The sequence below is a fragment of the Bos indicus genome, chromosome 6 (genome assembly GCF_029378745.1).
Source record: "Bos indicus isolate NIAB-ARS_2022 breed Sahiwal x Tharparkar chromosome 6, NIAB-ARS_B.indTharparkar_mat_pri_1.0, whole genome shotgun sequence".
Taxonomy (NCBI): Eukaryota; Metazoa; Chordata; class Mammalia; order Artiodactyla; family Bovidae; genus Bos; species Bos indicus.
In genome coordinates, this window is record NC_091765.1 from 85,959,318 (window position 1) to 86,031,406 (window position 72,089).

At 38.6% G+C, this 72,089-nt stretch overlaps 1 protein-coding gene across 1 annotated transcript; it reads right to left on the reverse strand.

Moving 5' to 3' along the window:
* Positions 1-10,255: 10,255 nt before the first annotated feature.
* LOC109560543 (sulfotransferase 1E1) lies at positions 10,256-33,884 on the reverse strand. Its single transcript, XM_019962868.2, has 8 exons — positions 33,730-33,884; positions 29,896-30,057; positions 25,927-26,052; positions 25,024-25,121; positions 21,136-21,262; positions 18,984-19,078; positions 14,267-14,447; positions 10,256-10,813 (listed from the first exon to the last, which is right to left on the reverse strand). Exons 2-8 carry the CDS (start codon positions 30,041-30,043, stop codon positions 10,701-10,703), a joined length of 888 nt encoding a protein of 295 aa, XP_019818427.1. The 5' UTR covers positions 30,044-30,057; positions 33,730-33,884; the 3' UTR covers positions 10,256-10,700.
* Between the last annotated feature and the right edge of the window lie 38,205 nt (positions 33,885-72,089).

Below are 72,089 nucleotides of genomic sequence, written 5' to 3' on the forward strand. Positions count from 1 at the left end.
TAAACCTAGACACCTATGGTCACCTAATCTATGACTAAGGAGGCAAGAATATACAATGGAGAAAAGACAGATACTTCAATAAGTGGTGCTGAAAAAACTGGAAGGCTCTATGTAAACAAATGAATTAGAACATGCTCTAACACCAAACACAAAAATAAACTCAAAATGGATAAATACTGGACCCTATAAAACTCAATAAGAGAATATAGGAAGAACATTCTTCAACATAAATTGCTGCAGGATTTTTTTTTGACCCATCTCTTAAAATAAAGAAAATAAAAATAAACAAATAGGACCTAATTAAACTTAAAAGTTTTTGCACAGACAAGGGAACCATAAGGAGAGAAAAGAGACAACCATCAATATTAGGGAAAACCTTTGCAAATGAAGCAGCTGACATGGGATTAATCTCTAAAGTATAGAAATAGCTTAATCAGTGTAATATCAGAAAAACAAACAACCCGATAAAAAAATGGGTATTCTCCAAAGAAGACACTCAGAAGGCCAAGAATCACATGGAAATATGCTGAGCATCATTAACTGTTAGAAAAATGCAAATCAAAACTACAGTGAGGTATCACCTCAAGCCAGTCAGAACAGCCATCACCAAAAAAATTTGCAAACAATAAATGCTGGAGAGGATGTAGAGAAAAAAAGGAACCCTCTGACACTGTTGCTGGGAATGTACATTGATACAGACATTATGGAGAACTTAATGGAGGTTTTTGAAAAAAACTAAAGTTAAAACTATGACATAGTGATCCTACTACTGTGTGTATACTCTGAGAAAATTATCATTCAAAAAGACACATCCACCCCAATGTTCACTGCAGCACTATTTATGAAAGACAGGACTTGGGAGCAACCTAAAACTTCATCAATAGATGACTGAATAAAGAATATGTTGCACATATATACAAGGTAATATTTGTTGTTGTTGTTGTTGTTCAGTCACCCAGTAGCGTCTGACAGTTGGCAACCCCATGGACTGCAGCATGCCAGGCCTCTCTGTTCTTCATTATCTTCTGGAGTTTGCCCAAGTTCATGTTCATTGCATCAGTGATTCCATACAGCCATCTCATCCTCTGATGTCCTCTTCTTCTTCTGCCCTCAATCTTTCCCAACATCAGGGACTTTAGCCTATGAGTCATGTGTTATTATCAGATGACCAACATACTGGAGCTTCAGCTTCAGTGAATATTCAGGGTTGATCTCCCTTAAGATTGACTGATTTGATCTCCTTGCAGTTCAGGGGACTTTTAGGAGTCTTCTCCAGCAGCACAGTATGAAGGCATCAATTCTTTAGCATTCTGCCTTCTTTAAGGTCCAACTTTCACAACTGTACATGACCACTGGAAACACCATAGTCTTGACTATACAGACCTTTGTCAGCAGAGTAATGTCTCTGCTTTTCAACATGCTGTCTAGGTTTGTCATCATTTTCTTGCCAAGAAGCAATCGTCTTCAGATTTCATGGCTGCAGTCACCATATGCAGTGACTTTGGAAATCAAGAAGAGGAAATCTTACTGCTTCCACCTTTCCCCTTCTATTTGCCATGCAGTAATAGGACCAGATGCCTAAATCCTAGTTTTTAAAATAGTCTTAGTCAGCTCTTTCATTCTCCTCCTTCACCTTCATCAAGATTCTCTTTAGTTCCTCTTTGCTTTCTGCCTTTAGAATGGTATCATCTGCATATGTGCGGTTGTTGATGTTTCTCCTGCCTATCTTGATTCCAGCTTGTAATTTCCAGCCTGGCATTTCTCATGATGTGCTCAGCATATAGGTTAAACAAACAGGGTGACAGCAGACAGCTCTGTCATATTCCTTTCTTGAGCTTGAACCAATCAGCTGTTCCCTACATGGCTCTTACTGTTGCTTCTTGACCTGCATACAGGTTTCTCAGGAGACAGGTAAGATACTCTGGTATTCCCATCTGTCTAAGAGCTTTCCACAGTTTGTTATGATCCACACATTTAAAGGCTTTAGTATAATCAATGAAACATAGATAGATGTTTTTTTTCTGAAATTCCTTTGCTTTCTCTATAATCCAGTGAATGTTGGCAATTTGACCTCTAGTTCCTCTTTCTTTTCTAAACCCAGCTTGGACATCTGGAAGTTCTTGGTTTGCATAATGTTGAAGCTTAGCATAAAAGATTTTAAGCATGACCTTACTAGCATGGGAGATGAGTGCAACTGTCAGTGGTTAAAATATTCTTTAGTACTACCCTTCTTGGGGATTGGGAGGACAATTTCCAGTCCTGTGGCCACTGCTGGGTCTTTCAGACTTACTGACATAATGAATGTAAAACGTTGATGGCATCCTCCTTTAGAAATGTGAATAGTGCTGCTGGAATTTCATTGCATCCATTGGCTATTAACAGCAGTGTTTCTTAAGGCCCACTTGACTTAGCACTCCAGAATGGCTGGCTCTGGGTGACTACCACACCATTATAGTAATCTGGTTCTTTAAGATCTTTTTTACACAGTTCTTCTATGTATTTTTTCCATCTCTTCTTGGTCTCTTCAGTGTCTACTAGGTCTCTACCATTCGTATCCTTTACTGTGCCCATCTTAGGTCCATTTAGTCAAAGCAATGGTTTTTCCTATAGTCGTGTATGGATGTGAGAGTTAAACTATAAAGAAAGCTGAGCACTGAAAAATTGATGCCTTATTTTCACAGCATAATTTCTTTTCTTATTGTCACATGAGACATCTGCTTAACCAATCCAAGAATTGTTTTTTTAATTGAAGTGTATTTGATTCACAATATTGTGTTAGTTACAGGTGTACAGGAAAGTAATTTAATTAAATACACATATTTTTTCAGATTTTTCCATTTTAGATTATTACAAGATATTGAATATAGTTCCCTGTGCTGTAGAGTAAATCCTTGTCACTTATCTAATTTATGTTTTGTAGCTTTTATCTATTAGCCTTATCTTGAAATTGCACTCTTTCTCAGGTGGGACTTGAAACCAGCCAAAATTTATATTGGCACTTGAACTCATGATCCCTGAATTAGAAGAGGACTCATACTCATTGTCTTTTAATTGAAACTACTCACATAGTGTCAGAACTTGCTGAAACTCAGGTTCTTTTGTTTCACCACAGTGGTGGTGGGGTGGGGGGGAGCAAACAGCAAGAAGCAAAGTGGCAGGCAAAGAGTGAATTTATTAGCATCCAGAACACTTGTGAGACAAACTAGCCAGCAGATGAGAAAGCTCTGCCCCTAGGTCTGAGAGTATGCTATTTTTATAAACAAATGAGGAGAGGAGACCATCTCCTTTCTTACTTTTATACAGACACCCAGGCTTACATCATTAACTTCTCATTTGACCCTATATTAAATGAGACTGTCATGGCACTATTTATAATGTATATTAGCAGAAGGGTGGTAATATATACTGAAATATGACAATTCATCTCAGGTTTCAGTGTAATGTCCCCTTTCACCTATATTCCTATCTTGTCTACAATCAGAAATGCTATTCTTCAAGGACTATTAATTCCCTGACTTCATGTAACAAGATTCAGACTCTTGTCTATTTTTTTGTGTTTTAACTAGCAGGATTTGTGGTTTGAGTGTTTCTGGTGCTTGATTGCACCTGGTCTTCCTTCAAGGTACACTATATTGCTGCTAGGTTGAAAGTGAAAGTGTTAGTCACTCAGTCATGTCTGACTCTGAGATTCCATGGATGATAGCCTTCCAGTCTCCTCTGTCCATGGGATTCTCCACACTAGAATACTGGAGTGGGTTGCCATTTCCTTCTCCAGAGGATCTTCTTGACCCAGGAAGATCAAACCCACCTCTCCTGCTTTGGCAGGCAAATTTTTTTACCATCTGAGCCATTAGGAAGGCTGTTGCCAGGTTATGGATTCTTTTCTTGAGTGATCATTAGCTACACAACAGTCTTGCCAATGCCCTTAAAATGCCCTTTGTCTTTAATCCACCGGTGGGATTTCTAAACTGACTAATTATCCTACTCTATTCCTATTAATTGGAGAAGGCAATGGCACCCCACTCCAGTACTCTTGCCTGGAATATCCCATGGATGGAGGAGCCTGGTAGGCTGCAGTCCATGGGGTCGCTAAGAGTCGGATACGACTGAGCGACTTCACTTTCACTTTTCACTTTCATGCATTGGAGAAGGAAATGGCAACCCACTCCAGTATTCTTGCCTGGAGAATCCCAGGGACAGGGGAGCCTGGTGGGCTGCCTTCTATGGGGTCGCACAGAGTCAGACATGACTGAAGTGACTTAGCAGCATTCCTATTAATAGGCTTCTCTTGTGGGTCAGATGGTAAAGAATTTCTATTAATACTCTTAATTTATCCTTCCTCCCTTTCCCTGTCTCCTTTGGTATAGATTACACTCCATTTAAAGTTATTACAAAACAATGGCTATATTTTCCAGAACTGTGCAATGTGTAATGAGAACAAACTAGTGGTTAAGTCAGGATAGGGAGAAGGGGAAGGGCAAGAGAGAATTGTGGGTTTGAGATACAAACTTCTAGTATGAAATAGACAAGCAAGAAGAATGATTTATAACATGCTTCCCTTGTGACTCAGCTGGTAAAGAATCAGCCTGCAGTGCAGGAGACCTGGATTCGATCCCTGGATTGGGAAGATCCCCTGGAAAAGGGAAAGGCTACCCACTCCAGTATTCTGGCCTGGAGAATTCCATGGACTGTATAGTCCATGTTGTCACAAAGAGTCGGACACGACTGAATCACTTTCACTTTCACTTTTTTTTTTTTTCCAGATAAATATATTTTCACCATGGCCCAAGAGTCACAAATGATTCTGACATTTTGGGCTAAACAGTGAGAGACTCAGAGGCCTTAATGCAAGTGCTGTGTGATAAATGCAGCATTTTCTTATTAAGAAAATGAATGAGCACGTTTCAGGGATGGCAAGGGGTTATGAATAAAACTAGACAGTTCTTGAACTCTTGATAATTCAGTTATTCCTGTCAAATATCAAATGGATGCCAATAGTTCTGATTACAAATGACTATAAAGAGGTGAAAGTGAAGTCACTCAGTCATGTCTGACTCTTTGCAACCCCATGGATTAAAGCTTACCAGGCTCCTCCATCCATGAGATTCTCAGGCAAGAATACTGGAGTGGGTTGCCATTTCCTTCTCCAGGGGATCTTCTCAACCCAGGGATTGAACCTGGGTCTCTCGAATTGCAGGCAGATGCTTTACCATCTGAGCCAGAAGGGAAGTTCCCACCAGGGAAGTTCAGCTACAAAAAGGTAGCTGATATTAATCTTGGTAAATATTAATTGACCTTCACTTTGTCAACAAAGGCCCATCTAGTCAAAGCTATGGTTTTTCCAGTAGTCATATATGGATGTGAGAGTTGGACTATAAAGAAAGCTGAGCGCCTAGGAATTGATGCTTTTGAACTGTGGTGTTGGAGAAGACTCTTGAGAGTCCCTTGGACTGCAGGAGATCCAACCGGTCCATCCTACAGGAATATCAGTCCTGAATATTCATTGGAAGAACTGATGCTGAAGTTGAAACTCCAATATTTTGGCCACCTAATGCGAAGAGCTGACTCATTTGAAAAAACCCTGATGGTGGGAAAGATTGAAGGCAGGAGGAGAAGGGGACGACAGATAATGAGATGGTTGGATGGCATCACTGACTCAATGGACACGAGTTTGAGTAACTCTGGGAGTTGGTGATGGACAGGGAGGCCTGGCGTGCTGCAGTCCATGGGGTCACAAAGAATCAGACACAATGTAATGACTAAACTGAACTTGTCTATGAAAGGAATATATGCTTTCCTGCCCAGTAAGTTTGGATTTGTATATGATATCTTTGGCCAATTAACTGTGAGTAGAAGTGATAACTTTATATTTTTGGGCTCCAAAATCATGGCAGATGGTGATTGCAGCCATGACATTAAAAGACGCTTACTCCTTGGAAAGAAAGTTATGACCAAACTAGACAGCATATTAAAAAGCAGAGACATTACTTTGTCAACAAAGGTCCATCTAGTCAAGGCTATGGTTTTTCCAGTGGTCATGTATGAATGCGAGAGTTGGACTGTGAAGAAAGCTGAGCGCCAAAGAATTGATGCTTTTGAACTGTGGTGTTGAAGAAGACTCTTGAGAGTCCCTTGGACTGCAAGGAGATACAACCAGTCCATTCTAAAGGAGATCACTCTTGGGTATTCTTTGGAAGGACTGATGCTAAAGCTGAAACTCCAGTACTTTGGCCACCTCATGCGAAGAGTTGACTCACTGGAAAAGACCCTGCTGCTGGGAGGGATTGGGGGCAGAAGGAGAAGGGGACGACAGAGGATGAGATGGCTGGATGGCATCACCGACTCGATGAACGTGAATTAGAGTGAACACTGGGAGTTGGTGATGGACAGGGAGGCCTGGCGTGCTGCGATTCATGGGGGTCACAAAGAGTCGGACACGACTGAGCGACTGAACTGAACTGAACTGAGAAGTTGTAACACACCAATGACACTGTAAGAGCCACTGTATTTTACAGTGGTGCTCTTATTCTTTATTGTGTCTAACTTGAGAATGAACATGTACCCCAAAGGGACAGATTTGTCAGCTTGGGTCTCAGAATAAAAAAAACAAATGTCAGAGTCTCAGCCTGTTTAAAACCTGGAGAAGTGTGGCAGTCCAAAAGTAGCATGAACAAGGACTGCTGCTGCTGCTAAGTCGCTTCAGTCGTGTCCGACTCTGTGCGACCCCATAGAGGGCAGCCCACCAGGCTCCTCCATCCCTGGGATTCTCCAGGCAAGAACACTGGAGTGGATTGCCATTTCCTTCTCCAATGCATGAAAGTGAAAAGTGAAAGTGAAGTCAAAAGCTCAGTCGTATCCGACTCCTAGCAACCCCATGGACTGCAGCCCACCAGGCCCCTCCGTCCATGGGATTTTCCAGGCAAGAGTACTGAAGTGGGGTGCCATAGCCCTCCATTATTGTTAAGTAATGAAAGATTTCAAATTGCTTGGTTTGTTTAGTAAAGCTTGCTAATGTAATTGCTTCTTATAGACCTTTTCCTAAAATCGTTGCTAAGTTAAAGACCAGCTTGAAATTTTTCCTATGCATAGTTGTTCTAAAATATGTACAATAAATATTTCCCTTTATGGATAACTTTGGTCTTAATATTTAGAGATTTGGACAAAAGTACTTGATAATTCCCTGGTGGTTCAGTCAGTAAAGAATCTGCCTGCAATGCAGGATATCTGGCTTCAGTCCCTGGATCAGGAAGATCCCCTGGAGAAGGAAATGGTAACCCACTCCAGTATTCTTGCCTGGGAAATCCCATGGACAGAGGAGCCTGGTAGGCTACAGTCCATGGGGTCACAAGAATTGGACATGACTGAGCGAGTAAACCACCACTTGATAATTCAGTTGAAATTAACATTCAATGGTTTCATGAGTTGAAAGAAATGAAAAAAAATAACATTTTCATTAGTAAGAATAAGGGATTTATTTTTTAAACTCTTGCTAATAATAGAGATATACATATGTACTTAGGTAGATATTTATTCATTCATTTATCTAATATTCATGATTATATACTGTACACAAGTGTAAGTTCTATGGACTTTGTATTATTCTATGAATAAAACAAAGTCCCTGCCTTCATGGAGTTTGATTGTATTTGGATTGCAATTGTATTTGTATTGTCCAACTCCTTGCACCCCTTTGGACAAAGCCCACCAGGCTCCTCTTTCCATAGGATTTTTCAGGAAAGAATTCTGGAGAAGATTCTCATTCCCTTCTCCAGAGGATCTTTTCCTGACCCAGAGATCAAACCCCATCTCCTGTGGTTTCCTAATGGAAGGCAGATTCTTTATTTGCTGATCCTTTGGGGAAGCCCAGTGTTGAATTAAATAAGCAGTCATGAGTTCATATTGACATGAATGAATAAATGAGGGGGAAATTACTTTCTTATAATGTAGTGCCATTCAACAAGCTAAGAATGATAGAAATAGAAACTATTGACAGAATTTGCAATTAATTTAGTGGTGAAGGATTAAGGCTAAATGATCAGTGGATGCTAAATGCAAAAGAATGAATTATTAATACCACAAAGTGCTAATCAGTTGCAAAGGCAGAAAAGGTGATGTTATGTTAGAGAAACAGGGCAGACACCAATTTTAAAAAATGATCAAGTTTGATAGCAACAGTGTGGAAGAGGCTGGGTATTACATGCCTTCTGGCGTGATATGCTGAGAGATTCACAATTTTTCTGTATGTCCTGAGTGTTGAGATGGGCAAGATTGGGAGATATTAAAAGTCTATACTCTAAAACGGCAAAGGTCATGAAACACAGAAATATGCATAGCAACTGTTGAGACTGAAGGAAATCTCCAAGTCTGACAATAAAATGGAGCATTTTAACCCAGATTGGATCTAGGACAAGAAGATAAGAACTAAAAACCCTGTGATGAAAAATTTTGGATGTATGTGAATGTACCATATAAATTGAATAAGAGCACTGTGTCATATTGATTTCCTATTTGGATAGTTGTGGTTATACAAGAAAGTGCCCTTATTTTTAAGAAATAGACACAGGCATATTGAAGGATGATTATGTCTACAACTTGATCTCAGATGGTTCAGAAAAAAAATAATGATAATTAATGAGTATGCAGTACTTTGGCCACCTCATGCAAAGAGTTGACTCATTAGAAAAGACTCTGATGCTGGGAGGGATTGGGGGCAAGAGGAGAAGGGGACGACAGAGGATGAGATGGCTGGATGGCATCACTTACTCGATGGACGTGAGTCTGAGTGAACTCCGGGAGTTGGTGCTGGACAGGGAGGCCTGGCGTGCTGCGATTCATGGGGTCGCAAAGAGTCGGACACGACTGAGTGACTGATCTGATCTGATCTGAATGAGTATGCATGTGTGTGTATGTATTAATGATTAATGTGTGTTTTTGTTCAGTTGCTAAGTCATGTCCAACTCTTTGCAACCCATGGACTGCAGTATTCCAGGCTTCCCTGTCCTTTGACTACCTCCTGGAGTTGGCTCAAACTCATGTCCATTGAGTTAGTGATGCCAATCCAACCATTTCAACTCTGTCCTCCCCTTCTCCTCCTGCCCTCAAGCTTTCCCAGCATCAGGGGCATTTCCAGTGAGTCAGCTCTTCACATCAGGTATCCAAAGTATTGGAGCTTCAGCTTCAGCATCAGTCCTTCCAATGAATATTCAGGGCTTATTCCTATAGTATTTGATCTCCTTACAGTCCAAGGGACTCTCAAGAGTCTTCTCCAACACCACAGTTCAAAACCATCAATTCTTTGGCGCTCAGCCTTCTTTATGGTTTAACTCTAACATCTGTACATGACTACTGGAAAAAGCATAGCTTTGACTATCTGGACTTTTGTTGGCAAAGTGATGTCTCTCCTTTTTAATATGCTGTCTAGGTTTATCATAGCTTTCCTTCCTAGGAGTAAGTTTCTTTTAATTTCATGGCTGAAGTCACCATCTGCAGTGATTTTGGAGCCCAAGAAAAGAAAATGTCACTGTTTCCACTTTTTCCCCTTTTATTTGCCATGATACACACATACCTGTGTGTAAGTATGCATTAACGATTGTTCCCTCCAGAAACTGAGATTCTAATTGCCACCCCAACCCAACAAATTCTTAAAAAGTTTCAAGATTCTTCAATTTTTGTATAATTTATATAAATGTTACACTAAATATGGCTTTGATTCTGAAAAATCAAAATTATTAAACAAGGGGTAGGAAACTCCTAGTCTTTTCTGCAAATAAGAAAACATATATCAATTGACTATGATGTTGTATTCTACTGGAGACCCATAGTGATTTTTTCATAATTTTGTGTGTCTTCTGATTCAGAGAAAGGACGCATTGACTGTTAAAATAAAAACACTATAGGAAAAAGATGATCAATACAATATAGAAAAATAGGAGATGTAAGTTAAAACAACATTGTTTAAATAAAAAACAATTTTTTTTGCTTTTGCTTTTGTTTTATTTTACTGGTATATGTCACATTCATTAAAACTTTACAGATCTTACTTTCATTACATTGTGTATAGGATAGAAGGAACCCTAAAGCATAACGATTTTAAATTAGCTAAAGATATTCAAATGTAAATTGTACTCATTGGAATTATTTATAGACATCTGGAAATCAGTTCTGAAAATGCTGAAAATTTACACTAAACTAAGGTAAATTCCAAGTTAAGTCATTTTGCATTAATGAAAGATAATATCAGCCAAGAAATAATACATCTAGTTATACACTCATGTTTATTCTTTTCAGTTCTATTTGTCAAGGTTTTCAAATTCCACGTACAGTTATTAATATGTATTTAAAGGTATATGTATATACCAAATATACTAATAAATGGGAAAAAAGTAGACACAAAGTTAAATAATTTGGAATGTCTGGTTATTTTTACTGAGGCTCTAACAACTTGAACAACTTGTGTGTACCTACATCATTCTCATAGGTTATAGCTCTGTGTAATATTTATAATTAAAGAAGAAAGGAAAGAAAATATTAAAGAGATAATCACAGGAAAAAAATCTCTCTTACTCTTTCATACTAAGATCTCAATAATCATGTGAACCTGATCATGATCTTTTGTATAATTCATTATCTACTAGCTTAAAATGAAGAAGGTGAGGAAGGGTGAAAGAACAATTTAATCTCCGATGTTAAGAAAACCCTTCCTAGATCTTAGTTCGGAACTTCAGGGTAGACCCCTTCATTTGCTGCTCATAGTGCATGTCAAATTTCTCATTCAGGGCTACTGTAAAGTGATTCTTCCAGTCTCCTACATCTCCTATAACAGAAAAGAAAAGAAAGCAGTGAACACTATGTCTTCCAGTCAGAATAGAGAAATTTTCTAATATCTCTCACTTTCATTAACACCTAATCAAATTTTACTTTGCAACCCTTAATTATAAGTATATACCATAAATACTATATATTTAAGAATGCAAACAAGGATTTGTCCTGTTTAAAAATAATAAAACAAATAAACATACAAAAAAAAAACCAGCACATTTATTTCTCTGACCTTCCTTTCTTATGCTACTTAATTTTCTTCTCCAATTTCCTTTGAAATATTTGTGATCCATGTTTTACCTCTCCTGTGGTATTAAATATCATCTTCATGTTGAGAACATTAAAATCCAGAATAATGTCTTCATACCCAAGTGCCTACCTGATGTGGTCACCTGTATTTCATAGAAACATCTCAAATTCACCCAGCTAAAAAATAAATTCATTTTCTTCCCCACCAGACTGTATTTTCTTTGAGTCATTTTCCATAACCTGGTTAATTGAATGCAGATATCCATTGCATAAGCTTGGCTGTTGTCTTTAGGCCAGAATATCTAATTCTTTATTTATATCCAGACTTTCTTCATAGCCATTGCCTCCTCCCCATTTTTACTGCCACCAACAGTTAGAGAAACTCCTCAATATTTACCACCTGTGCTGTTACAAAAGTCTAGAAGGTTCTTCTTTGCTTTTCATCACATCCAACTCTCCTCTGAAAGGAAGAAGTCTCTAGTACTTTAATCAGTAGTTCACTTGTCTTCTTAATCCAAGAAGCTCTAAACGTTCCCAGTGAAATAATCCAAAAAGCATAAGATAGAAAATGTGTCTTGAAAATCAGATTCTGTCGGAGGACTCAATAGTATGAAACATTTTACAAGCATGAAAATTATTTTTAGTTTATTGTTTTATGTTTAAAATATATGAAGACATTCTGGGGAAAGAAACTGAGATAATATAAGTAACCTAAATTTAGTCTGCATGTTATTCTTTTTTCAGGGGTGCCCTGTTTTAACCCAGTTGCAAGTTTGTTAATACAATTGTTTAAAAAATCCTTAACCCTATCATTGACAATTTGGTTCCAAGAGGAAGATCATTCTTTTATTTTATTTTATTATTTTTTTCTTCCAGGAGGAAGATATTCCAAGTAACACTGGATGTCCCAATACTTTGCATATCCTATCAGTTCAGTTCAGTTCAGTCACTCAGTCATGTCTGACTCTTTGAGATCCCATGAATTGCAGCACTCCAGGCCTCCCTGTCCACCTCCATCTCCCGGAGTTCACTCAAACTCATGTCCATCGAGTCGGTGATGCAATCCAGCCATCTCATCCTCTGTCATCCCCTTCTCCTCCTGCCCCCAATCCCTCTCAGAATCAGAGTCTTTTCCAATGAGTCAACTCTTCACATGAGGTGGCCAAAGTACTGGAGTTTCAGCCAAAGTACTGGAGTTTCAGCTTTTAGCATCGTTCCATCCAAAGAACACTCAGGACTGATCTCCTTTAGAATGGACTGGTTGGATTTCCTTGCAGTCCAAGGGACTCTCAAGAGTTTTCTCCAACACCACAGTTCAAAAGCATCAATTCTTCGGCGCTCAGCCTTCTTCACAGTCCAACTCTCACATCCATACATGACCACAGGAAAAACCATAGCCTTGACTAGATGGACCTTTGTTGGCAAAGTAATGTCTCTGCTTTTTAATATGCTGTCTAGGTTGGTCATAACTCCTTCCAAGGAGTAAGCGTCTTTTAATTTCATGGCTGGAATCACCATCTGCAGTGATTTTGGAGCCCAAAGAAATAAAGTCTGACACTGTTTCCCCATCTATTTGCCATGAAGTGATGGGACTGGATGTCATGATATTCGTTTTCTGAATATTGAGCTTTAAAGCCAACTTTTTCACTCTCCTCTTTCACTTTCATCAAGAGGCTTTTTAGTTCCTCTTCACTTTCTTCCATAAGGGTGGTGTCATCTGCATATCTGAGGTTATTGATATTTCTCCCGGCAATCTTCATTCCAGCTTGTGGTAGTTTGAGAATTCTTTGGCATTGCCCTTCTTTGGGATTGGAATGAAAACTGACCTTGTCCAGTCCTGTGGCCACTGCTGTTTTCCAAATTCGCTGGCATATTGAATGCAGCACTTTCACAGCATCATATTTCAGGATTTGAAAGAGCTCCACTGGAATTCCATCACCTCCACTAGCTTTGTTCATAGTGATGCTTTCTAAGGCCCACTTGACTTCACATTCCAGGATGTCTGGCTCTAGGTCAGTGATCACACCATTGTGATTATCTTGGTCATGAAGCTCTTTTTTGTACAGTTCTTCTGTGTATTCTTGCCACCTCTTCTTAATATCTTCTGCTTCTGTTAGGTCCATATCCTATATGCCTATGTATTTATGAACTGACTGTGTCTCATCAAGAACATGCCTCCTCTCAGTAGATGTCACCTCATTGTATTTTGATATTTTTACCAAGTTGAGCAGTATTTTCTGCTTAGTGCTTTGAAACTTTAGTGCTCTTTTAGCATCTTTGTAGAAGTATAATTAATACACAGAAAACTGTACATATTCAATGTGTACCATTTGATGTTTGGACATTTGACATTTAGTCTTGAAAAATGTCTGCCACTTAGCTAGGGAAGAGCTGACTAACTGTTCTAAGGTTGTTTCCTCATCTCAAAATGAGATAATAGAAGTTTTTCCCTAACTCTTGTAATAGAATTTTTAAAAAAATAGAATTTACAATTTGTATAACATAAGCGTGTAGCACCAAGGCATAAAGACTTAACAAATAATAGTTAGTAGGGTGTGGTATCGGAGAAGGTGATGGCACCCCACTCCAGTACTCTTGCCTGGAAAATCCCATGGACAGAGGAGCCTGGAAGGCTGCAGTCCATGGGGTCGGGAAGAGTCGGACATGACTGAGGGACTTCCCTTTCACTTTTCACTTTCATGCTTTGGAAAAGGGAATAGCAACCCACTCTAGTGTTCTTGCCTGGAAAATCCCAGGGACAGGGGAGCCTGGTGGGCTGCTGTCTATGGGGTCACACAGAGTCGGACACGACTGAAGTGACTTAGTAGTAGTAATAGTAGTAGTAGGGTGTGGTATTAGTGCTAGTACTGAGGCTGGGGTGACTATTTGTGGTTCTTAATATAATTTGTTGTATGTACCAAATAATCAACATGTAATAGTAATTTATTAGTAGTAGTACTAGTATTTTATGTTTCTGCAAAACCAGTCAATTACAAATAGTAAATTTCTAATAGTAATTTCTTAGTAGTTGTATTAATATTTTATACTTCTGCAGAACTGATCACTCAAATATGGAAACAGCTCTGAAGAAAACAAGTGGGGTCCACAGGCATGAATAGACTTTAATAGATGTTTGCATGTACCTGTTTAAACTTAGGCCTTCCTATAGCAATGGAGGCAAATAACATGAGCATCTCACCTTTTCTCATGAAGGGAGATACTTTTTGGTTCATGACTTCATCCGGCAATGTTGTATAATTGGTAGATGGATTGTTCTTCATCTCCTGGAATGAAGTGTGTTTTATAATCTTGTCCACAAGCTCATCTGATGCCTTCCTTCCCAGAAATTCTAACAATTTCATCACCTCTTTCCTGATATTCTAAGAAGAAAAACATATTTTGTTTTTGGAAAAAAAGGACACAATAAGAAAACCATTCTTCCCCTCTCCTCCCCACACTGATATTGGAAAGTAGGTTTCTAATGAGCAGTTTACCTGTCAAACTTCAGCTTAAGTATCACCTTCTTTGGGATTATTTCCTTGACTATTCCAATTTAAGTTAGATAACTCTATTTTTGCTCCATAAATTCCATATAAATCTATTGTATCATATATGTATTCTCACGCATTTTTTATTTACTTGTTTCCATAAAAAAGATAGTATCTCTACATATATGGTAAATGTCTTTTACTCTTACTTGATGTATTGCAGAAACAAGAGAAAACATTTACTCTTTTGCTCCTCATTTATGCAAATACAGAAGAAACATAAACCTGGCCATTATTGATCAAAATAGGGAGTAAATGGATAGAGCCGATTTGGGAGGGTGAAAGGGATGGATTAACTAATAAATTTTGTTCGAATGCCTTTTAAATTTACTGTCTTCAATATTCTAGCTATAGAACACAAATTTAAGTAACATAATAGCAAACTACAAATCATGGTTGCTTCTCATTCAAATCTGTTCTGCATTAAATTCTATAAAGAAATAATTCTGCTTCTAAAATAATATCCATAATTTTATTTTAAATATGTCCTCATCAAAACAACTCTAGAATTACTGTGAAATGAATTTCAATAATTGCTCAAAGATGTGAACAAGACATGGATATCAATTGCTTTCTTGGTGCTAATAAAGAATGAGAGAAGAGGGCTTCCCTGGTGGTTCAGTGGTAAAGAATCCATCTGCGAAAGCAGGAGACAGGGGTTCAGTCTCTGATCCAGAAGATCCCACTTGCCGTGGAGCAACTAAACCCATGTGGCACAGCTATCAAGTATGTGCCCTAGAGCCCGGGAACTGCACCTACTGAGCCTACATGCCCTAGAGCCTCAACAAGAGAAGCCACTGCTATGAGAAGCCTGGCCACCTCAATGTAGTGTAGCCCCTGGTCGCCACAACTAGAGAAAAGCCTGAGCAGCAGTGAAGACCCAGCACAGCCAAAAAATAAATAAATAAGTATATATATATATATATATATATATATATATATATATATATATAAAATAATTTAGAGAAGATATTTGTTATCCCTTAATAAAAAGATCTAGTATTTTGTCTTTCATTTATAAATTATTTGATATGTGTACATATATACTTTAAAGAATAAATATGAATGCAGCACCCTTACCTACTACCCAATGCATGTAAGAAAACATTCACAATTGGCTAAGGTCTTCCATTTGCAAGTTCCCAACTTCATTTTTTTCACTTTCCATTCCAATTTTCACAAACAACAACAACAAACAAACTTGCTGTCCTGAAATTGACCTACTCAATCCTGTGCCTTTACTCTGCAGATTTGAAACTCATGTATGTATCCCTAGACAAAATATAGCTTGATTTTACTCAACTGATAAGCACATTTGAAATATATTCCTTTTCACTACAATATAATATTTAATTGTAGAATAATAGTACATACAATGCATTTATTCCTGAGTACATGTGTATTGGGGTTGTTTTTATGGTCGTGTGGAATGCTGTTATGGAGGTTGCTGTGCATATAAACTAATATACACATCAGCCCTGGGATTTCTTTGGAAGGAATGATGCTAAAGCTGAAACTCCAGTATTTCGGTCACCTCATGTGAAGAGTTGACTCATTGGAAAAGACTCTGATGCTGGGAGGGATTGGGGGCAAGAGGAGAAGGGGACGACAGAGGATGAGATGGCTGGATGGCATCACTGACTTGATGGACGTGAGTCTGGGTGAACTCCGGGAGTTGGTGATGGACAGGGAGGCCTGGCGTGCTGTGATTCATGGGGTCGCAAAGAGTCGGTTCATGGGGTCACAAAGGGGTCGCAAAGAGTTGGTTCATGGGGTTGCAAAGGAGTCGCAAAGAGTCAGTGTCTTTGCGACCCCATGAATCGCAGCACGCCAAGCCTCCCTGCCGGGAGCCGGCATATTGCATATTGAGTGCATATTGCATATTGCATATTGAGTGCAGCACTTTCCACAGCATCATCTTTCAGGATCTGGAATAGCTCAACTAGAATTCTATCACTGCTGGGAGCCAGCGTGAGGAACTTCGCCCATGGCAAAGGTCATGAGGAAGGAGGCTCGGCATACGCAAAGGCAGGATAGAGCCTCAGGAGTCCCCCTGGAAATTCTCAAGCATCTACCCCCAAAACCAGAGTCTGCCTACTTTCTGCTTTGTGCTTTCACCTACACCTCTGACTTTACCGGGGGCTGTCCCCCACTACCTTTCTCTGAAAAAAGAGTTAGCTTACAGCTCCAGTTAATAATTCCTGGGTGTGACAGTGTTTCAACCTACAAACTCCTTTGGAAATCCTCTAGCCTGCCTGAATAGGTTTTTCCGGCCACATGTGATTGTTCAGAGCCTCCCAACTGTGAGAGGCGGGAGATGTTCTAAACTGTCTAAACACAGATTCCTTTGAGTAGTTAAAAGATTGATTAGAAATTGTATTGGTGAAGGGTTTTTCACTTATTGGGCCAATGTTTGCTGCTAAGTCTCCATACCCCTTACCTATTGTGTCCTTGGCAGTGTATTGATTGATATAATGGGTGTATAGAAATGTAAGTAGTAGCCTCAATGTTTGTAAACTTGGACCCTTGAGTTAATTCTTTTCTTGATTGAGCCCACCTCACCTTTGCCCTATAGGAATGCAGCTTTGTCCAATGCTTTTTGGAGGCTGGAGCCTGATTTTAGAATAATCACCTTTAGAGAAAAATAAGTTTCTTAAAATGTTAACAGGCCTCCTGGCCAGAAGATGATGTAAATCACCTGAACTTTTGCATATGATAAGTTTGAAAGCCTGGCTTCGATTAGGACCAGGAACTGCTGTCCTTGCATGACTCCACCCCTTCCCCCATTATCCTCTATGCATAACTTAAGGTATAAAAACTACTTTGGAAAATAAAGTGTGGGCCTTGTTCACCAAAACTTGGTCTCCCCATGTTGTTCTTTCTCTTACCTTCTGGCTGAATTATTCAGCCTCTTTTTTCACTGAATTTCCTCACTGAGCTATCCTCATTCTATTACTCTTTATATCTTTGATAAATATTTAAATAAATAGGTCGCCTATGCCATCTCTCCTTCGAATACCCTGGATCAGCTGGGGCTGCACCCCGGCACCTCCCTGTCCATCACCAACTCCCGGAGTTCACCCAGACTCACGTCCATCGAGTCAGTGATGCCATCCAGCCATCTCATCCTCTGTCGTCCCCTTCTCCTCCTGCCCCCAATCCCTCCCAGCATCAGAGTCTTTTCCAATGAGTCAACTCTTCGCATGAGGTGGCCAAAGTACTGGAGTTTCAGCTTTAGCATCATTCCTTCCAAAGAAATCCCAGGGCTGATCTCCTTCAGAATGGACTGGTTGGATCACCTGGGTTCAATCCCTGGGTTGTGTTGGGAAGATCCCTCGAAAGTGAGTATGGCAACCCACTCCAATATTCTTGCCTGGAGAATCCCCATGGAGAGAGGAGCCTGGCGGTCTACAGTCCATGGGGTTGCAATGAGTCAGATATGACTAAGCAACTAAGCACAGCCCAGTCAGACTACAGCTCATTGTTGTGACTCTGCTGGGTGTGAAATAACACCTCATAGACATTTTTATTTTGAATTACCCTGATTATTAATGAAGCTAGAAAAAAAAAAACTAGATTTTTAAGACATTGTGATGTCATCATACTTTTGTATTTTGCTATTCTGGCGTTCTGTTTACTCTCTTCTGGAAGTTTGACTTGATACATGTAAGATGTTATTACTCTATCCTACATATCCATTACTCTTTCTAAAGTATTCTATTTATCTCACTGAGGTACATCCTGTGGACCTTCCTCAGCATCATCTACCACATTACTAATTCACTGTGTAGCCATGCCTTATCTGTTATTTAAGCCATCTTTTTGCTTTTCAAATTTTAATTTTTAGAAGTTATTTTAGAAATTCTGGTTTGCTGCTCTTTTTTCCCACAAATCTGCTTTGTCAATTTTAGTAACCTCTTGTTTCTTTGTAAGATTTTTAATTTCTTCTTTTATTTTTTTAAATACGTGAAGTATAGCTATTTTATGGTCTTTTTTTTTAATAATTCCATTATCTATGGATTTAGAAACCAGTTAACTCTTCTTGCCCATTGTGATTCCTTTTGTGCATCTGCATCTGTGTGTGTGTGTGTGTGTGTGTGTGTGTTGTGTGTGGCTGTTGCTTTGATTTAAGAACTCAAACTCTTTCCACTTTTATGTTTGGTAATTTTTTTGAAACTTGAGTTTAAATGTGTTCATTTACAGAAGGTTTTTATTCACTAGCTTCAATCTATAGTGGAGTATCTGGATTATTGTAACTTTTGGAGTTGGCTGCATTATTTATTTGAAGGCAAAATTTTGTATCTACATTATTATCAAATGCTAACATTTTGATAATTATAAAGTTGCCATATCTTTTGAGTTTCTCACCTCCTTCATGTCTTCATAGAAAAGAAATAGCACTTGCGGATTCTTGCTCTTTTCCCACCAAGATTTTGTATGTTCAAACCAGGAACCATAAGGAACTAAGATCAGAGATAAAAACAATGTGAGCTCGGGGCTGGTGCATTGGGACGACCCAGAGGGATGGTACAGGGAGGGAGGAGGGAGGGGCTTCAGGATGGGGAACACATGTATACCTCCGGTGGATTCATGTTGATGTATGGCAAAACTAATACAATATTGTAAAGTAATTAACCCTCAATTAAAATAAATAAGTTTATATTAAAAAAAAAACAATGTGAGGACATAGCATCAACTCTACACTCAGACTCAGCTTGAAAATGAGGCTTCAGAGAAAAAAAATATAAATAAATGATCATGGAATGAAAACCAGAGATCAGCTGCCCATCTGAGGCAAATTTCTCTGCAGGAAGTATGTTGAAAAATCTACATACAGAACTATAATCTCAACTTTCATTATTATGACATAGTTTATGACTCAGAGGAAAAGTGATGGAAGTCTTTCCATTTGATTTAGAACTTATGAGAGTATTTTTGAAAATGGTGTGTGTGTCTGTGTGTGTGTGTTGTTAATGAAAGGAGGTGAGTAGTAGAGCTATCAATATTTTTATGATTAGAATGCAGTCCAGATCTCAAATTTACCATTTAAAAAGTAGCTTTGGTAACTGAATAATTTATAATTAGAATAATTATATAATTTCATTACACTGTTTCAGTTTAAACGGTAAGGGATGCTTTCTTAGGGATCCTTAGTTTCATTCTCACTTTAAAAAGTTAGAAGATTTTGGACGTGATATGATATGACCAAATATGGATTCCTCTTTTCTCTCCCTCATCTTTTCTCACATGTATCCAAGTGTTTCACCCAGTAAAAAGCTGACAAGTTAATATAACGATGTGTGAGTCAAGGTATTCTGCTTTGCATTAAGTTATTGGATATTTATTTTGTTCTTTGACCCTACTGACAATTATTTATTTATTTATAGTTAACCTAAAATAATATCAAAGGTGTGAACATAGTGATTCAATATTTGAATACATTACACACCAAAAGTTAGTATAAAATAATGACTATATTCCCTGTATTGTTCATTACTTCCCTGTGATGTATTTATTTTATAGCTAGCAGTTTGGACTCTTAATCCCCTTCATCATTCTGCCCCTCCCCTATCCTTCTCCATTATGGTAACTGCTAATCTTTTCTCTGTATCTGTGGGTAGGTCTTCTGTTTTGTCCCATTTGTTTCTTTACAGAAAAGTCATAAATGACTTTTATAGTGATCTTATTCATCTATTTTGCAGAGGTACAGCATTATCTTTATCTGTTTTACAATGCATGTTTTGATGATCTTGAGGCATGTAATTTATTTGTGCTTTAGCATAAAGTTTTCCAAAGGTAGCAACAAACATAAAGCACATATATCACACTTTTATTGAGTCAATATTAATTTTGGAGGATATAAATGACATTATTATCCTTTCCTTACACTTATTATTAAGGAGTCAGAATGGCCTTCTTTAGTTAATACTAGATACTAAACACTTTCTTTCTTGAACCTGAATACTCTGTTGCTTTAGTCTGGAGTTAAATAAAAAGACAAAATTTCCCAGAATTTTTGCTCAAGTTAACTCTTGTACTATTCTAAGAAATCTAGTTGAATTATTCAGACTGTACAGAGGGTAGAATGAGTAAGAATTTTGTAGATATTCAGACTTCTTTGTGAATTCTGGCCTCATTTAGTATCTGAAATTTTTCTTAAATATAAATGAACAAGTTCTGTCCTCTATCTTTTTCCTTCTTGTTCAATGAAGTTATAATAACGCACTGTGAAGTACTTCTGTAATAAAAAGACATGAGAGAGAATCGGACTCACACATATACATCTATATACCTACTTGCAGGCACTGTACTCGAATGTCCAGATTCTGAATTTTGCCATTCTCATCTGGAAAAATTATGCTTGTTCTAAGTTCAAGGGCTTCTAGAACTTCTGTGTTTTAATCAAGGACCAGGAAGGATAACAGACCAGAACAGAAAGCAAAAATTATCCCTAAAGATGTCATTTGTCTTGTATCATTTACCTTGAAAGAATTCAGAAAAGGAAAGAAACTCTTCATACCTTCTCCATCCATGAATTTCTCCACAAAATCTTGAAAAGAGTCAGGATCTGGAATAGCAGTCACCATTAAAATGAAAAAATAATAAGAAACAACCACATCCTTGGCATTCCGGGAAAGATAGATGATCTAAGGAAGATGAAATTAGTTATTAAATCACCTGCTATTTTTCAAATATAGTCACATCAAGATTTAAAAAGAAAAAGTTTATGTTTTTAACTGTAAACATAACATATATTTGCTTTAGAAAATTTATGAAATATTAAAATTATAAAAAAGGAAATTCCTTCAATAAACTGAAATGACAACGTCTTTTGTATTGCTGTTCAATGTTAGTTTTCACTTTTCATTTTTATGCCATTTTCACATGTTTAATTTGAGAGCCTCAAATTCCACTGATATAAATTGGGTGAGGCAGATTATTATCTCCAAATTATAAGTGAAGAAACTAAACTAAATATGAGTCAGAATACATGGTTGAGAATTAATCAATGAGACTAAGCGATTTGATAAATCATTCAGTCAAAAAGTCTTCTGGCCTTTATACTACACAACTATGCTGCATAACAATTTTAAAAAGGTCCTGCTATTTTCTTATAGTCTTGAAGAAAAGCTAATTTTTATGGGATGCTTAGACCCCTAATACTCCATGCTTCCCTGGTGGCTCAGTGGTAAAGAACCTGCCTGCCAATGCAGGAGTCAGGGGTTGGATCCTTGGGTCAGGAAGATCCCCTGGAGTAAGGAAATGGCAACCCACTCCAGGATGCTTGCCTGAGAAACCTCATGGACAGAGGAGCCTGGCAGGCTACAGTCCGTGGGGTCGCAGAAGAATCAGACATGAACCAGCGACTAAACAACAACTCTGCATTGCAGGAAAAGAGCTGCACCAGTAAATTCTCTCTATGGTCTTCCACTTCCTCCTTCAGGCACCTGAGCCACACCATGGTCTATGGCAGCTCTTGATTCTCCACTCTTTAGTGGATTTGATAAGGCTCACTAATCTGTCTTACTCAAGTTTCTACACTTTCAAACAATTTTAAAGAAATCTATTTGAATATTCTAAGAAGTATGGTTTTCATTTTTAAGGCCCCACTATAAAAAGCTCCAAATACTACAGAAAGTCAACTTTCTTTCTCAACAAAGCTATCATTGGCCGTATGAAACTTTTCCACATTTATTTAAAATTTTCCCTAGCCTTTTTGCTTATGAGCTGAATGGAATTCTTTGCCACTATATATATATATATATATATATATATATATCTCCACAAATTTGCTTTATCATTTTTATTCCTTTTTTTGTTCATATTGTTTCCTCTGTCTTGAATATTCTCTGCATCTCAAAATACAATCTATATTAAAGTTTTGCTCCAGGTCATCCACGAAGCTTTTTTTTTTTTCCTAATGTACTCTTTTTTTATTGAGTTATAGTTGATGTACAATATTATATAAGTTTTAAGTGTACAACATTGTGATTAATAATTTTTAAAGGTTACCTCCACTTATAGTTTTTATAAAATATTGACTATATTCCTTGTGTTGTACAATATATCCTTGTAGCTTATTTATTTTATACATAGTAGTTTTTACCTCTTAGTTCCCTATTCTTCAAGGTGGGGGAAGGCGGAATGTAAAAGCAACCCCTCTTTCCTTAAACTTCCAGTAGTTTATCTTCTCTGCATTTTGGAAGATTTGATTCTATACACTAACTTTTCACTGTGCATGCTCTTCCTGCCTTTGAGGAAAATCTAAGTCTTTCCCCTCAGCTCTCTCAAGTCAAAGTTTCTAGTTTGCCCACAATTCACTTGGGATATAATCTGTCTTAAAAATCCTACACTTGAAAAAACCCTGTAATAATTCATTCTTCTCCTAACTGAAGCCATTTTTAAACTTATGGTCACTCCCTTGCTTAACTGAAGATTTGAACATCAGACTCATAATATTACTCTCCATTCCAAAGCTTTTCATCATGCTGTGTAATTTTAGTGTTTGTATACATGATCCATCAGATTCTTTAGGTTCTTGGGGTCTTTGATCATTACCTCTATTTTACTTCAGTTAGCAACATTTGCAGCCAATTCTTGAAACTAGTCCAGTACCTTAAAGGTTCTGAAGACTTGTCCTTGAGCACCATTTCTTCCAAGACAGTTCTGTTTCTTTATCCTTTCTCTCTTATCAAGGATATATCTCTTCTGCAACAACTCCAAAGCCTCAAGTTTACTGACTTCAATTGCTTCTTTTAGCTTTTAGCTTGTTCCTTTTTTTCACTCTCTTTTTTTTTAACCACTTAAAGTTTTTAGTTCAAAACTCCAAACACACTTTTACCAATAGTTTCAATCCACCTGTCTTCTTGTCCACCAGTGAATCACCCCAGAAGTACTCAAGTTGTGATTCATCCAATGGTCTCCTACTCTTTGATAATCCCTGAGATAATAAGCAGGCTTTTGAAGACTGTAGCTATTGTAAAGGTACAGTATCTTTTCATGTCCAAGTAAAGGGATAACACCAAGACTTCATTCCATTCTTCAAAGAAAAAAAGTAACTTGGCCAAATATCTTGAAAAAATAGTAGTCACACATTTCCCAGAAGATACATATAAATAGTATTTATTAAAGAGAGAACTCTTATGTATGACTTCAGAAGGATGTATGTGATCTTTCTAGGATTGCTTATGATAAAAGCAAACAAACAAAAAAACACTGAAATCTTCAAAAGTTTGCACTACGTAGCTCCAAAAAATGTCATCTATACCATGTTATATCACAGTACAAAATAGAAATACTTCATGACTCTGATAGATCCCTTTTTGGTCAATAATGACTACATATAGTACTTTAATATCTCATATGTTTAGTATGGATCATAGTGTGTCCTAATAAAGCTAGTAAAGTCTTGAGGAACAACATCAGTGGTCTAAGACAATGTTTGGCCTGTACTTTAGGATTCCTTGTTATTATTCTTTCTAAACAGCAAAACTGATCATCTCAATCAGCAGCTTAATATGGCTGTAACTCCTCATTATCATCAAAGTAGAGCCCAAACTTCATAAGTTGGCCTCCATATCTGTTGCAAACAAACCCAGCTCATCTCCCATCCCTCATCCAACCAGTACAGGCACTCAGTCTTCCAGTTAAATTGAACTGGTTTCACATCCCACCTTGGGTTGCCTCAGAGATTATATAGACTAATTCTTATGCATCCTTCACATATCAGATGAGATGTTACTTGCTTTAAGGTTCCTTCTCTGCCCTCAATATCTAGGCCAGAACTCTTCCTTTGCTTGATCTATATCACCTTCTGTAGTGTCTGTTATTTATCCCTTTCCCCTGTGAACCATGTGTCCATAAAGACAAAGATTACATGTGTATTTGTTATATTGCTGGCTCATGATAGGCACTCACTAAATAATTATTCTATCATTTTTGTCTGGTTTATCCTTGCCTAGCTCATTTGCATGCCTCACAAGGCCAAGCACAATAGTTTGCAAAAAGAGTACATTGACTACAATTACTAATAATAACAAATAAAAGTAGCCATTGTAAATTGTTTGTAACATGCTAGGTACTATGTTAAGCACTTCACAAGCATTAATTTAGTTAATCCTTATAACAACTCTATGTGAAATGCAATTATTATCCCTCTTTTAAGATGAGGAAACTTCAGCTTCCAGAAAGCTCAGAGAGTTTATCTGTTTTTCTGAGAATCAGCTCTGGAGTTAGAATTGAAGTCTAGACCTTCTAACTATATTATGATCCACATTTTTAAAATGTCTATAGATTCAGTGAAGAAATAAATAAACAAGTGTATATAAGACGCAGGATATTACCTAACTTTATTCATTGTAACATTCTTTGAGTTGGGTGAAGTTCTAAGAACACTTGACTCTGTTACCTTACAGTTCTTTTCCCAAAATGAGACTGGAAGAAGCTTCACAGGCAGGTGAGACTTCACTATTCTAGGAGATGCCATCTCATTTAATTGTTTCACTCCTAATTAAAAAAAAAAAAAAAAAGTTGGACAACTTCAAAAATTACAAATATTTGTATGGATTTTTACAGATTTTAAAAATAGAAATATCTATACATTCTATATTATGTTCCTAATAATGATATGTATTCACTATGACAGAAGTTTAGATAGATAAAATCATACAGAAAAAAAATAGATTAAATAAATTTTCACCACTTTGAAAAAAATCATTATTAACATTTTGGTAAGCATCCTTCCATACAACTATATCAATATGCCCAGACTTATAGCCATATAAATACCAGACACACAGATGAAATTTTTTAATATTTTATAATTGCATTTTTCTTAATATTTTGTACCAACACTTCAGTGACAACAAACATATGATATCATAATATGTTTAATGACTTCATGTCACTTTTACCTTCTGTTGATTAACATTTATATTGTCTCTAACTTTTTACAATAATAAAAGAATCTGTGATGAACATCTTTTTGCACATCCTTGAAAATTTATGGATATGTCCCTAGTGTTTAAAGTATCACTGCATATATCCCAAGTAGAGATATAATTCTCATATATTACTAAGCTCTGATGAAAGCATGTCAGAGCTTTCCTCACTCACTCAATTCCAGGAATATGCTATACTATAAACTGTCAAGATTTAAATTTACATACCTCCCTATGTAGACAACATAATACTAATTGCCATTTAATACTATTGCCAAAAAATGCTATTTTGCATACAGTCTTTCTTGTACCATTTACACCCACACATTAAAATATATGTGTATAGCTTTTAAAATTAACTTATGTATTACCATTCATCACGTGTTCAGTGCTACATTCCAGGTAAGGAACTCTATTAAAAATGACGTCTTCTTTGCACTTTTCCACATCACCGTTATTATAAATCATGCATATAATTTCACTAAGCCATGTTGTACCTGAAAAAATTAAACACACCTGAGTCTCCCATTGACAATGCATAATGATAATGCAGGGATCAATGTATTTATAGTTGGATAAAGTAAGATGCTACCAATGAAATAGCATTTGAAAGTTGTCAGAATCGCCACAGGACACAAAAACTATTTCCCCTAATATTTACTCTTATACATAGCATCAAAAATAAGGATGAACATAGTTGTAATAAAATACACCTATGATAGAAATTTGACTTTGTCAAAAATGAATTGTGATATTGTACAAGCTGATAACTTATTTGAATCTAAATTTTCACATCTAAAAAGTAAGCACGCTTTCAACCACAGTGTTTCTCAATAGCTTTTATGCCTCAGGTTGAGTCCTAGTACAGAGAATATAGAAAAGAAAAAGTCTGGTCCTTGTCCTGTGATATTCAAGGGCCCTCAGAAGAGTCAGAAACAGTGCTCAATAATTACACTTCATTTTTCTTAAGTGGCTGTAATATAGATGGGCACAGGGATTTAAAGAACTGTAAAGGAGGACTTGATGTGCTTCTGCTGTTGCCATGATGTTTCCACAAGAAAGAAATGACTTTAAGAGAACATGGTAATTGAGCTTAGCCTTAACAAATTATTGGCATAAATTCACTAATTGTGTAAGATAGGAGAGAGCTCTATCAGACAGAAGAACTCTCTCTCCTTTTTTTAAAATCAAAAGCCAGATATTTACAAATAGTAAAGTGGTGAGGAAATGAATTGGATGTAGATTGCTTCTGTTGTGACTCTTCTGCGACCCCATGGACTGTAGTCTGCTAGGCTCCTCTGTCCAAGGGATTCTCCAGGCAAGAATACTGGAGTGTGTTGCCATTTCCATCTCCATGGATCTACATCCATGGATGTAGATTATAAAACCTAAATCAGAGGCTACTTGAAGGGATGAATGGAGATGAGGATGCAGTGTCAAGCAGACACCAAGCCTACAAAGCCTTGTAATTCATACTAGAGTTCAGGTCATTTCTAAAGGATTTTAAAGGTCACTGCCATACATCAAGAAAGAAAGCAAGGTTATAAGGGTCATGTTTTGGAAGACTTCCTCTAGTGGCAGAGTAAATACAATAATGGAGTAAAGCGTCATAAGAAGGTGACAACAAAACTAGAAGCTGACTCTGAGGCATATCTATGAGACTAAACAGGCAAAACAGATTGATTGATTGAATACGGAAGATGAAGAAGTTAAGAGAAACTGATTCTGAAATAGCTCTCATATGTCCTCAACAGGTGACTGGTTTTGTGCTGACATTGATCCAGACAGGAAAGAGAATGGAAGACCACTTTAGAGTCAGAATAGCCTAAGGTATATTTAACGTTTGACATATTTAAGTACTAATTGGAGCAACCAGATAGAGAAGAAGTCTGGATTGGACTTTCTAATTTCTAAAGTTCTAAGATTGTAAGACTATGACAAACAAGGTAAGTTCAGGAAAATATATAATAGATATTCAGAGATGGACTTTAGAAAGAGGAACTGATTAACTAAAAAGTGCTAATTTTTTAAAAAATCCATGAAAATTACTTATACTTTGTCTATACAGCAATGACAACAATGACATAAAGACAGGTAATTTTAAATTTTACTAATGGTTCTATAGTCATCCATCTATATTATGTGAATTTCTTATATGGCAAAATACCCATTTATCAGTGTGCTGCTTAAATTATATGTACAGATTGTAGTTTTAGAATAGAGCTATCAGTTCAGTTCAGTTCAGTTGCTCAGTTGTGTCCAATTCTTTGCAACCCCGTGAATCGCAACACACCAGGCCTCCCTGTCCATCACAAACTCCCAGAGTCGGTGATGCCATACAGCCATCTCATCCTCCATCGTCGCCTTCTCTTCCTGCCCCCAATCCCTCCAAGCATCAGGATCTTTTCCGGATGAGTCAACTCTTCACATGAGGTGGCCAAACTATTGGAGTTTCAGCTTTACATCAGTCCTTCCAATGAACACCCAGGACTGATCTCCTTTAGGATGGACTGGTTGGTCCTCCTTGCTGTCCAAGGGACTCTCAAGAGTCTTCTCCAACACCACAGTTCAAAAGCATCAATTCTTTGGTGCTCAGCTTTCTTCACAGTCCAATTCTCACATCCATACATGACTACTGGAAAAACCATAGCCTTGACTAGATGGACCTATGTTGGCAAAGTAATGTCTCTGTTTTTTAATATGCTATCTAGGTTGGTCATAACTTTCCTTCCAAGGAGTAAGTGTCTTTTAATTTCATGGCTGCAATCACCATCTGCAGTGATTTTGGAGCCCAAAAAGATAATGTCTGACACTGTTTCCACTGTTTCCTCATCTATTTCCCATGAAGTGATGGGACCAGATGCCATGATCTCAGTTTTCTGAATGTTGAGCTTTAAGCCAACTTTTTCACTCTCCACTTTCACTTTCATCAAGAGGCTTTTTAGTTCCTCTTCATTCTGCCATAAGGGTGGTGTCACCTGCATATCTGAGGTTATTGATATTTCTCCCGGCAATCTTGATTCCAGCTTGTGCTTCTTCCAGCCCAGCATTTCTCATGAGGTTCGTGACATTGTACAGGAGACAGGAATCAAGATCATCTCCATGGAAAAGAAATGCAAAAAAGCAAAATGGCTGTCTGAGGAGGCCTTACAAATAGCTGTGAAAAGAAGAGAAGCGAAAAACAAAGGAGAAAAGGAAAGATCTAAGCATCTGAATGCAGAGTTCCAAAGAGGAGCAAGGAGAGATAAGAAAGCCTTCCTCAGTGATCAGTGCAAAGAAATAGAGGAAAACAACAGAATGGGAAAGACTAGAGATCTCTTCAAGAAAATGAGAGATACCAAGGGAACATTTCATGCAAAGATAGGCTCGATAAAGAACAAAAATGGTATGGAACTAACAGAAGCAGATGCTATCAAAAAGAGGTAGCAAGAATACACAGAAGAACTGTATAAAACACAGCTTCATGACCCAGATAATTACGATGGTGTGATCACTCACCTAGAGCCAGACATCCTGGAATGTGAAGTCAAGTGGGCCTTAGCATCACTATGAACAAAGCTAGTGTAGGTGATGGAATTGCAGTTGAGCTATTTCAAATCCTGAAAGATGATGCTGTGAAAGTGCTGCACTCAATATGCCAGCACATTTGGAAAACTCAGCAGTGGCCACAGGACTGGAGAAGGTCAGTTTTCATTCCAATCCCAAAGAAAGGCAATGCCAAAGAATGCTCAAACTACTGCACAATTGCACTCATCTCACACGCTAGTAAAGTAATGCTCAAAATTTTCCAAGCCAGGCTACAGCAATACGTGAACCGTGAACTTCCAGATGTTCAAGATGGTTTTAGAAAAGGCAGAGGAACCAGAGATCAAATTGCCAACATCTGCTGGATCATCGATAAAGCAAGAGAGTTCCAGAAAAACATCTGTTTCTGCTTTATTGACTATGCCAAAGCCTTTGACTATGTGGATCACAATAAACTTGGGAAAATTCTGAAAGAGATGGGAATACCAGACCACCTGACCTGCCTCTTGAGAAACCTGTATGCAGGTCAGGAAGCAACAGTTAGAACTGGACATGGAGCAACAGACTGGTTCCAAATAGGAAAAGGAGTACGTCAAGGCTGTATATTGTCACCCTGCTTATTTAACTTATACCAGGAGAATAGAGTTATAATATGCCACTATTTTCTGTGTATATAGCAGAACTTGTATAATATGTCCTTATTTAATACAGAGAATGAATGTGGGAGAAATGAATGGCTTAATATTTAACAGAAAAGGTGCATTTGTCCTTTCTAGGTGAAAAGGGAACAACTTTGACATAACAAAGAGACTTACCAGATTTGGGATAGGTGACAATGACAAGGTCATCTGGTCTTGCCTCAAATTCCTCCACGTTATGAAACTGCTCGATAAATTTTTTATACATTGGTATTCCACCAAGTTTGCCAAAGTAATCTGAAAAGGATGGTTTGGAAGAACTCATCGTGGAGTGGTACACTGAAAGAAAAAAAGATACGTTTTCCACTTCACATGCACTTTAAGTTGTTTTAATATTAATAGTAGTCCTGTACATCAAATTTCTCTTGGGTGTCTAACATTTCTTATATGTTGAGCATATAGAGTAAGGAATATTAAAGAAATGTATAACATAGCCTTGGTGCTTTAAGAGTTTCTATTTCTATTACTAAGTCTAACATATAAAAGAATAAGTAGTACAAAGCACAAATAAGTTACATGTTTTAAGACTATGTACAAAATGTGTGATACATTCAATAGAGCCTTGATTTCTCTGTCAAAACTGATAAAACATATAAAAAGACTAAGAGATTGTGAAAATGCAACAATATTTTGGCAAAGAATCCCTTTAATTAATTTTGTATACATTAAATAACAATAAATTTTGATGGCCACATTTGATAGCTATTGGCAGATGTCAAAGTCAAAGCTTTCTTTGATACTGAATATGTTTCATTCAATGAAAAAAAAAATCAAATGCTTGGTGAGAGTATTAAAAAGATGAAAATAATGACACTGTAATGTTTATGTCTAAGACACAGATTCTTGAAGGTATAGAAGAGTATGACCCCCTAGCATTACTTATACTTTTCTCTCTCACTTCATCAGTAAAGTTGACACTCTCATTGAGTGACTTGTGTGAAATTTATAAGGTTAAACAACACAGTTATCATTGACAGTGCCTGATCCCATGATATCTCATTTCATGTTCAGAGTAAGCCTTAGACTTTTTAATTAGGCAAACTTTCCTTTATTGGCTTTCAACTCCTCTCATTACCTTTTTCCTCTGCAAACTTACTCCATTCTGTGTTTGTGATATAGCATTTCAACAAATGTTATCCTTCTTTGATATTGCCCTCACAGGATCTCCTTTATTTTTCTTTTAAGATGAGGTATTAGGTGACTGCAGCCATGAAATTAAAAGACGCTTACTTCTTGGAAGGAAAGTTATGTCCAACCTAGATAGCATATTCAAAAGCAGAGACATTACTTTGCCAACAAAAGTTCGTCTAGTCAAGGCTATGGTTTTTCCTGTGGTCATGTATGGATGTGAGAGTTGGACTGTGAAGAAGGCTGAGCGCCGAAGAATTGATGTTTTTGAACTGTGGTGTTGGAGAAGACTCTTGAGAGTCCCTTGGACTGCAAGGAGATCCAACCAGTCCATTCTGAAGGAGATCAGCCCTGGCATTTCTTTGGAAGGAATGATGCTAAAGCTGAAACTCCAGTACTTTGGCCACCTCATGTGAAGAGTTGACTCATTGGAAAAGACTCTGATGCTGGGAGGGATTGGGGGCAGGAGGAGAAGGGGACAACAGAGGATGAGATGGCTGGAAGGCATCACTGACTCGATGGACGTGAGTCTGAGTGAACTCCGGGAGTTGGTGATGGACAGGGAGGCCTGGCGTGCTGCGATTCATGGGGTCGCAAAGAGTCCGACATGACTGAGCGACTGATCTGATCTGATTACTGAGTAAAATGAGGCTCATCATGCCAGAGAACTGGGCAATATTCAGTTACAAGACTGCCTCAGGATTGTTGTTATTGTTTAGTAGCTAAACCATGTCCAACTCTTTGCAACTCCATGGGCTGTAGCCCTCCAGGCCCTCTGTCCATGAGATTTCCCAGGAAAGAATACTGGAGTAGGTTGCCATTTCCTTCTCCAGGGGATCTTTGGGATCTTCCCAATCTTCCTGACCCAGGGATCAAACCCACATCTCTTGCACTGGCAGGCAGATTCCTTCCCACTGAGCCACCAGGAAAGCCCATAGTTTCTGCAGTACAACAAAGTGAATCAGCTATATGTACACATACATTCCTTTCCTCTTGAACCTCCCTCCTGTCCCCCATCTCACCCCTCTAGGTCATCCCAGAGCACTGAGCTAAGCTCCCTCTGCTATACAGCAGCTTCCCACTAGCGAACTATTTTACACATGGTAGGATCTCCCTTTTATCCACCCCTGTCAAAAAAAAAACCAACAACCCTGTAGGATAAGTTGTTAGACGCTCATACATGTGATTGAACCCAGGTCTCCTGTGTCTCCTGCATTGCGGGATGATTCTTTACCTGCTGAGCCATCAGGGAAACTCCTAAAAATCTGTATATCGAAGATATTTTATAGCTTTTCATGTTTTTATGTTTCATAAGTTTATTGGTTATTTTAATCATTTTGGTCGTTTGTCCATCAGAAGTGGTTTTGTTTTTTCCTAAATGATATATAGCAGGTAATTTATCATTGATTTATAAATTGAAGATATCTGAAGTGTTCCCATCTTATATTGCCAGTTGTTTTTAATTTTTTAATGGTTTATATAGAAATTTATTGCTCATATAATCACTAGGGGGAAAAAATGTGTACAAAAGGCATTCCTTGTCCTGCCTATTGATTTGTTTATTCATATGAACAACTTGCTTGGTGTTCTGCCAAGTTTGTAAGAATTGGCTTATAGTCAAGTGGGAGTAGCTGATTTATTATCAAAAGCAGTTGGCTGACTTCTGACTGACCCTTCATGGTCAATTTTAATCTCAGGGTTAAACTAGGTGGCATATAATAAAATCCCTTGCTTTGTTTAGCTTCTTTTGGTAAGTTCTCTCATCTTGTAATGTACAGATTCACCTCCAGCTGATTTTTTCTTTCTCAAAAGACATAGTTCAGTTCGAAATTGTCAACTGCATTCCCTAACTGAGTGTGGAGGGTGCTATTGTCTAGAAACACTGACCAAAAATTATTAGAACTGTGATTCATGAATTCAGTTGAGGGAAGAAATATGTTTCTTCTTTTCTTTGTATTTCCTCTTCCCTTCTTCTTTCTTTCTCTCTTTCTCCATCTTCCCCTCCTCTACTCCCCAGTCTGCCTTTCATTCAGCGGTATATGTGAACTCCTCTGCTCTTACCAGACACAGAGGTAAGTGCTGACTATCAGGATGAGTATAGATGCAAAGGGCTTGCTTCAGCCTCACCTTCTACAACTTAATTTGGATTTGAGCAAAGTGGCTGAAAGCAGAGAATATCCTTTTGGACATTTTTCTATCCAGAACCATAGCACTATGTCACAAAATAGATGCTAAAAAATCCTCATTAAATTCAATTGTTTTATTGTTAGATCAAATCTGCTTGGGCTTTCTAGTATCCACTAGCAATTCCTAGATGAAACAGCCACTGTCCTGCCAATGGTGTACCTTGTCAACTACTTACCAAGGACTTGGATTTCTGCTCTTGAAGGTCAAATGTCTCTCACTTAAAAGTAAAGTGATATTTGCAAGTTCCCTGTTAGTAATAGATTGCTTCTGACATATTTCACAGAAGTAAACATAGAATTCAGTCTCCACTTTAACTTTTCTACTCTGCTTGCTTTGTTCTTACTTCAGTAAAATAGAGAACATGTTTAACATGCAGGGTTTACAAGGCAACTATGATACTAAGTTTTATGTTAAAACGCTTTAATTTAAACAGCAAAACATTATATAAATATATTATTTTTAATAAGTGATCTTTTATCACAAAGTGATTATTTGCTTTACTCTAAGTAAGTAAAATATTGATAAAAACTTTATTCTCTGTATTTCCTTTTTAATATAGTTTTGTAATAAATAATTCTGTATTTTCTATATCTAAAATCTAAATATTAATATCAGCAATAATAATAGAGATAAAACCTGTCCAGATGATCCTGTGAAAGCAACTGGGTAATCCAATTCAGTTTTCTTCAATCCCCACTCAGGTTTCAAGCTGCAAAAAAAGATGAGCACTACTGTGTGTTTGGAATGTTTCTGGTGGATTTTTATTCTGAATACCAGAGAAGGAGGCGGAGATTAACTTGTGAGTCTAGGCTTTCTGGATTTCCTGATGCAATGGGGTAAAACAAATATGGGATCATACCTGCAGGTGCAGTGAGCCACACAGTCATGTTTATTCACACAGATATTAGAGGTTCTCCAGTTATTTTTCATCCTTGGCTCTTAGGCAAATTTCTAAATTTGCCAGTAGCCATCACTGGGTTAAGGAGGAGGAAAAGGAAATAAAGGTAAAGATGAGGGAGAAAAATGTAAACAAGATGGAGCAAAATATAAGAGAATTTGTAAGAGAGTGTCACTTACTGAATCAAAGGATGAGGTTGACTTTTGAAAGATTAAATTCCCTAGAGGAATAAGAAGAGAGAAGAAAATGACCCTGCATCAGGAGACCTAGATTAGCTTAGGGAGACTTTTCAAAGAGGGATTTATAGTACTTGCTTGTGTATTAACAGGTCACTTGGAAAACACCTTTTGTTTAAAAATCTTTGCCTTTAACTCTTGAGTAACCCTGAAAATCAAAAACAGATGACAGCTAAAGGAATAATGTAACAGAAATCACCTTTGGATTACTATTTTTAAAATTTCACTTATCTCTGCTCCCAATCACATGCTCAATGATATAGTGTGGAATTTCCAGGTAAAGTTAGTCATTGACAGCATTGAAATTTAGATAAGAGAATGAGAAAAATGGACTTGGAGGGCACTATGCTAAATAAAATAAGTCAGACAGAAAGGCAAATCCTGTATGACATCACTTGTATGTGAAATCTATAAAATACAACAAACCAGTGACTATAACAACAAAAAAAGCAGTCACACAGATATAGAGAACAAACTGGCTGTTACCTGTGGGGAGAGGGAAAGAGGGAGAGGAAAGATGGGCATAGAGGATTAAGTGGTACAAACTATCAGCTATAAAATAAGCTTCAAGGATACACTGTACAACACCAGGAATATTGCTAATATTTTATAATATATAGAGTATATATATATACAATATTTTGACTACTCCAAAGCCTTTGTGCATCACAACAAACTGTGGCAAGTTCTTCAAGAGATGGTAATACCAGACCACCTTACCTGCTTCCTGAGAATCTGTATGCAGGTCAAGAAGCAACTGTTAGACTGGACATGGAACAATGGACTAGTTCCGAATTGGGAAAGGAGTAAGTCGAGGCTGTATATTATCACCCTGCCTATTTAATGTATATGCAGAGTACATTGTGTGAAATTCTGGGCTGGATGAAGCCCAAATCAAGATTATGGGAAGAAATAATAACCTCAGATATGCAGATGACACCACTCTTTTGGCAGAAAGTGAAGAAGAACTGAAGAGCCTCTTGATGAAGATGAAAGATGAGAGTGAAAATGTTGGCTTAAAACTCAACATTCAGAAAACTAAGATCATGGCATCTGGAGCCATCACTTCATGGCAAATGAATGGGCAAACAATGGAAAGAGTGAGAGAGTTTATTTTTCTGGGCTCCAAAATCACTGCAGATGGTGACTGCAGCCATGAAATTAAAAGATGCTTGCTCCTTGGAAGAAAAGCTATGACCAACCTAGACAGCATATTAAAAAGCAGAGACATTACTTTGCTGACATAAGTCCATTTAGTCAAAGCTATGGTTTTTCCAGTAGTCATGTTTGGATGTGAGAGTTGGTCTATAAAGAAATCTGAGCACCAAAGAACTGATGCTTTTGAACTGCAGTAAGAATTGACGTTTTTGAATTGCAGTGTTGGAAAAGACTCTTACAAATCCCTTGGACTACAAGGAAATCAAACCAGTCCATCCTAAAGGAAATCAGTCCTGAATATTCACTGGAAGGACTGATGCCGAAGCTAAAACTCCAATACTTTGGTCACCTGATGAGAAGAACTGACTCACTGGAAAAGACCCTGATACTGGGAAAGATTGAAGGTAGGAGGAGAAGGCGACAACAGAGGATGAGATGGTTGGATGGCATCACCAACTCAATGGACATGAGTTTGGTCAAGCTCCAGGAGTTGGTGATGGACAGGGAGGCCATGTCCATCCATGGGGTCACAAAGTACGGCATAACTGAGAGACTGTACTGACTGAACTATAATAATTGCAAATGGAGCATAACCCCTAAAGATGGTGACTCACTATATTGTACACTTGTAACATAGAATATTGTACAGCTATACTTCAAATCAAGAAAAGGCCAAGGTTTCTTTGTGTGTGTGTTTTTTTTTTTTTTTTTTTCATGTCTCTGCACTTACTCTTTTCAGTGGAGGATATTCTCCTTTGCTCCACCTCATACCCTCATCAATACCTCCAACTCAGTTAGTTCACAACCTGACTAGTTCTCATTTGTCTCTTGTCTTTAGTCTGATTGCACTTACTTTGAAAGACCTTTCCTAACTTTTGCAAGACTGAATATCCCTTCAAATGGCCTTTGAAACTCTGCACTGCATCCTATTTAGCATTTATTTCATTATGCCAGAATTAAAATTTACTTGTCCAATTTCCTTATTAGTCTGTCTATACATTTAAAACAGGGTGATATTTGGTAACTAGCTCATAAGCTGGGCATTGAATACATAAACAGAGTGAAAGTGGCTGATGTGTTAAAAAAAAAAAAACAAAGTTAAGAGAACTGCCGTTGTTAATTACAAAAGACATTAATATCCAGCCCTACCCAAAATAAAATAAATGAGTGGTTTTTGAGAAATGGCAATTTTTTATGATAGAAAATCAAAATAGAGCAGGGTTAACCAGAGGCTTATTTTTAAATTGCATATCATTTGACTTTATGTACTTTGTCATTTTACTTTTTTAATTTTTATTTGTGTTAAATAAGTGTTAAAACATTTAATTGTTAAATATACAAGTTTAATATAAATTGTAATATTTAATACTATTGCAAAGCTTAATTTTAAAATTATCATCATTTAATAATAAGGATCTGTAAGATTTCTATCATTGTTCACCAAGATATTATTTGATCCAAAAAGTCAGGATATAAGCATAGGCTAATTGGAACAGATTTAGCTTTCAGGCCATCTCTCTTATCTTTCAGTTGTAAGCAATTGGCTGCAAAGATATTACAAATGTGTCTAAACCATGTGATGCTGGCAGCCACTGAAGTCCAAAACACATTTATCCTTAAAAAAATCTTTCAAATGATGAGGATTCATTTACTAATAAAAAAATAAGTGTGAAAGTACATTGTTGTTTAGTCGCCAAGTTGTGTCCAACTCTTTGCAACCTCACAGACTGTAGCCTGCTAGGCTCCTCTGTCCACGGAATTCTCCAGGCAAGAATACTGGAGTGGGTTGCCATTTCCTTCCCCAGGGTATCTTCCCAACCTAAGAATTAAACCCGTATCCTGCATTGGCAGGCGGATTCCTTACCACTAGCTCAATATGGGGCATTGAGTTCACCTAAAGTGTGTTAGCGGAGAAGGCAATGGCACCCCACTCCAGTACTCTTGCCTAGAAAATCCCATGGACGGAGGAGCCTGGTGGGCTGCAGTCCATGGGGTCACTAGGAGTCAGACACGACTGAGCGACTTCACTTTCACTTTTCACTTTCATGCATTGGAGGAGGAAATGGCAACCCACTCCAGTGTTCTTGCCTGGAGAATCCCAGGGACGGGGGAGCCTGGTGGGCTGCCGTCTATGGGGTCACACAGAGTCGGACACGACTGAAGCGACTTAGCAGCAGCAGCAGCAAAGTGTGTTAGATAGCTACTATAAATAGCATATAGTAAAATGAAGCCTCCTGAAGGGTGCAAAAGAAAAGTTTTGCCCTAAAGAACTTTCTGTATAATCTTCTAAAGTATGAATCACATAGGTTAAAATAAGAATGGGCCTGTAATGCAGAAGATACTGATTTGATCCCTGAGTCAGGAAGATCCCCTGGAGCAGAAGAATGGTTACCCACTCCAGTATTCTTGCCTGGAGAATTCCATGGACAGAGGACCTTGGTGGGCTACAGCCCATGGGATCACAAAGAGTCAGACACGACTGAACGACAACACACACACACACACACACACACACACACACACACACACACAGAGTTTAATTAAGGTTCATTTTTTTTGAGTTGCACATTTCTATGAATGTTGATAAATGCTTAATGCCAAGCATCTGACATTATGCTATTATACAAAATAGTTTTGCCCCCACCCCTCACAACAATATCTTATGCTCCACCTCTTCCTTCTGCCTCCCCTCCTGTGAACTTCTGACATTCACTGATAATTTATCCTATCTGTAGTTCTGACTTCAGAATGCCATATAGTTGAAGTCAAAGAGCATGCATAGCCTTTTTAGATTGGCTTCTTGACTTAAAGCGATGTACATTCAAAGTTCCTCCATGTCTTTTGATCATTTAATACCTTATTTATCGTAAATGCTGAATGATATCCTATTATCTGAAGGTACCAGAATTTGTTTATTTACTCACCTATTAAGGGACATCTTGGCTGCTTTCAGTTTTCAAAATTATCAGTAATGCTTCTATTAACATTCATGTGCAGACTTTTGTCAGAGAAGGCAATGGCACCCCACTCCAGTACTCTTGCCTAGAAAATCCCATGGATGGAGGAGCCTGGAAGGCTGCAGTCCATGGGGTCACTGAGGGTCAGACACGACTGAGCGACTTCACTTTCACTTTTCACTTTCATGCATTGGAGAAGGAAATGGCAACCCACTCCAGTGTTATTGTCTGGAGAATCCTAGGGACGGGAGAGCCTGGTGGGCTGCCGTCTATGGGGTCGCACAGAGTTGGACACAACTGAAGCGACTTGGCAGCAGCAGTAGCAGCAGGCTTTTGTGTGGAAATAAGTTTGCTCCTCATTTGTGCAAATATGTAGGAGTGTGAGTGCTAGACCAAATGGTTCAGACTATATTTAGCTTTGTAAGAAACTGTCACTGTGGCTGTACCTTTTTGCACTCCCATCAGCAATGAATTAGACTTCCTTTTGCTCCACATCTTCACCAGTATTTAGAATTGTAAGAATGTTGGATATTATCTGATTAAAAGATAGGCTGTGTTTAATGTTTGCTGTTGTGTTATGGACTTTAGTTTCCTCTAGTGTCCTTGCTTTGATCTCCATTATCTTTTACCTCCCCTCTATGAGACAGGAATGCCAAAAGGGCTGTAGTTGAGTATTTCCCTTCCCCTATATCAGATAAATTGCTGGTAAGATCTTTTTCCTTAACCAGAAGTCCCTTATTATGGAGAACACTCTAGGTTTATTTTAAAATGGTTATTTTTCCCCTCCCTCTGCCTGAACCCAGGCGGTTTTCCTCCATTGGTTCTTCACCATGATAATCTGATTGAAACTTGGAAGAAAAATTCACAGAAGCCTGGAGATTTTCTCTAACTGAGCCCTCCAGGGTTTTTAACTCTTAAAGCAAACTGTTCTTGCTGTTCAGTCGCTAAGTTACATCCAACTCTTTATGACCCAATGAACTGCCGCACACCAGGCTTCCCTACTCTTTACTGTCTCCTGAAGTTTGCTCAAATTCATGTCCATTGAAATTGGTGATACTATCTAACCACCTTATCAGCCTCTGCCACCCTCTTCTCCTCTTGCCCTCAATCATTCCCAGCATTAGGGTCTTTTCCAATAAGTCAGCTCTTAAATGTCCAGCCTCCTCCATCCAGCATTTCATCAGTTCCTACCAGTTACTGGCTCCAAAGTCTTCCTCTTTCATCAGATCTCATTCTATGGATTCTGTCTTTCTAGGTTTGGGAACTGCAGTTTTCCCTGTGACCTCATTTCTTTGATAGATCTAAGAAGTCTTATTGATTTCCAGTTCAGTTTTTTTTTCTTCTTGTGAGGATGTGATTCGTTATTTGTGCGCATGGGAAGTCACTTCAGTTATGTGCGACTCATTGCGACCTTATGGACTACATAGCCCGCCAGACTCCTCTCTGTCCATAGGATTCTCCAGGCAAGAATACTGGAGTGAGTTGCCATGACCTCTTTCAGGGCATCTTCTCAACCCATGGATTGAACTTCATCTGCCGCCCTTGCATGGCAGGCGGATTCTTTACCGCTGAATCACGGTGGGGGCGGGGTGGGGGAGGGAGCCTGTTTGACTATTTACATGCTCTTTATATATTACACCTGAATCCAGGGGTCTGACAGCTCTTTAACACATCCATGTGGCTTCACTTTTTGATATTCCATGAGCCTGAAAAAGTAAAGTGACTGCAGTCTTCTCCCACTCCTGGGAAGTCCCAGAGAGTCTTATCAGGAAAGAAAGACATAATCATTAACTTTTTAGTAGTGCTCATTTGAGCACATAGGTTCTTTGAAATGCCCAATAATTTGAATGCCAGAGACTTACAAAACTCAACATCTTTGTTTATCTTAATGAAAGAAAGTTTTTTGGAATTCAGGTTTTCTCAATGTCAAATTTAGTAGTTTACTTTTTATTTCTATCAGATACATACTTACTACCCAATTGATAGAATTAGCTTTAAAGTGGTTGTTGGCCTATAAATTGTACTGTTAATTTCAACTTAGCCTTATCGAATAATTTTAACAATGTTGCACATTTGAAAGTAATACAATAATATAAAATAGACTCTAATTCATAGCATTTTGCCACATGGGTCATGACATAGTGTAATATTGTTATACTTTAAAAATGGCACTGATAATTTTGTGAATACTTTAAAATTCTTTCACATTATGGTCTGGTTTTCCACGGCTTTCTTTATTTTGGGAGGTGGTTACCCTTGAGTTCAAGGAAGCATCAGTTTCCAGAAAGATTGTGAAATCCTATGTCCCTCTTGTTGTTTTGATTCCTTTCCTCCTTGATGGTCTAATTCTCAGAGATGATACCAATTCACAAGTTTAAGTTTCTCCAGTTTACCACTTCCTGAACATTCTATTCCCAATTTTTGGCAAATGAAAAATTATTTTGTAAAAGTATTAATAATGTACTTTTATAGTGAGTCTTGTTACTGGTCCAATGTTAGTCTGTATCTAGTAATCAGGCTCTTTCTTTACTCATGGGTCTACAGCAGCAGCAATGCAATGAAAAATAAGAACTTAGTGAAATATACAGAATGCCTTCTATATGCCACCCCGTTTGTGTTCAGTTATGTGATCTTCACATATATCCTATACAAGTGCATCCTACAACCCTGTCCTGAAATATGCAGGTGTAAGTACAGCTGTGATTTGGAAACCAACTATGTCAAGAAGCTTCATGATAAAGAGAGAGTGAAGTCAGTCTTCATCTTTAAAATTATGCAAATTTGAATTACATTTCATGATAAGAATGAAAAAATATACATAATCACAGAGCAGGCAGAAAGTGCTAGGACAATGAAATTCAGGGAACATGGGGTAGAAGGTGATAGAAAGGTGGGTGTTAGGAGTCAGAAATTGGAGCACGTAGTAATTTATGAGTTAGATATCTGGCAGTCACTCAAGAGCAGAAAGACGGAACAGATGATAGAGATGCTGCTACAAACCTAGAGCTAAGAAGCAGGACTAATTCTCAGAGAGACATAAAAAAGTCTGATTTGTATAAGAGAGGAATTTAACATATCCAGATAATGATTCAGGTGTGGGGGAAAAAAGTGAGAAACCTGGGATATAATGCAGGTTTTGTCGTAGGACAGTCCCTGATCTGATTTGTAAAACTACTAAAATTATCTAATGTTTCATGAGGGTTTATTATGTCTCAGGAACTACACTGAGTACTTTTCATAGATTATTTCTTTTCATCCTCACTTCAACCCTTTGAATTAGTATTTTATAATCATTTTAAAACGAAAGAATTGAAGCTTAGTTAAGGTGCTGTTGTTAGTCACTCCGTCATATCCAACTCTCTGTGACTGCATGGACTGTGGCCCACCAGGCTCCTCATCCATGGGATTTCCCAGGCAAGAATACTGTAGTGGGTTGCCATTTCCTTCTCCAAGGGGTCTTCCTGACCCAGGGATCAAACATGCATCTCCTAATTGCAGGAGGATTCTTTTACCACTGAGCCAGTGGGGAAGCCCTCAGTTAGGTTAGGTAAGTGGCAAAAATTTATAACCACTGAGTGGCTGACTTGGGATGTGAACCCTAGCCAACTGATCCAAGAGCCCATTCAAAGACTTAGCCCAATAGCAGCTAAGTCTCTTCACTTCCCTGCACCATTTCTCCAGCTTCTTCTCAATTCCTCCTCTTTCCTACCAAGATTGGCCTCAGGGCATGAGGAGATGCCACAGCTGTGGAAACCAGGAATATTTTTGGGAAGTGAGAAGAGACTCTTTTAGATATTGCCCAATTGCTTAATCAAGCCCAGTAATTCTCTAATCTCTAATCAGTTTACTGAATTCTTGCTAGCTCCCAATATTTCTGTTCTTTAATAAGATCACCTAGTTACACTGAATCTGAAAGGGACAGGACATCATCACAATCATTCTAACCTACCTAAGGCCTTCTGCCTCTGTGCATAGAGTGTGTATGTTTGCTCAGTCACTCAGTCATGTCTGACTCTTTGCGATCCTTGGACTGTAGCACAGCAGACTCCTCTGTCCATGGGATTTCCCAAGCAAGAATACTGGAGTGCATTGCCATTTCCTTCTCCAGGTGATCTTCCCAATACAGGGATCAAACTCGTGTCTCCTGCATCTCCTGTGTCTCCTGCAATGCAGTCTGATTCTTTATCACTGAAATATTGGGGACGCCCTGGGCATAGAGATTAAGTGTAATTTGCATGTTCCCATTGCTCGTAGGAATATCATAGTCAACTACACCAGGGGACTGGTGAACTGGAGCAATACCTGAATATCTGAAGCCATGGAAATAGTTTTCATCTATGATGGTCCACTGCAACTGTGGGTTTCTTCTCTGATCTCTAGAATCAGTTCACTTTCTGTTTTTTTGGCCATCTTCTAAGAAGGAATTCTACCCTGAATCTTGATCCATTCCTCTACTCTCTCAATTTCTGAGGTAACTTTTACAGTCTCTATTCTTGAAAGGTTACAGACAGGGAGAAAGGAAGAAAATGGTGGCAGATTTATAATTTGTTTATAAGAATATGTTCCCTATCTGTTTGTTATGTGTCCCCTCAAAATATATGTTAAAGTCTTGACCCTGGTACCTCAGAACATGACCTGGTTTGGAAATAGAGCCACTATGGATATAACTAGTTAAGATCTTACTGTGGTAGAAGTGAAAGTGAAGCGAAGTCGCTCAGTCGTGTCTGACTCTTAGCGACCCCATGGACTGCAGCCTACCAGGCTCCCTTCATGCATGGGATTTTCCAGGCAAGAGTACTGGAGTGGGGTGCTCTTGCCTTCTCCATAGAGGACCCTTAATTCAATATAATGATGTCCTTGCGAATTTGTTAACCACTTAGACATCACTAAGTCATGTCTGACTCTTTGTGACCCCATGGACTGTAGCCTGCCAGGTTCCTCTGTCCATGGAATTCTCCAGGCAAGAATACTGTAGAGGGTTGTCATTCTCTTCTCCAGGGTATCTTTCAGATCCAGGGATCGAACCCAGGTCTCCGCATTACAGGCAGATTCTTTACCATCTGAACTACCAGGGAAGCCTAATGATGTCTTTATAAGCTAACAATGTAAAGATATAAGGAAAAAACTCCATATGAAGATGGAGGTACAGACTGGAATTATGTGTCTATAATTCAAGGAACACCAAAAACTGACAGAAGCCATCAAAGCCAAAAAGAAAAAAAAAGAAAAAAGCAAGGAATGATTCTATCCACAATCTCAAGGGAAACATGGCTTTGCTTACATCTTGATTTTGGACTTCAAACCTCCAGAACTCTGAGAGAATAAATTTCTGTTGCTTTAAGCCTCCTAGTTTGTGGTGTTATGGCAGCTCTAGGAAACAGTGCAATACCCTTCCTACCTGAAAGTGAAGTGTAGTTCTCTACTGCAATAATCTTACAATTAACTATGTAATTTGCTTTTTGCAATAGAATATGAGAAGACATGACAGAGGCCATATCTGAGCAAAAGTTTGGAAAGCCTTTGTATGTTTTGGCTGTCACTCATGTTGTTATCCTCCACCAAGAGAACATAATGCACCAAATAATACTTCCTCCTTCATCTTCAGTGTTTGAACAAGGAGACAAATGAGAGTCACAGAGCCCAGTTACATCATAACTGAGTTGTAGCCTTCAAGTGGAATGAGCAAGAAATTAATTTTTCTCATTTTAGGTCACTGATGTTTTGCAGTTGTCTGTTCTAAATGCTAACTAATGAATAAATCCTGGAAAATAAAACTGTATCTTTCCAAATGACCTATGCTGTGATATATATGATACAGTTAATATAAGGGAGGTACACCCAGGTGGCTCTAGTGGTAAAGAACTCACCTGCCAATGCAGGAGACATAAGAGATGCAGATTGCATCCCTGGGTCAGGAAGATCCTCTGGAAGAGGGCATGGCAACCAGTATTCTTGCTTGAAGAATCCCACAGACAGAGGAGCCTGGCAGGCTACAGTCCATAGGGTCGCACAGAGTCAGACATGACTGAAGCAACTTAGCACACACACTGTACTTTAGAAAAATATTACAGAGGACTCTAAAGTAATCTAGGAGTTATGGGCCTCTGCACAGATTTAATAAAAAAGATACAGTTTTATAATACAACAAAAGTGTCTTGTTTTAACTAGGACAAAGTGAAGGTGAAAGTCACTCGGTGGTGTCTGACTCTTTGAGACTCCATGGACTATACAGTCCATGGAATTCTCCAGGCCAGAATACTGGAGTGGGTAGCCTTTCCCTTCTCCAGGGGATCTTCCCAATCCAGGGATTGAACCCAGATCTCCTCCACTGCTAGTGGATTCTTTACCAGTTGAGCCACAAGGGAAGCCCAAGAATACTGGAGTGGGTAGCCAATCCCTTCTCCAGCAGATCTTCCCAACCCAGGGATCAAACCAGGGTCTCCTGCATTGCAGGTGGATTCTTTACTAACTGAGCTATCAGGGAAGCCCTCAACTAGGACATAAGGCATATGTAATTAGAAGTGAAGAATTATAAAAGACTTTAAAATTAGGGTTGGTATTGTGAAGGGGATTGGACAAAATCTAGAGCCAAGATCATGGGAATATCTGATCTTGAATAAGGTTAGATTACTGTTTCAAAAGAACATTTACTCTGACAGTGATGTGGAGAATGTCCGTTATAGACTGTGAGATTATATTATAAAAGAACAAATAAATATTGACTTAGTAGAAAGAAATTTTGTTTAAAAGGCTTATTGCAAAATGGCAGGGGGCTGGGATGAGGTAGAAGAAGAACCGTTGTGATATATAGAACATTCTGATAGATCAGCAAGCATCTTAAGAGTTAGGCAAGGTATATATTATATGATCTTACTTACACGTGAACTCCCAAAATTCAAACTCATAGAAGCATGGTTACAAGGAAATGAGTGGGTGGGAGCATGGGGAGATGTTGGTTAAAAGGTACAAACTTCCAGCTATAAGATAAATAAGTTCTGGGAATCTAATGTACAGCATGGTAACTATAGTTAGTAATACTGTACTGTATACTCAAAATTTGCTGAGAGTAGACTTTTGGTGTCCTCCTCACAGAGACAAAGCTAACTATAAAAGATGATTGACATGTTATTTAGTTTGATCAGGATAATCACTTCACAATATATACTTATATAAAATCATCACACTGTACAATTTATACAATTTTTATTTGTCAATTTTATGCCACGATGGGCTTTCCCAGTGGTAAAGAATCCACCTGCAATGCAGGAGATGCAGGTGACACGGGTTTGATCCCTGGGTTGGAAAGATCCCCTAAAGGAGGGCATGGGAATCCACCCTAGTATTCTTGCACGCGCACGAACACACACACACACACACACACACACACGGAAAGCTGGGGATGGGAACGCTAGGCAAAAGGGTTTTTCTTTCATACAGAGAAGTCAGCAGACAAGAAGGAACCCTGAATGGAGAAATGGGATGAAGAGCCGTGTGATGGAAAAGAAGGTCAGAAAATGTCTCACCCTGAGGCCAGCCTGTTTTCAGGATGGACTATTAAAAAATGATTGTTACTACTCAGTCGTTAAAAAAAAAAGATGAAGTATTGTCACTTGCAACAATATATTAATAGATGGACCTCAGTCAGACAGAGAAAAACAAGTACTGCATGATTTCATTCATATGTGGAAACTAAAAAGCAAACAAACAAAAGGACAAAGTAAAGAACAAATCAAATGAAAGTGAACACAGATAGAAAACAGAGTAATGGTTACTGAAGGGAAATGGAAAACTGGTAAACAGAGTCACTGTATGGAGATGGATGGAAACTAAATTTTTGGTACTGAGCACCATATAGTCTCTACACAACTAGAAATACAATCCTGTACACATGAAACATATAAAGTTATAAACCAACGTTATCTCAATGAAAAAATGAATTTAAAATTGAATTGTTTATCAATTCAGGCAGATAGCAAGATAAAGTTCAGGACCCTGGGAGAAGAAAAGAATCAAAAGTTTAGTCAAGAAGAATCTTATTCGGTTAATCATTGACAAGGCAAAACATTGATATGTGGAGGGTGTCAGTGTCACCAATAAACAGGCATCTGTGATTCTTAGCAAAGCCATATGAGAAAGAGTATTTCTTTGGAGAACAACAGAGAAAGTTTAACATTGTCAGCATATAACTGTAAATACATTGAGATGAAAAATCAAATATAGTTGTTTCCCTTGAAGTCCAGGGCACCCTCCATAGACTATCAAACAACACAAAGTAGTGAATGAAAATAGATTTGATAGTGAGGCTACCTGGTCTGCTTGTGATAAATTGTACAATGCAGGGGAATTATTTTAACTACTATTTCTTCATATAAAAGAGAATAACACATCTCTGCTTACTATAAGAAATGGGGCAAATATGAACATCTTTGGAAACACCCTTTGTAAACTGCAAAACATCGGACATGAGTTTAATATCTATGAAGTGAACACTGGCTGACCAAGTGAGCAAGTACAGAGGTGTCAGGGTACAGGAAGAGCCCATGTTCCCTCTGCTACTTTGTTAGAATATACCGCTTCCTCTGCCGCATGCTTGCCTTCACATCTTGCTTAAGAAGGAAAGAATAAATTAGGTTTAGCTTGCCAGAGATAGAAACTTTGAATTCTGTGCTGCCTGGTACTTATCAAAAGCCAGGTTATGAAAAGCAATATTTATAGAGAGTTGTCTAAGGATGTGAATTCTATCGATTTCTCTGGGTATTTTAAAATGCTACTTTTCTATTAAAGTGAACTGAAAGGAACAGTTGCTCAGTCTTTATGACCCCATGGACTGACTATACAGGCCAGAGTACTGGACTGCCTTTCCCTTCTCCAGGGGATCTTCCTGACCCAGGAATCACACCAGGGTCTTCTGAATTGCAGGCAGATTCTTTACCAACTGAGCTATCAAGGAAGCAATTAAAACAGGCCATCAAAGAGCTAGCACTTACACTAACTTATTTTGACTTCTCATAGAACAGGTTCATTGAGCCAAGACTCCATAAGGAGTTTGATGAAGTGGCTGACAGCTCCAACTCTAAACCTGGGGTAGACCTGAATTTAAGTACCAGTTCTGTCACTTAATCATTGGGACCTTGAGCAACTGATTGAAGTTTCTTGTGGTTTATCTATACATGATGTTCATATAGTAACTTCCTTATAGAATTTCTGGACCATCACATGAAATTATATATTTGAAAAGATTATCACAATTTCTGGAAATCATAAACCTTTTTAGGTTATGTTTGTAACTAAAAAGGATGTTCTGAACTCTACAAGCTTAGAACCTTGAAAGTCAATTTTGTTAAAGGTGATCCATTTGGTTACAGATGATCAAGAAGGAATTAGATATTCCGAGTGGGCTAGTCAGATTATGACTGGGTATCTAAACCTAGAGTCCCTGCATTACTTGGAGTTAATCTCTCAAACAATTCAGTGATGGCACCAAGGCAGTAAAATTTTATTTGCAGTGCTAATTGAAGAGTAGATGAGGCCACACAGTGAGTGAAGAAAAGAGCAGATGTGAGAAAAAGATAAATCCTTGGCATCTTTTCTCTTTGGTCTCAAATGTCTTTCTAAAGGCTACATGCCTGTTCTTAGAATTAAGATTACCCTCATGGAAAAACCGTATGTCTAGTTTTAGAAGCTGTATGTTTCTGGAACATAAATTTCTTTAATTATTTAGTCTCCTCTTACTTTCAGAAGGGAAAATTAAAAATTAGAACAAAATAAGATTCAATAATGGAGAATGAAATGGCAGCCCACTCCAGTATTCTTGCCTGGGAAATCCCATGGACAGAAGAGCCTGGCAGGCTACAGTCTATGGGGTCACGTAAAAGGTGGACTTGACTTTGTGACTAAACAATAAAGATTAAATGAAAAAGAGAGGTTATATGTATGATCCATGCAGCCATATAGGAAGGATATTTTATTGATGAAAACAGCATGTTACAACCTATATACGGCTTTAGTATTTAACTTAGATGGAAATCAAGACATACTCAATTATTACTAAATTTAACTTTTCTATCAATAGTTTGATTGTTCTTATCGGGCATAAACTCATCAACACAATTCAACTCTCATTTGATAAAATCTCTAATTGCAAAACTCAGTATATAGGTATTGGGGAAAGAAAAAAATTCCCTCTGTACTTCTAGGTTCTTCTGACTCAGCTAAGACTTAAATTGACATTAGCAGAAGAAAAACTAAATTTAATTACATATGTCTGGAGGTTCCATAGGACTGAGGTCCAAGGACAAGTTTAAATTAACTTGAGAACCTTCTTCTGAGAGAAGAGGGTAGGGATCTGGGGCTTTAAAGGGGAGAAAGGCAATTCATCTGGAGATGGAAAAACAAATATTTGATAAAGGAATGTTTGTTTTGCCATAGACATAGTGGGACACAGAGTAGACTTTGGTCTCCAGGCCCTGATAAGCTTCCTACCACAGTAGCCCCTCTTCTCTGTAGATCTCTCTGGTGAGAGGGCTCATCCTGGACCAGGCCATTTAGCTAAAATCTTTTAGGCAGCTAACAGGGAGGTAATAAGAAAGACTTCCTGAGCCTTTTGGTTCTTAAAAACAATCAGCCAAAACTAACTGTCAAGCTGAAGAGATACATTTTGGGGTGGTAAATTTTGTTTTATCACCTAACTTTGCTTTATCAAAAAAGCTGGATGGTAGTCAAGCAAAAATATAATTCACTCAAGAGGATTTGCCTAAAGTGATTTTCATGAGATTGTTTCCAAAGATGCAGCCAAGATTAAGGAACCTAAGGCATGATGAGGTACCCAGAGACTGACTTCAGTAGAAAGTGATCACCATTCTTAGCCTGAAGGAGTGAGGGAAAGGATATTACTAGATTCCAATGAGAACTGGGGACTTCCCTGGTGGCTCAGTTGGTAAAGAATCCACCTGTAATGTGGGTTCCATCCCTTGGTAGGGTTCCATCCCTTGGTTGGGAAGATGCCCTGGTTAAAGGCATGGCAACCCACTCCAATATTCTTGCCTAGAGAATCCCTATGGACAGAGGAGCCTGGCAGGCTGCAGTCCATAGAGTCGCAAAGAGCTGGACATGACTGAACGACTAAGCACAGCACAGTGAGAACTGGAGAAGAGGCCACCTCACAGGAGTTGACTTTTCTATATGACTTGCTTTAGAATCAGAATGTCCAATTAAAATGTAAAGCAAACCCTGTATCTTTACAACTTTTGTTTCATTAGCTAACTTAGGAAGAATTGTTAAATGTGTGAATTTGTGTCTATGTAAAAATCATCTAATCTTTCAATTACCTAAGTCTTAGTTTGCATCCTTCGGTCATTTTCATGATTTTTTTTTTCATATAAAACTTACATAAATGCAACTTTATAGGAAGGGGTGTTTTATCTTTGTTGCTGTTATTGTCGTTTTTGTGAATAGCTGGTTTGCTTTCTTATCTCTTCTACCAAGTGATTCTGTGACTAATTGCAAGCTCTTGGAGTTGCATTTCAGAGTGAAACTTTCAACTTCAGACAGTAGAACTTGGATGGAGGTTACTAAGTGATCACCAGTAAGTACTCTTCCTGCCCTTCTTCTTTTTACTTCTTCACTATCAGATTTAACCAAACTCAATTCAAGCAAACAAGCTGACACCACTTTCCATAGTTCCATGAAAGTGAAAGTGAAAGTCACTCAGTCAAGTCTAACTCTTGTGACCCCATGGACTATACAGTCGTTGGAATTCTCCAGGCCAGAATACTGGAGTGGGTAGCCTTTCCCTTCTCCAGGGAATCTTCCCAAGCCAGGAATCAAACCCAGGTCTCCTGCATTGCAGGCGGATTCTTTACCAGCTGAGTCACAAGAGAAGCCCTCCATAGTCCCATAGTTGGATATGAATTCTATACTGAACTTCAGACAAATGGAAAGAGATATGATATGTGCCTCAATTCTATCTTCTTTAGAATCAGATGCTTTCCTTGTTCACTCTAGTTAATAGAGAAAATCCTATTTCAAAAAAGGAAAAAGATCTAGGATCCAAGCACAAAAGCTTCCCCCTAATACCCACTGTTTATAAATATTACCACTAAAACCCCTTTCCCCCACAGACACGAATACTGCTCACTGCTCAAAATTATACTCCAGTTCATCCCACTCCAGTGGGCCTTGTGCTTCGATTTATGAACACCCCTCAGAGGGATTAACCTTACACATGGATCAGGTCCCGTTTCTTCCTCTTCTCCACCCGGTCTTTCAGCCCATTTTAACATAGCCTGAAAGATGAGGAAAGGTTTCATGCAAGAGATAATATTTGAGCCAGGTTTAAAAGGACAACTCAGATTTCTATAAGGAATGAAATGAAAGAGAAGAAATAACATTCTAATTAGAAGAATAGATGTAAGACATCTAAACACTTAGTATTTAAAAATAATGATTTCTATATACTGATAAAATATTATCTCTAAGACATTCATGAATGGGAAAAACTGGGAGAAAAGTAATTCATAAGGTGTTGTCTCCTTAATTTAAAATGAACGAGCAAAAATATATATATTTTAATAAATGTATACATGTAAGCAAAATGCTTTTGCAAATTGATTTGGAAGAACCTCTGAGAAAGGAGTTCATGATCTGAGCCACAGTCAGCTCCTGGGCTTGTTTTTGCTAACTGTCTAGATCTTCTCCATCTTTGGCTTCAAAGAATATAATCAATCTGATTTCATTATTGACCATCTGGTGATGGCCATGTGTAGAGTCTTCTCTTCTTTTGTTGGAAGAGGGTGTTTCCTATGACTAGTACATTCTCTTGGCAAAATTCTATTAGCCTTTGCCCTGCTTCATTCTGTACTCCAAGGCCAAATTTTCCTATTACTCCAGGTATTTCTTGACTCCCTACTTTTGCATTCCAGTCCCCTATAATGAAAAGGACATCTATTTTGGTGTTAGTTCTAGAAGGTCTTGTAGGTCTTCATAGAACCGTTCAACTTCAGCTTCTTCAGCATTACTGGTCAGGACATAGACTTGGATTACCATGCTATAGAATGGTTTGCCTTGGAAATGAGCAGAGATCATTCTGTCGTTTTTAAGATTGCATCCAAGTACTGCATTTAAGACTCTTGTTGACTATGATGGCTACTCCATTTCTTCTAAGAGATTCTTGCCCACAGTAGTAGGTATAATGGTCATCTGAGTTAAATTCACCCAGTCCAGTCCATTTAAGTTCACTGATTCCTAAAATGTCAATGTTCACTCTTGCCATCTCCTGTTTGACCATTTGCAATTTGCCTTGATTCATGGACCTAGCATTCCAGGTTCTTATGCAATATTTCTCTTTACAGCATTGGACTTTACTTCCATCACCAGTCACATCCACAACTGGGTGTTGTTTTTGCTTTGGCTCTGTCTCTTCATTCTTTCTGGAGTTATTTCTCCACTGATCTCCAGTAGCTTATTGGGCATCTACTGACCTGGAGAGTTCATCTTTCAGTGTCCTATCTTTTTGCCTTTTCATACTGTTCATGGGGTTCTCAAGGCAAGAAAACTGAAGTGGTTTGCCATTCCCTTCTCCAGTGGACCACGCTTTGTCAGATCTCTCCACCATGACCCGTCCATCTTGGGTGGCCCTACATGGCATGGCTCATAGTTTCATTGAGTTAGACAAGGCTGTGGTCTGTGTGATCAGATTGGTTAGTTTCCTGTGATTGTGGTTTTCAGTCTGTCTGCTCTCTGACAAGAGCCTTATGGAAGCTTCCTGATGGGAAGGACTACTGAGAGGGGAATTGGGTCTTGTTCTGATGAGCGGGTCATGTTCAGCAAATCTTTAATCCAATTTTCTGTTGTTGTTTGGGGCTGTGTTCCTTCCCTGTTATTTACCTGGAGCCAAACTATGGTGCAGGTAATGAAGATAATGGCGACCTCCTTTAAAAGGTCACATGCAAGCACTGCTACATTCACTGCCCCCAACCCTGCAGCAGGCCACCACCAACCCACCCCTCCACCAGAGACTCCTGGACACTCCTGGGCAAGTCTGGGTCAGTCTCTCGTGGGGTCACTGCTCCTTTCTTCTGGGTCCTGGTGCACACAAGGTTCTGTTTGTGCCTGCCAAGAGTTTCTTTCCCAGTCTTGTGTAAGTTCTGGCAGCTCTATGGGTTAATGACAATTTCCTCCAAAAGGGCTTATGCCATACCCACATCTACTGCAGCCAGAGCCCGAGCCCCTGCCCCTGTGGCAGTCCACTGCTGACGTGTACCTCCTCAGGAGACACTCAAAAACAATTCTATCTCAGTCTTGTGGGATCTCTGGATCCTGGTGAGCACAGGTTTGTTTGAGCCCTCTGAATTGTTCTGGCAGATAGGGGGTTTGATTCTAAATGTGATTTTGCCCCTCTTACCATCTTGCTCCAGAGGTTGGTGATGGACAGGGAAGCCTGGCATGCTGCAGTCCATGGGGTTGCAAAGAGTCAGACATGACTGAGCGACTGAACTGACTGACTGACCATCTTGCTGGGGCTTATCCTTTGTTCTTGGACATGGGGTATCTCCTCACAGTCACTCCTGCCATGCAGCCACCACTCCTTATTGATAAATTCAGACTTAAATTGAAGAAAGTAGGGAAAACCTATAAACCATTCAGATATGACCTAAATCAAGTCCCTTATGATTATACAGAGGAAGTGACAAATAGATTCAAGGGATTAGATATGATAGACAGAGTGCCAGAAAAACTATGGACAGAGGTTCATGACATTGTACAGGAGGCAGGTATCAAGACCATCCCCAAGAAATGCAAAAAAACAAAACAGTTGTCTGAGGAGGCCTTACAAATAACTGTGAATAGAAGAGAAGCAAAAGGCAAAGGAGAAAAGGAAAGATAAACCCATTTAAATGCAGGGTTCCAAAGAATAGCAAGAAGAGATAAGAAAGCCTTCCTCAGTGATCAATGTAAAGAAATAGAAAACAATAGAATGGGAAAGTCTAGAGATCTCTTCAAGAAAATTAGAGATACCAAGGGAACATTTTATGCAAAGATGAGCACAATAAAGGACAGAAATGATATGGACCTAAGAGAAGCAGAAGACATTAAGAAGAGGTGGCAAGAATACACAGAAGAACTATACAAAAAAGATCTTCATGACCCAGATAACCACAATGGTGTGATCACCAGCCTAGAGCCAGACATTCTGGAATGCAAAGTCAAATGGGCCTTGGGAAGCATCACTATGAACAAAGCTAGTGTGAGTGATGGAATTCCAGTTGAGTTATTTCAAATCCTAAAAGATGATGCTGTGAAAATGCTATACTCAATATGCCAGCAAATCTGGAAAACTCCAAACCGATCTGGAAAAGATCGGTTTTCATTCCAATCCCAAAGAAAGGCAATGCCAAAGAATGTTCAAACTACCACACAGTCGCACTCATCTCACATGCTAGAAAAGCAATGTTCAAAATTCTCCAAGCCAGGCTTCAGCAGTACATGAACCATGAAATTCCAGCTGTTCAAACTGGATTTACAAAAGGCAGAGGAACCAGACATCAAATTGCCAACATCCATTCAATCCTTGAAAAAGCAAAAGAGTTCCAGAAAAATATCTACTTCTGCTTTATTGATTATGCCAAAGCCTTTGATTGAATGGATCACAACAAACTGTGAAAAATTCTGAAAGAGATGGGAATGCCAGACCACCTGACCTGCCTCTTGAGAAATCTGTATGCAGGTCAGGAAGCAACAGTTAGAACTGGACATGGAACAAGAGACTGGTTCCAAATTAGGAAAGGAGTATGTCAAGGCTCTATATTGTCACTCTGCTTATTTAACTTATATGCAGAGTATATCATGAGAAACACTGGGCTGGATGAAGTGCAAGCTGGAATCAAGATTGCCAGGAGAAATATCAATAACCTCAGATATGCAGACGACATCACCCTTATGGCAGAAAGCATCTTGATGAAAGTAAAAGAAGAGAGTAAAAAAGTTGGCTTAAAATTCAACCTTCCAAAAACTAAGATCATGGCATCCAGTCCCATCACCTCATGGCAAATAGATGGGGAAACAATGGAAACAGTGAGAGAGTTTATTTTGAGGAGGCTTCAAAATCACTGCAGATGGTGACTGCAGCCATGAAATCAAAAGATCCTTGCTCCTTGAAAGGAAAGCTATGACAAAACTAGACAGTGTATTAAGAAGCAGAGACATCACTTTCCCGATAAAGGTCATCTAGTCAAAGCTATGGTTTTTCCAGTAGTCATGTACGGAAGAGTTGGACCATAAAGAAGGCTGAGCACTGAAGAACTGATGGTTTTGAATTGTAGTGCTAGAGAAGACTCTCTGGAGTCCCTTGGCCCTCAAGGAGATCAAATCAGTAAATCCTAAGGGAAACCAACCTTGAATATCCTTTGGAGGGACTGTTGCTGAAGCTGAACCTCCAATACTTAGGTCTCCTGCTGCAAAGAGCCAACTCACTAGAAAAAGACCCTGATGCTGGGAAAGACTGAAGGCAAAAGGAGAAGGTGCAGCAGACAATGAAATGGGTTAGATATCATCTCTGACTCATAATCATGAATTTGGTCAAACTCCAGGGGATAGTGAAGGTCAGAGGAGCCTGTTCCCAAGGCAGTCCATGGGGTTGCAAAGAATCAGACGCAATGTAGAGACTGAACAACAACAATTGGCTGGATTTATAAAATGTGATGATGTAGGATTGTGTGTGTATATATATATTAGTATGTTAGTTGGGAAATTAGGAACAGCTTGTTGAGAGGAAAGAATAAAAATGCTCAGTAGGAAAAAAAAAATTAAAACATGACTGGATGAGAGGACTATAGAGAAAATACCTTTACATTTTTATACAGGCAAGACTTTATGAAATGTGGGGTCTAAGTTAACAAACGGAGAAGGCAATGGCACCCCACTCCAGTACTCTGGCCTGGAAAATCCCATGGATGGAGGAGCCTGGTGGGCTGCAGTCCATAGGGTCACTAAGAGTCGGACACGACTGAGCGACTTCACTTTCACTTTTCACTTTCATGCATTGGAGAAGGAAATGGCAACCGACTCCAGTGTTCTTGCCTTGAGAATCCCAGGGACGGGGGAGCCTGGTGGGCTGCTGTCTATGGGGTCGCACAGAGTAGGACACGACTGAAGCGACTTAGCAAGTTAACAAACAAGACTTGGTAGTTAAAAGATCCTGAGATCTACTCTCTGACAGGTATGTCTTTATATCATTTGGAATCCAGGAAACATCACCTGGACTTTCAAAATTAGAAGCACTCGACATATTTCCATCTCTGGAGATACTTATTTACATACTTATCTTACAAGCGATAAGAACCTTGAAACCTTTTCATTCATTTGCCAATTATAATTTGTTTAAATTAGGGAAATTAAGTTTCCCTTTCTCTTTCTGGACCAGAGGAAGTCAACATGTTTATAGAACTCCTATTTCTATTTTGGGGGTTCCATTCCTGTAATGTAAAAGCAGCCTTTGTACTTGTAGGTGTGTCCATATGGCTATCACTCTACTTCACAAGGAGAAAGAACTAGGGCAAAAGGGAATTAGCAAAGTAATTATTGTGAGGAATAATACCTCTGATCACTTCTCCAGAAATTCTATGTTCACTTTCAGATAGTATGAGAAAATATAAATATTAAAAACTTATCATAGCACTGATATTCAATTTCACTGAGAATCATACTTTTGTGGCAGAGTTGAAGGTGGCTATATTCCTAGTGTTTTGCTTTTTTTTTTTTTTTTTTTTGATCCCATCATTTTCAGAATATAAATTGAAAGATATTATTTTGTCTTTTTTGTTTCACAGGCTTCTATTAACAGCCTAGTAGGTGTCAAGTACAAGTTACATTTGCCATCCACCTCTACAAGGATTAAATCATGTGTTACTGCAGCTGCTGATTTTCAACAGCCCCTGAAAGGAATTCAGAGTGGAGAGTAGAAGTAAGGCCCTCTGTACTCTGGGGGAAACTGCAGGATAGGTCTTTAGATAGATAGATATTTTTAGGAAGTAATTTTATGAGCTCAATTCTTGTATCTCCTCATATCTAGAAAAGCACTAAAATCCTTCATGGTGACATCTGTTCCTCATGACTAGCAGTATCCTTCATGAGACTAGCAGCAACTTTAGCAAAAAATATGTGCTTTGCTGCATGTATTCCCCCTTCAACAAAATCACACATATACTGACCACCCTGTTCACCTTTTTGGAGCAGTTCCTCAGCACTATCTGGGGTGCTATCTTCTCGTATATAGTCCTCATTTTGCCCTTAAATAAAACTTGATTTGTAACCCTGACATTGTGTGTGTGTGTGTGTATATTTTAAGTCAACAGGGGGCAACAGAGAATGAGATGGTTGGATGGCATCATTGACTCAATGGACATGGGTTTGAACAAAATCTGGAAGATAGTGAAGGATAGGGAAGCCTGGCATGCTGCAGTTCATGGGGTTGCAAAGAGTCAAACACAACTTAGCTACTGAACTACAAGGTTCCAAAGTACAATACTGGATAAAAGCATACCTAAATTCCCACAATCTGCTGAGATGAAGCAGGCAATAGACAAAACAAGTGAGACATTTAGAATGCCAAGTATTGGCTGATATTAATTTCCTAAAAGTAAAGCAGGATGATAGGGTAAGGAGTAGTTTATCTTAAATATAGTGACCAAGAAATTTCATTCTGAGTAGGTATTTGATTCCTTGATAGCTCAGTTGACAAATAATCTGCCTGTAATGCAGGAAACCCTGGTTCAATCCCTGTATCAGGAAGATCTCCTGGAGAAGGAGTTGACTACTCACTCCAGTATTCTTGAAATTCCCTTATGGCTCAGCTGGTAAAAAAAATATGCCTGTAATGCAGAGGACCTGGGTTTGATCCCTGGTTTGGGAAGAACCTCTGGAGAAGGGAAAGGCTACCCACTCCAGTAGGTCACAAAGAGTTGGACACGACTGAGCGACTCACTTTCACTCTCAGGTGGTATTTGAATAGGAATATAAGAAAAATGAGTGATCTGTAAAGCTGTTTTGGGGAACAGCATTCCAGAAAAATGGCACAGCAGGTGCAAATGTGCCAAATCAAGGGCATGCTCACTATAAAGGGAGGTTTCTGCTTTACTGACTATGCCAAAGCCTTTGACTGTGTGGATCACAATAAACTGTGGAAAATTCTGAAAGAGATGGGAATACCAGACCACCTGACCTACCTCTTGAGAAACCTATATCCAGGTCAGTAGGCAACAGTTAGAATTGGACATGGAACAACAGACTGGTTCCAAATAGGAAAAGGAGTACGTCAAGGCTGTATATTGTCACCCTGCTTATTTAACTTCTATGCAGAGTACATCGTGAGAAATGCTGGGCTGGAAGAAGCACAAGCTGGAATCAAGATTGCTGGGAGAAATATCAATAACCTCAGATATGCAGATGGCACCACCCTTATGCCAAAAAGTGAAGAAGAACTAAAGAGCCTCTTGATGAAAGTGAAAGAGGAGAGTGAAAAAGGTGGCTTAAAGCTCAACATTCAGAAAACTAAGATCATGGCATCCGGTTCCATCACTTCATGGCAAATAGATGGGAAACAGTGGAAACAGTGTCAGACTTTATTTTTCTGGGCTCCAAAATCACTGCAGATGGTGATTGCAGCCATGAAATTAAAAGACACTTACTCCTTGGAAGGAAAGTTATGACCAACCTAGATAGCATATTCAAAAGCAGAGACATTACTTTGCCAACAAAGGTTCATCTAGTCAAGGTTATGGTTTTTCCAGTGGTCATGTATGGATGTGAGAGTTGGACTGTGAAGAAAGCTGAGTGCCGAACAATTGATGCTTTTGAACTGTGGTGTTGGAGAAGACTCTTGAGAGTCCCTTGGACTGCAAAGAGATCCAACCAGTCCATCCTTAAGGAGATCAGTCCTGGGTGTTCATTGGAAGGACTGATGTTGAAGCTGAAACTCCAATGCTTTGGCCACCTCATGCAAAGAGCTGACTCCCTGATGCTGGGAATGATTGAGGGCAGGAGGAGAAGGGGACAACAGAGGATATGATGGTTGGATGGCATAACCAACTCAATGGACATGGGTTTGGATGGACTCTGGGAGTTGGTGATGGACAGGGAGGCCTGGCATGCTTTGGTTCATGGGGTCGAAAAGAGTCGGACACAACTGAGCAACTGAACTAAACTGAACTGAAAGGGGGTTAGTATGGATAGAGGAGAAAAAGGAACAAGGAGGAAGAGGACAGGAAAAAGGTTTGGGAGCCAAATTGCAAAGGGGTTTGGTGTGCACTCTAACACCTTTGGTTGTTTTTGAAAAATTCAACACGGAGATGTAAGCAGAGAACTGAGATATCTGATCTCTATTTTAAAAGATTTACGTTAGTGACTGTGCTGAAAATAAATGTGAGATTGGAGGTGTGGGCAAGAGTAGAATCTGAAATAATAGTCAGGATATTAACTAAAAAAAAACATGAATACACAACAATGTAAGAACTATAAATTCAGCTTTTGGGGGGATTACTGAGGACTATAGCCTGGGAGACACCCTCTCAGCTAGTTCTAAAGAATTGCTCTGCAAAGGTATGGGGAAGTCTATATCTCTCTATAATATGATTTTGGTGAAGTGGGTACATGCAACCAGGCACACAAATCTGTAGAAGGTTTCTGCTAGTCTCAAGGAATAGATGTCTCTGTTAATGATTTTAGGACCCCTTTAGGTATGAGAAGATGCAAGAATTTGAGTTCAAAAGTTTCTCATGAAAATATCTAACTATCTGAAATTCTATTCTGTCAGTTTTCCCAAAGCACAGTGTGCCTCTTTCCTAATCTCCATCCTTTACTCCTTTCAGGGTTTGTTAAAGGTCAGCAATCACAGTGGCTAATGACCTAATACTTACAGTGCTGTATGGTGGTTGGCAAGAGTGTTTTTTTAGTTGGCAAGAATTTTTTCAGCTATTCAAGCAATGGACCATGCTGACTTGAAGAAAAATGAAAGTGATGGATTTGTAAGAAATAGCCATAGAACTGACAGGATTTGGGAATGGTAAGTGAGAGAGTGGAGTAAAGGATGATTCCACAGTTTTGGGGCTGAGCAAGTCAATGAATGTTTTCTTTGGAATTTACTCACTTGGAATGCAAATTACAAGAAAGGGAGGATAAGAGTTCAATTTTGAGAAGTTGTATAGACATCTACATGGAGATAAGTAGCAAATGTTGAGTTTTAGGGGAGCATTTCAATGTAGAGATAACACTCTGTACCCTATAAATGGTTTATTCTGTTCTCCATGAAGTATAACTTTCATTCAGTTTTTTGCTTAAGCATCACTTTCATAGGCATTTCTAGATTGATTTATACCAAATATCAATGTTCCCCCAAATTTTAGTCCTCTACTCTTCATTATGATAATTCACAGGAATTATCTCCACATGGCATATTACACATATGTTTTTGTTTGTTTGTTTTCTCTCTCCTTCCATCAGAATAAAATATAAGCTTCATAAAAGAAAAAAGATTTATTAGTCATAGCATTGTCCCTGGTAATTGCCTAGCACATAAAATAGTTAATCTGTAAGTACTTTTGAATCAAAGCATAAATAATGTTTATTGAAATACTTATATGCTTCACATATTATTTTTTGAGTAAAATAATTGTAATTATTCATATATTTTTTCCCAAAACACCTACCCAAGCATCTAGCATTGTTATTTTTATTAAACACATTTAATACGCAAATAAAGAACTGAATGGTTTGTCATTGACTTTTACTTAATGCAAATTTATTTTAGTAATTTATTTTTCACATTTGTAGGTAAGGATAATAAAAGCCCTGGGGGGCTGTTAAATAGAGGGAGCCTTCTGAGTATTCCAAATGAGAGCTTATATAGTCTACACAGGTACTTCCTTATATCTGGTGCTTCTTTCCTTCCTGGACATTTAGAAGACTGTATTTCTTTGAAGGAGGAAACAGAACAGGCTCCATCTTGAGAGCAGGACTCCATCTTGGGCCAGACTGTGGACTTTGAGCTATATGCCCAGTATCTATGGAAATGACATACCAACTGGAAAACCAGACCCCCCCTCCCCTGGATGGAAGAGCCCCAGGGCTTGTACCTAGACTCTCCATCACCTAAAAGAATACCTTAATTATCTGTGTAACCAAATAGAATCATAAATTCTATTATGCTTATTGGGGTATGACCACAGGCCTATTGATAATTGCCCATTGTTAACTACCTAGGCTTAAGGCATACTAATCACGGGTTTAAGACATACGAATCACAGGTTGATTTTTTTTTTTCTTTTTTTTAAATTAAAAAAAATTATTATTATTATTTTTTTTTTTTACTTTACAATATTGTATTGGTTTTGCCATACATCAACATGCATCCTCCCCGGGTGTACATGTGTTCCCCATCCTATTAACGCATATATATGGAATTTAGAAAGGTGATAACGACAACCCTGTATGCGAGACAGCAAAAGAGACACAGATATATAGAACAGTCTTTTGGACTCTGTGGCACAGGTTAAATTTTATTGCATCTTTCTTTTCCTTTGTTCAGACTAGTTTCAGAGAATCTGGGGAGGTAGGTTTGAGCACGTACACTTAGGGTATATAAGGTTTTCACAAAAACTGGTCAGGGTCCTTGGCTAAGAGGAGACTCTGCCTTGGGCCCGCCAGTATAATAAACTGCACTCCACTATCTGCATCGTCCTTTTGAGTGAGTTTTTCTCCCGGAACGCATGGCTACAACATGTTAACCACTTTGTCCGTGTCCTTGTCAGAAAAAGGATAGAGGACAGTCCTCTTGATGATTGCCCATTCAGACAAAACATGTGTTCCTGGAAAGGGAGCCCAGAGTATGGTCTCTGACCCAATACTGCAACCTAACCTACACATTGAAAGAAAACTAGAGCAGCCAGAACAATGGAAACTGAGTGGAGTAAAATATCTGTGGTGATAGAAGGCTCTCGTAGCCTTCTATCTAAAAAGGAACATTCTTTCAGTATTACCTAGAGGTCTCATTTTGATTTTGTACACTAAAACGTTTTTGCAAGTGACTAGAGATGAGGGGGAAATGTGTATGAATTCATCAGTTGAGATGGCAGACTACACATCTTTAAGTTATTTAGGTAAATCTCTAGGACCATGACTGCTGGATCACACAATACATCTATGTTTAGTTTTGAAAGAAGTTGCCAGACTGTTTACCAAAATGCCCATATCATTTTGCATTCTCACTAGCAATGAATGAAAGTTCTTGTAACTTTGGATCTTACAGAAAAAGAGACACAAGCCTGAATTTTCAGGGAGTCAATAAACTAAAAACTAAATTGTGCCTTTCAGTAAATCACTTTTACAAGAATAATTACTAAATTACTCAGTAGGTAAGACAGTGGATCAATAGCTATTTTTCACATTTACTGCCTCACTCTTCATCATCTACCAAAGAAGCATTTCCAGTATAAATTCTGCCTGTACCGGACTCCATCCAGCCACAAAAATTATGGAAATCTTTGCTCTGCCTAAGGAATCTTAAAAGAAGACAATCTTGGAGTCAGTTTCTTGGGAAGAGGCTTATTGGTTACAGAATCTTTTGAATACATGATGAAGAAGCATAATGAAGCTGGTTCCAGTTTCCATTGGGAGACTTGGTCTGTAGAATTTTGAGTCCCTTAAGTATCTCATTAAACCTTAATGCACAACCTATGTTTCATTCTTAAAATATTTTTCTTCTTGCTGTGCATTTGATTACTTTTAACTACTGACTTTGGCCACTTGATGCAAAGAGTCGAATCATTGGAAAAGACTCTGATGCTGGGAAAGATTGAGGGCAAGAGGAGAAGGAGGTGACAAAGGATGAGATGGTTGGATGGCATCACCAACTCAGTGGACATGAGTCTGAGCAAACTTCAAGAGATAGTGAAGGACAGGGAAGTCTGCCATGCTGCAGATCATGGGGTCTCAAAGAGTCGGATATGATTTAGCAACTGAACAACATTGACTTTATAAGTTGAAGAGCTGCTGCTTCCTTGATAATTCCCTATTAACTCCAGCTTTTGACCCCACTACCACAAAGTAGTATAAATTAAATTCAGTTCCTATCATTACTTTTGGAAAATCATCCTCCCATTTTCCTATCATTTTAATCTCATATTAAGGGTTATCATCATCTCTTTGATATCTTCACAGAGCAGGAAAAATATGCCATGATCATTTTCCCTGCAACCTTTTTCATGGTCATGTCAGGTACCCTAAAACACTAAAAGAAAAACAAAACAACTGTGATAATGGTTCCTAGCCTGACTGCCTATGTCTGTGTCGGAGTTTTGGGGAAAAAAAAAAAAACAGTTTATAAATCATTCAGTATTCAATGAAGTATCCATAATACATTCAACTTAACTTCCCCAGCAGTATAATTTATTCTATAATTGAAAAATGAATGAATAGATCCATGAATTATATAAAGAGCTTGCTGTATGAAAGAATACAAAACAAGAAGAGAAATATAGAACAGACCTCTGGGAATTACAGGTATAAGACATGTAAAAGTAATTTTGAAAAAATAAACTTGAAATGGTCTTGAACGTTGAGTAGAACTTTGGCAGGACATGAAGAAGGGAGAAAGAATTATATCCAAAGACAACAGGATGAACATTCCAGTTTTCTGGCCTGGAGAAGATTCTAATAGAATCTGGCCTGGGAAGACTCTAATAGAATATTCCCATATAGTTTTAACCATTTTGTCCTTCTCAAAATGTGATATGCCTGAACTGTTAACATCTATATATTCTACAAATTTCAAAAATTCATATTCTCAGACCTCACCTCAAATCTCCTGAATCATAATCTCTGAAAGGAGGTCCATATTCTGTGTTTTGATTAGTGCTGTATACAATTCCAAAGTACATTAAGTTTGAGATTCATTGATATAACTCATTCAAAAGATCATAACAAAAGATAAATTAAGTAGAACTAATTGAGATCTAATATCTATCCAGTCAAAACATTATAATAATATGTATTTCAGAAATGTCACAATTGGAGGTATTAATGAATGTCTATATCATATATAAAGTTTAATTTTATAACATTACACAACTTTATAGGGCTTCCCTTGTGGTTCAGCAGTAAAGAATCCACTTGCAATGCAGCAGATGTGAGTTCGATCCCTGGGTCAGGAAGATTTGCTGGAAAAGGAAATGGCAGTCCACTCTAGTATATTTGCCTGAGAAATCCCATGGACACATGAGCCTGGCAGGATACAGTCCATGGGGTCACAAAGAGTCAGACATAACTTAGCGACTAAACAACAACACATAGTTCTATAAAGAACAAGCTTAAGTAAAACCATTTGCAAGTTCAGGCATAATCATGTATAATCCCATAAATACAACTCAGTTATAAATAGAAACTCATTTATATTTTTCCACATCACATTCTGTTAACAATAGAATCACTGTTAATAATCTGGCATGTCATTTCACTAACCCCAGTTGTCCTTGGGAAAAAAAAGAAATCCAATTTACTCTTTTTGGGATGCCTACTAAGAAATCATACTCACCTAATATTTTTTCCTTTTAATAAAAGAATACCACTGTGTTACATTCATGTTTAGCATGAATCAAATGTTACCATTTGTCAAATTGTAATTTTCAGAAAACTCTATGAAATCAACAGCATTATCACCTACATTTTGCATATAAGGACACAGAGACACAGCAGTGGTAAGGAAAGCACCCAACATTCTTCACCTAAGAGGTGAGAGAACCAGAATGAGTGTTCCAGAACCCATGCTAATTCTTTTTCTTTGTAATATGTTAAAATCCTCTTTGTTTTAAGTCAGACCTATTAAGGCATACTGTACATACAGTAAAAGTCACCATCTTCCATAGGCCAGTCACTATTCACAGGTTACATTTTCTTCTTTAACAACAGTGTTTGTCAAACTGTGGTTCCCAGATCAGTAGCATCAGCATCACCTGGAAGTTTGTTAGTCCACCCCAGTCTTACTATCAGAAACTCAGTGGGGGTGAGAACCACAGCACATGTCATATTTATCAGAATTAACATCAACATCGTCTTAATATGTTGAAGTGAAACTGGCACCTCACCTTTGTATTCTTCCTCCCCCACACTCATGACTCCAGTATAATACTGAGAAAAGCTATCAGGCAGATGCCAATTCAGAGACATTCTACAGAATAGCTGACAATTCTTTCTCGAAATTATCAAGATCATCAAAAATAAGAAAAACTATCACAGTTGAGAGAAGCCTAGGAGACATAAGAACTAACTGGAACAGAAAAAAATATTAAGTAAAAAACTAAGGGAATAGGGCTTCCCTGGTGGCTCAGTGGTAAGGAATCCACCCGCAATGCAGGAGACATTAATTTGATCCCTGAATCAGAAAGATCCCCTGGAAAAGGAAATGACAACTCACTCCAGTATTCTTGCCTGGAAAAATCGATGGACAGAGGGCTAGAGTCCACTGAGTCGCAAAAGAGTCAGACATGACTTAGCAACTAAACCACTACCATCAAGGGAGTAAAAATCAATATATTAATGTTAACTAAAAGAAGAGATAAGAAAGCCTTCCTCAGCGATCAGTGCAAAGAAATAGAGGAAAACAACAGAATGGGAAAGACTAGAGATCTCTTCAAGAAAATTAGAGATACCAAGGGAACATTTCATGCAAAGATGGGCTCGATAAAGGACAGAAATGGTATGGACCTAACAGAAGCAGAAGATATTAAGAAGAGATGGCAAGAATACACAGAAGAACTGTACAAAAAAGATCTTCATGACCCAGATAATCACGATGGTGTGATCACTGACCTAGAGCCAGACATCCTGGAATATGAAGTCAAGTGGGCCTTAGAAATCATCAATACGAACAAAGCTAATGGAGGTGATGGAATTCCAGTTGAGCTATTTCAAATCCTGAAAGATGATGCTGTGAAAGTGCTACACTCAATATGCCAGCAAATTTGGAAAATTCAGCAGTGGCCACAGGACTGGAGAAGGTCAGTTTTCATTCCAATCCCAAAGAAAGGCAATGCCAAAGAATGCTCAAACTACCACACAATTGCACTCATCTCACATGCTAGTAAAGTAATGCTCAAAATTCTCCAAGCCAGGCTTCAGTAATATGTGAACTGTGAACTTCCTGATGTTCAAGCTGGTTTTAGAAAAGGCAGAGGAACCAGAGATCAAATTGCCAACATCTGCTGGATCATCAAAAAAGCAAGAGAGTTCCCCCAAAGACATCTATTTCTGCTTTATTGACTATGCCAAAGCCTTTGACTGTGTGGAAAATTCTGAAAGAGATGGGAATACCAGACCATCTGACTTGTCTCTTGAGAAATCTGTACATGGAACATGGCACTGGACATGGAACAACAGACTGGTTCCAAATAGGAAAAGGAGTACGTCAAGGCTGTATATTGTCACCCTGCTTATTTAACTTCTATGCAGAGTACATCATAAGAAACGCTGGACTGGAAGAAACACAAGCTGGAATCAAGATTGCTGGGAGAAATATCAATAACCTCAGATATGCAGATGACACCACCCTTATGGAAGAAAGTGAAGAGGAACTCAAAAGCCTCTTGATGAAAGTGAAAGAGGAGAGTGAAAAAGTTGGCTTAAAACTCAACATTCAGAAAATGAAGATCATGGCATCTGGTCCCATCACTTCATGGGAAATAGATGGGGAAACAGTGGAAACAGTGTCAGACTTTATTTTTTTGAGCTCCAAAATCACTGCAGATGGTGACTGCAGCCATGAAATTAAAAGATGCTTACTTCTTGGAAGGAAAGTTATGACCAACCTAGATAGCATATTCAAAAGCAGAGACATTACTTTGCCAACAAAGGTCCATCTAGTCAAGGCTACGGTTTTTCCTGTGGTCATGTATGGATGTGAGAGTTGAACTGTGAAGAAGGCTGAGCGCCAAAGAATTGATGCTTTTGAACTGTAGTGTTGGAGAAGACTCTTGAGAGCCCCTTGGACTGCAAGGAGATCCAACCAGTCATTCTGAAGGAGATCAGCCATGGGATTTCTTTGGAGGGAATGATGGTGCAGCTGAAACTCCAGTACTTTGGCCACCTCATTCGAAGAGCTGACTCATTGGAAAAGAGTGATGGTGGGAGGGATTGGGGGCAGGAGGAGAAGGGGACGACAGAGGATGAGATGGTTGGATGGCATCACTGACTCGATGGACGTGAGTCTGAGTGAACTCCGGGAGTTGGTGATGGGCAGGGAGGCCTGGCGTGCTGCGATTCACGGGATTGCAAACAGTCAGACACGACTGAACGACTGAATATATCAGCAGCTGAATGGACATGAGTTTGAGCAAACTCTGGGAGACAGTGAAGGACAGGGAAGCCTGTGTTGCTGCAGTTTATGAGGTCACAAAGAGTCGGATACGACTTAGTGACCTAATGACAACAATGTGTTAATACTGGTTCATTCACTGTAGCAAATGCACTCTGGTAATATAAGATTGTTTTGCCAAAAGTTTCACTTTTGTTTTAAGTTCAAAGGATTCACTAACCAGCTAAACTGCCTGTTAAACACTATAAAAAATTTCAATATGTCATAGAGGATTATTTAACTTAATTTCAATATACAATCATTAGAAGAAAGGAAAAATAGAAATAGAGAAAAGTGAAAGTACATACATCACCAAATTGGGCTGACCAATATCGAGACTCAAACGGTGCTGAGAAGTCCTTTGTTAATAGCAGTCTGGAGTTCCAATCAGGAAAGAGTCCCAAACAGTGCTTCCCCTCCACAGGTGAGGCTTCAAACTGCAGTGTCAGGAGCTTGTGCTTTTAAGTCCAGACCACAAACTGATATCATCATCAGTTTGAGTGCAAAAATACAGCTCTGGCTTTACTTTAACATTTTTATGTTTCATCTTGTGAGTTAAGAGAACTTCCAGACCCAACCCTCAGGGGCTGAAGAAAATTCCAAGAGTCATTCTCTATCTTATCTAAAATGACACTCAGCTCCCTGGTAAAAATCTATGCACTCACAAGCCGGCAAGAAGCTAGCAAGTCATCAGGGACATGTTCAGACAGATCAGAATCAGATCAGAGGCCTATTTTGCTTTCTTGCCTCTGAAGACTGAACAAGACTGCCTCCATTTTCGTTTCCCTAACAAAGATATCAGAAAAAATTAGGTGTGGGGTATATGGAAACTGTCTTCACAATCTTTCTGTAAATATAAAACTGTTCTAGGGCTTCCTTGGTGGCCCAAAGGTAAAGAAACCACCTGTCAATGCAGGTTCAATTCCCGGTCCAGGAAGATCCCACATGCCTCAGACCAGCTAAGCCTGTATGCCACAACTATTGAGCCTGTGATCTGGAGCCCAGGAGCCACAACTATTGAGCCCATGTGCTGCAACTACAGAAACCCATGTGCCCTGGAACCTGTGCTCCACAGCAAAAGCCAACGCAATGAGAAGCCTGCACACCTCGACTGGGGAGTAGCCCCCCTTCTCAACTAGAGAAAAGCCTGTGCAGCAACAAGGACCCAGCACAGCCAAAAACAAACAAATAAATAAATACATTTTAAAATGTTCTAAAATTAAAAGACTAGTGAAGTAAGCAATAAAATAAGAATTTAACTTAAAAGTTAGGGGAAAAAAAGAATAATATGTCAGAATAAGCTCAAAGTGTATAAAATTCAATATTACAAACAAAAGAAAATGGAAGAATTCTTAGAGAAAAGAAAAGGCCTTTAATTTTGTCTTTGAGATACAGATTAAAATTGAGGAAGACAAGCAAAATAAATTAAGAAAAATATCACACATACAAACAGTACTGAAAATGAGAACAAGTGATTTATGAAGAGATGAGACATCTATGAATATCTTCTTTGCCAATAGATTTTAAAATAGATTAAATTGAGACAGTTTTGAAAATATAATTTTCAAATATAATTTTAATCAATAAGTACAAAGAAAAATACTGAAGCATTAGGTTTTAATTAAATTTCTTTAATGATTATTAAATACTATGCTATTACAATGTAAAGAAATTTAATAAGCATTTACATAATGCTATAGCCATTAAATAAGTTTAATAAACAATTTAAGACTTTACAAAAAACAAATATCAGATTTAATTATTTTACAGGGAATATCTATTAAACATTCAAAGAAAAAATATTTGTTGATATTGTTTAAAATTTATAATGATGTTAAAAGTTATGTTCTCTTTGATTCCAGTTAGCAGAGCTAAAACCTATAAGGATTTTTAAAGCAAGCAGCAGAGCAGCAGAGAAGTAACATTGAAAACTAAAAGGAAAACTAGACTTCAAGATTTATTATAACTCTGAACACCTTTGTGAAACATATTCAAAGTGTTAAGGAAATTCAAAGTTTTCTTTCTAGGTTAAGTATTTGAATTTTGTGTGTAGGAAAAAGTCCTCATATGGACTGGGGGCAACCTCAGAGGATCATTCTACCTCCTCCTCTCCTCTTGTCTTTCTCCTCCACCCCTCCTCCCCACATCCTCCTCGTCCTTCTTCTCTTCTCTCTCTCTCACACACACTCACTTACTCACACACATATACATATACTCACTCGCACACACATAATCAAGAGAGATTCAATCCCCTCTCTACCTTATAGATTTAAAAAGGGACAATCAGTTTGAATCAGTTCAATTTAGTTCAGTCGCTCAGTCGTGTCCAACTCCTTGCAACCCCATGAATTGCAGCACGCCAGGCCTCCCTGTCCGGAGAAGGCAATGGCACCCCACTCCAGTATTTTGGCTGGAAAATCCTATGGACGGAGGAGCCTGGTAGACTGCAGTCCATGGGGTCACTAAGAGCCAGACACAACTGAGCGACTTCACTTTCACTCTTCACTTTCATGCATTGGAGAAGGAAATGGCAACCCACTCAAGTGTTCTTGCCTGGAGAATCCCGGGGCGGGGGAGCCTGGCGGGCTGCCGTCTATGGGGTCGCACAGAGTCGGACACGACTGAAGCGACTTAGCAGCAGCAGCAGGCCTCCCTGTCCATCACCAACTCCCGGAGTTCACTCGAACTCATGTTCATCGAGTCGGTGATGCCATCCAACCATCTCATCCTCTGTCGTCCCCTTCTCCTCCTGCCCCCAATCCCTCCCACCATCAGAGTCAACTTTTCCAATGAGTCAACTCTTCACATGAGGTGGCCAAAGTATTGGAGTTTCAGCTTTAGCATCATTCCTTCAAAAGAACACCCAGGGCTGATCTCCTTCAGAATGGACTGGTTGGATCTCCTTGCAGTCCAAGGGACTCTCAAGAGTCTTCTCCAACACCACAGTTCAAAAGCATCAATTCTTCGGCGCTCAGCTTTCTTTACAGTCCAACTCTCACATCCATACATGACTACTGGAAAAACCATAGCCTTGATTAGACGGACCTTTGTTGGCAAAGTAATGTCTCTGCTTTTGAATACGCTATCTAGGTTGGTCATAACTTTCCTTCCAAAAAGTAAGCGTCTTTTAATTTCATGGCTGCAGTCACCATCTGCAGTGATTTTGGAGCTCAAAAAAATAAAGTCTGACACTGTTTCCACTGTTTCCGCATCTATTTCCCATGAACTGATAGACGTATTTTAATTTCAATCTTTTTCTTTTCAGGAAAAATATCACCTCTTACCAGTAGGTGGCATCAAATAGCTATGAAATATGCTTGCTGCTGCTGCTGCTGCTGCTGCTGCTGCTGCTAAGTCGCTTCAGTCGTGTCTGACTCTGTGCAACCCCATAGACTGCAGCTTTCCAGGCTCCTCCGTCCATGGGGTTTTCCAGGCAAGAGTACTGGAGTGGGGTGCCATTGCCTTCTCTGATGAAATACGCTTAGATGACTGCAAAGTCAGAGAAAAACTCAAAAAGGTCGTGCAACACATTATCTTTCCTTAGTTAAGGAGATGAGGATTCTGCATCTGAATTGAAATAATATTACATAGATCTTTTAACCTTCTTTAAGAATAACTTGTTAATCGTTAAAGAGCATAGCAAAATGCTTCAATTATAAATTCTATAATTAAATATATGACTTTATCATGTGAACTAGTTTATCTTTGTTGAAAAATAGCATTGTTAATTTCATTTGTTCAGACATTTGTATCATCAATGGATAAGGTCCTGGATATTTAAAATCATTAGATACTAGACACAAGAATGCATAAATAAATTTGCTATCTACATGCATGTCTCTGTTTTGTAAATTTAGGTCGAGGCCATGCGGTTAAGGATGAGTAGCTAATTTAATTTCAATCAATTAAATGTTATCAATTTACGGGCAAGTATATTTCAAGCACTGCAAGACACTGACTATGCAGTGATAGCTATCCTTGCTGTCAAAGAATTCAAAATTGAGAGGGAAGACAAAAGTGTAAATAGGCAATTAAAATATGCTGCTGAAAAAATACAACCCTGATCTCATGAAAATTTAACACTTTCCAGAAGACCTCAGAAAAGGATAACCTGACAAATAGCAGAGGAGAAGTGATGCCAAAGCAGGGATAGGCCAGCAGAGCTGGGATGGAGTGGAGTAATATAAAATGAGAATATTCTAGTTGAAGGAAATAACACACATCGGGATGCAGGAATAAGAGTCTCGTACATTCTTGAAATCAAAAGACATGTGCTGTGTCTGTATCCTTGAGAAAAGGATGGGTGTGGAAAGTGGTGAGAGATGAGGCTCAAATCGTGCGGGGATTCGTAGGTGAGTTTAGATGATTGACTAGTATCATATAAGCAATGAGGAGCCAATGAAAAAAAGGATTTCAATAAGTTGTTCAGTTGCTAAGTCATATCCAATTCTTTGTGACTCCACGGACTGCAACATAGCAGGCTATTTTTCCCTCACACCATTGGCTCCTCGTTTCACTAAGATAGATATTATAATTAGTTTTGATGTGATTTCTTGGGCTAAAGTGTGGAACACAGATTGGATAGGAACAATATCAGAAACTGTGAGAAGAGTGAAGAGACTGGACTATTCCAGTAAATTGATGGTGTCTCACCTAGGAATGGCACATTTGGTGAAGTGAAGTTACTCAGTTGTGTTCGACTCTTTGCGACCCCATGCACTGTAGCCTACCAGGCTCCTCCATCCACGGGATTTTCCAGGCAAGATTACTGGAGTGGGTTGCTTTTTCCTTCTCCAGGGGATCTTCCTGACCCAGGGATTGAACCTGTGTCTCCTGCATTGGAGGCAGACGCGTTTACCGTCTGAGCCACCAGGGATATTTGATAGGTAGACTCAAAAATAGTTAATGCTAGATTGGCTGTTGAGGAAGGAGATGATATGATATGCAGATGGACTAAGCAATGGAGAGAATGATCTAGGTAAACAAGGCTAGGCTCAAGCAGAAGGCAAGATGTTCCTTTTAGACCTAGTAAATGTGAGATGCCTCTATGGCTTTCCTGATCCTCACCTCAGATTTCTCCATCTCAGTGAAAGGCACTAACAGTCATGCATGTGTTATTTGCCTTACTCTCCATATCCAAATGATTACAAAGCTCAACATGTAAATTCCTTTTTAAATCCTCTTGAAACTACTCAGCTCTTTTCATCCCCACCAACCCTCCTTAAACATTATCATCTCTTATTTGTTGTTCTTTAGACACTCAGTGCTTCCCTGATAGCTCAGTTGGTAAAGAATCCATCTGCAATTCAGGGGACCCCAGTTTGATTCCTGGGTCTGGAAGATCTGCTGGTGAA

Coding starts and splice junctions, on each gene's coding strand:
- LOC109560543 (XM_019962868.2), bottom strand. CDS start 30,043: ATGAGTTCTTCCAAACCATCCTTTTCAGATTACTTTGGCAAACTTGGT. Junction 25,122..25,926: donor CACTGAACACGTGATGAATG/GTAATACATAAG, acceptor TTTTTTAATTAG/GAGTGAAACAATTAAATGAG. Junction 14,448..18,983: donor TCTATGAAGACATGAAGGAG/GTGAGAAACTCA, acceptor TTTTCTTCTTAG/AATATCAGGAAAGAGGTGAT.